The sequence below is a fragment of the Schistocerca cancellata genome, chromosome 1 (assembly GCF_023864275.1).
Source record: "Schistocerca cancellata isolate TAMUIC-IGC-003103 chromosome 1, iqSchCanc2.1, whole genome shotgun sequence".
Lineage (NCBI taxonomy): Eukaryota > Metazoa > Arthropoda > Insecta > Orthoptera > Acrididae > Schistocerca > Schistocerca cancellata.
Genome location: NC_064626.1, coordinates 832,531,110 through 832,603,198, shown reverse-complemented (window position 1 = coordinate 832,603,198; position 72,089 = coordinate 832,531,110).

Here is a 72,089-nt window from a genome sequence, read left to right as displayed (position 1 = left end):
ACTCTTCCTTCTCCGCCGTCGCTGCCATTAAGGTCTTCACCCGTAACCTTGGGCATGGATTCCGTGTTATACCCGACGGTATTGGGTCCCTGCCTGAAGTCAGCTATCCTAGCACTCCGGCCTACTGAAGTGTAGGATGCCCCCGACGTGGGCACGCCGGACAGGAATTACCCCAGTGGGGGAATAGGGAAGGGGACCCTACCTCCCTGGAGTAATAAATAATTTATTTCTTTTCAACTGTCTCGTTTTGTTTCGTCACTCATTAATAACCATAATAATTTCATGTCGGTCACTGACCTGGTGCAAATCTTCTACTGGACGACATTTCGGCGACTTGCATTTTATCCATCCGGAGAAACGGAACCTAGCGTTTAACTAGCGAATCCGTACCACTTGTTGTTTCTGGTGACTCCTCTCATCGTTGAAGCGTAATGGCTAGGTTAAACCTAAGACTAAAACGTCATTTGTCCAATCGATATTCGGTACCCCGGTTTCTCCATCTCCAAGCACGCGCTTAACCGGCAGCCCTGTATTTCTTCTTTATTATCATTTCATCTGTTCATCGTGGTCTGTATTCTGCGGAAAGATAAGTTCTGTTCCGATTTCGTATCACGACTCTCAAAGTCTTAACGACGGAAACTTGACTTTGTTTACTATTACACAGGAAGAGCAGGCGGCGGGCGGAAGACGCTCAGCCTGGCCTGCGCTAACCTTACCGTCAAGCATGCAGCGCGTCTGCGTCGCTGCTGGATTGCCGTTTATTCATCGTGTTTCACTGTCCCTGGTAATACAGGGTGTTACAAAAAGGTACGGCCAAACTTTCAGGAAACATTCCTCACACACAAATAAAGAAAAGATGTTATGAGGACATGTGACCGGAAACGCTTAATTTCCATGTTAGAGCTCATTTTATTTTGTTTTTCCACCGACGCTCAAGGGAGAACGTTATCATGATTTCATACGGGATACTCTACTTGTGCTGCTAGATCATGTGCCTTTACAAGTACGACACAACATGTGGTTCATGCACGATGGAGCTCCTGCACATTTCAGTCGAAGTGTTCGTACACTTCTCAACAACAGATTCGGTGATCGATGGATTGGTAGAGGTGGACCAATTCCATGACCTCCACGCTCTCCTGATCTCAACCCTCTTGACTTTCATTTATGGGGGCATTTGAAAGATCTTGTCTACGCAACCCCGGTACCAAATGTGGAGACTCTTCGTGCTCGTATTGTGGACGGCTGTGATACAATACGCCATTCTCCAGGGCTGCATCAGCGCATCAGAGATTCCACGCGACGGAGGGTGGATGCATGTATCCTCGCTCACGGCGGACATTTTGAACATTTCCTGTAACAAAATGTTTGAAATCACGCTATTACGATCTGTTGCCGTGTTTTTCCATTCCATGGTTAATGTGATTTGAAGAGAAGTAGTAAAATGAGCTCTAACATGGAAAGTATGCGTTTCCGGACACAAGTCCACATAACATATTTTCTTTCTTTGTGTGTGAGTAATGTTTCCTGAAAGTTTAGCCGTAGCTTTTTGTAACACCCTGTAGATACTGGTAAAACTAATATCGGACTGGCCTATTTGGAACAGCTCTGTCGAATGGGCACGTAAAATTCTGATTTAAAAATAAACTTCTTTGTAATGTGAAACAAACCGGTGCATTCTGTTGACAATGGGCGTAGTATGAAAGTCGTGACAAGCAGTAATTGCCTAGGCAGACTCCAGCTTCACATTGCAAAAATGAAATTGCAAATACCTGTCGAAACTCCTGAGAAGACGCGCCTGGCAACTCTTAGGAGAGGCGCCCTGTTGGTTCAAATGGTTCAAATGGCTTTGAGCACTACGGGACTTAACATCTGTGGTCATCAGTCCCCTAGATCTTAGAACTGCTTAAACCTAACCAACCTAACGACATCACACACATCCATGCCCGAAGCAGGATTCGAACCTGCGACCGTAGCGGTCATGCGGTTCCAAACTGAAGCGCCTAGAACCGCACGGCCACACCGGCCGGCCGAGGCGCTCTGTATAAATAATATACAGAAGTAATCTGCAGTGGCCGCTGCTGACGTTTCTTACAGGACCTGAAACATTCCACATGCCTGAAAACTCACAGTCTTGTTGACATTTATGAAATATGATGAATGAATGAAGTTACAAAGACACATCTGCAGGGTCATTCAGCACCATGGGGATTAAGATGAAGCTCCGTTTCATCTGCGCCATGTTCAAAAAGAGGCGAGCGATTGTGCCGGGGCTTACATAAGTTCACAACCACCAGCGCCACGTCATCATAACGCACCTTTGCTCAACATACATAGGATTTAAGAGTGAAATTAGAAACCAAAATAACTCTTCCAAACTTCGTCAGGGTATGCTTCAGTATATTAATGTTAACACTGTACGGTCTCAGAATGATCAAATGAACATACGAGGCCAAATACACGATCATAAGAAAAAATAAGTGGTGCTAAATAATAAGAATACAATGCTAAAAACTGGTCAGAATACACAAATGTATGTCAGAGTTAAAACGTACAGGTATCAACTTGATCACAGCAATATTGTGTTCAAAATCGGCGTCCATTACGAAAAATTGAAGGAGCTGAATATTAGACTATGACGGATGAAAATTCATATGTAACCTCAATAACATGTAGGAACCTTATACATGTGACACCAATAGAGCACCTATATCTGTTTTGAAGTTATACACTAAATGTTCACAAATCCGCATGGCAAGCGACGCTAATATTTTCCAATTTCAAGGTGATCAATTACCCTTAGGTGACTTGAACTCAAAGTGATAGACTATTTTACTTGGAACTTCCCGTACAAGATCTGAACTATTAATACTGCTGTTCTCGAGAGCTGTATTAGATAGATTTATATTTTGTGCAAGTGAACTTATACTGAATAAATCAAGCAATTAAAACTCAATACTTTTATTTATAATCATAGTTCCTGATTCCGCCATTTAAATAGGAAGTAGGATCATTTTCTTACAGTGAACACAAAGAGTAATGCGAATTTGCTGACTAGAAATTATCGTCAGTACGTCCTCCATCGCTTTCTGGCTGACAGCATAAATAGTTTTCAGAATCTTGCGAACGGCGAAGGTAGGTGTAAAGCACGCACAGACAAGCTTTTCACAACGATGTAACACAGTATCAGTCCTTTGATTATCTACCCACTGCCCCACACCTGCCGCAACTGTATGAGACTCGTTTCTGTGAATCATCAGGTGAATAAATTACAATAACCAATTCAGATTGAAGACAGCATGCAATCGCATTTCGCATTAGCCTGGAACATCAATGAAACGCAGTATAATGTGTAATTTTTTCTCGAATCCGTGGGACTTAATAAAAATTTACATCTTACATATCTGTTTAGAGTGTTGTCAAACTGTTGACGTAGTAGTTCACGTCATAATCACGATTTATTAACAATGGTACAATCTTTTACATCGTTTGTAGTTTTGATTGCAAGCCTAGCTTCTCATTCAATTCAATTACTTTCCAAACTCTAGCAGCCAGTTAATTACTTCAGATTCTATCTACCTGTACTTCTCATCAAATTTTACAATTTATCTCCTGCATTCTACGCTTTAATTATGCATAAAAGAAGAGGATGTTCTAATATGCACTCCATACATCATACGTGTTATTCCTCTTTCCATTTCTGTATGTCTAACATTTTTCAATCTCTACTGCAACCACTACTTTTTACCGCTAACGAATAGAATAACGACACTGCCATGGCTTTTGCAAGAGGATAAGGGAGCAGGTCAGACCGATTCAGCCAAGCATAGATACGTCACGGGCTGCTTGGTGGCAAAACAAAAACTGATGCTTCGACAACAGGCAATTACCACACGATGGGTCAGGCGAAGCGCCACAGTTCTAAAAACCGTGGTACAGCAGAAAAAGACTGCTGTATAACAGTCCGATTACTTAACGCCCGCGCCATAGGACTCTGTCTGGACTAAGCGACGAAAATGGATATGCCTCGGCAAAACACGTACACACCAAGCCAGTAAGAATACCATCATTATTATATAGATTTATGCAGTCTAGCAGCTGCAAGCTACAAGACGAGGTTTATGCCAGTCTACGAGTCGACATGATTCTACAAGAAGCTGCCATGAGACTTGGCCACCCCTGCTGCTGGCTCTGGGACTAATGCTGCAGACTTCGCACATATCAGCCAGTGGGCCACCTCCAGGCCTACTTCCAATCGCTGCCAGCCTCCTAACCGGGAAGGCAAATGCTTCAGACCAAGACAGCGCAGTTGCTACCACACCTTCACCTCAGCAGGTACACTGTCCATCTCACCTCCGCATGCAAAGCCGCGCATTGCTGTGAGAGCTGTCTTCCTCTTCGGGTCCACGGTGGGATTCCACTCCTTCCAGTTGTAAGGTGTGAGGCAAATCCAACACCTTCCATGAAAACCCTAACATGATAAGCAAATCCAGTAGTATGTCACATAGCTCCGAATAAATCGTGACATTAAATTAACCAAAGTAATACGAGTAACGAGTGAGCAAATGGAATACCACAGACTAACACAAGAATGCCTAAATGCATGTCATACCTTCCCACCGTGAGACAGACGCAGTTCCGAGGGGAGAAGCGAGAACAGAAGCCGAGAGCAGAACCGTGTTAAGCTAGAAGGCTCTCCGATAAGGAACGGACACCCACGTCGCCAGACAACCAGCAGGACCACCCCCCAGCCCATGTTAAAAGCTAGAGCCCTCCAGAAGAACAGTATAGATCTTACGACAACACTTAAAGGGCCACACCAGCCGAAAGTTTTAGCGTGAGATTTATCACGTCTCTGTTACGTTGGAAACGTTATAAACATTGCCCCACCACGAAAAGTAACCACCTGGACCCCCCCCCAGCCCATGTTAGAAGATAGAGCCCTCCAGAAGAACAGTATAGATCTTACGATAACACTAAAAGGACCACACCAGCTGCAAGTTTTAGCGTGAGACTTTTCGCGTCTCTGTTACGTTGCAAACGTTAAAAACATTGCCCCACCACGAAAAGTATAACGTTTGTCAATGGATAGACTTAATTTTTGTAGGCGGAGCTTAAGGTTAACATTGAGACCCTGATTGGTCAGATGAAAACACAGCCAGATAGTTTTTTTTTTAAACCAACTTCGGTAAATTGTAGTAAGGAGAGACGGCGAGATGCATGGAGCTGCGCTGTCGGCCGCCCCCTGACGAACGCCGACAAGGTAATGAACGCACGCGATGCCGCATTTTTCAGCGCATAAGGCTTCACTCAGAACTGCAGAAGTCTCATCTGTTACATCCCCTTTTTACGTAATACTAGTGTCGATCGACAAATGAAGCTCATGGTATTCACGTTTGCTAAAATCTGAAACTCGATGATTTTGCTGTTACATAATTATTGAGAAGCCACATCAGCCACTGTAATTTACGACAAGTTAGATAAGTAATTGAAGATAATTGACGGTCACTCTAGACCATTTTGATAGTTTTCTCTTTTGTGAAACTTAATTTAAACCTAGATTATAGATGTGATATGGCATAGGTCATCCTTCGATCCATTGTAGAACTTGGAAACCCATTCAGGGAATATTCGTTCACATTTTTGTTGAACGCAGTTGGTTTTTACCATCCTGTATTAAAACATTTCCTTTTATCAATAGTGCAATTTATAAACAATGTTTTGGGAGTAGAATAAAATTTCCAATGGTAAACTTAAGTGTTTTCTCGTCGTTATTTTACCAGCTAACTAAAAATAGGAAAGCCTTGAACCCCTTCCCCTAAATTTAGTTAGTATTAAGATTCTTTTACAGGGAGTGCAGTGGAGCTGACGGTGAAATCATCAAGTATTTGGTTATATCATCGCTAGCCTCACTGAACTCTTCTGAACTCTACATGTCATGTGTGGTCTGGCGTCTCCTTACCAGCAACAGGTCACAGGTTCAAACTAGTCAATTCCCTAAAAAACACGCTCAGAGTGTCGTTGCGCGAAAGTGGTAGGGAGACACGACTTAGAACAAACATAAACCACGCAGAATGTTAAACAGTGCAGCCTGCCCTGTGCTGCAAAGCTGCATCCAGATAGCACTTGCGCAATCACGTGCACCTTGTGTCAGCGTTTCTGCTTAATGGTTGGTGTCATCGCAGGTCGTGGACTGCAGACCACCTTTTTGCATCGGTACTTTCACACTCGTTGTCATCGCCCTGATTGTTGTAGGTGATTCACTAATACAGTGTTTGATTAATAACTACGTTTCCATGAACAACCATTGGTCCACGTGCAGACAACAACCCATCGCCTCATCGGAACGTACCATTGAATAGGGCATCCATGCCATGCCTCTATACTGTGGTGACAGAAGTGGGCGTTGTGGCGTCGACCATCGTTAACACGGACGTCAGAAGCTCTATCTGGGACCACATCTCCAGTCACTCGTAGAGGCAGAACGATGCGCAGTGTGGATAGTGGTTCATTTGTTGCTTTCCCCTTGGTCGTGTGCAAGGGAGTGGGAGTAGGAGTGTCATAGAACATGAAAGTGAAGTTTGTGAAGCCAGAGTAACTTGCTGACTTACGGCAATATGACTGAATTTTCTCATACAGAGAACTTAGAAGCAGCGGTCTATGTTTTACGTGGGAGAAAACTTTCACTAGCCAAGGTCCCAAAAATTAATCTTTATTGTTGCAAACCAATTTCGACAGTTGTAGCTGTCATCTCCTTGTCTACAAAATTTGTTTATAATGAAACCTATGAGCCGTGCGTGGCTCGTGTTCGTGCCATACCTCATTTGATATCATGTTTTTACTGCACTACTACCTCGTTGTGTTGATTTCAATTACTGGTGTCACTGAGTTGCCGCCTTGCCTGCCCGTGAGCGGCAGCAGCGGCGCTTATCGATATAAGCCTTAGCGAATTATCTATGCTGACTGCTATGACTGGAGATAGTTCGTATCTGGCAGCGAGTTGGAACGCGCCTGCAGTGCAGTTCGGATTTGGCAGTCACAGAATTGGGACGCGGCGGAAATCGGTCGGGTTGGAGCAGGAGTGAGGCTTGGATTGCCATGACACGGCCCGACCGTTGCCGGCACTCATGAATTGAACTGTGGGCGGTCTTGGTTGATCGTCCGTCGTCTTACCGGACGACGTGTATTTGCTCGCCAGTCGCTTATGGGTTGGTGGTGTGTGTCTCAACTCGTGGTTCGGCCGTGTCATTGCTCGGTCACTGCCTTTGGCATTGGTTCCATTCTTCGTCCTAGTGTTTTTGAAACTGTGTGTAGCTTGTGATGTCGACTGCTCAGTTATTTTAGTGTTGTCTCCGTGCTGATTTGCCGCAGTCGGTCGGTTGGTGTGGATCAGTCAGAAAATCGCGCGGTGCAGTGGACTGGGCCTGCTGGCGGTCTCTACGCAGTATCGGAGTTGTAGGAGCTGTATCGATTGCTACGAGGTTCGTGGCTCACCGACCCACGACATCAAAGTTGAGTAATGGTTTAATTACCGATGCCAGACTGTTCACATTGTACCGTTGGTTCTCATGGTTGGCTGTTGGGGGTATTCCCGTAAGAAACAGCGAGTGTTCGAGATGATGAAAGTTTGGCCACCATCCGGTGGAGCTTAACTGTATTTTGGTTATTTGAAGTCCAATCTTATGCCTTGTGGCCGTTAGCGTTCCGGTTACCTGCCCTGGCCGCTGACGTAAAATTCAGGCAGTGTCCTTTTCTCACGGTGTTGTCGCTGTCCAGCAGGTGTGCGTAGTTTTGACAGCTTATGCATACTTGGTAGCAGGTGGCTACGCCTTTTACTTTTTTGGCTTTAGAATTCCTTGTGCACTGGTCGGGTGGAAAGCAAGTCGTCTTGTCGGTGGGACTGTTGACTGTCTCTTGGTTGGGTTGCCAGCGGATCGGATATAGTTGGGCGACTACCTGTCTCCCCTAAGCGAACGTTAATATTTCAAGTGCAGACCGACCCCCAGAAACTTCTGAACGGCACTGGCTGTACTGCCTTTTCTTATTGGTGTTTGATTGTGTATTTTAATGGCTTCTAGCCGATGGTTTGAATTTGTATGCTTTCAGTTGGGTTTTAAATAATGGACCTTCAGCCGCTTTAAAATTGAACGTTTCTTCCTGGATAAGTCTTCCATTGTTTGGACCTTCAGCCTCATTTAAAATATTTTTTGGATAAAGCTTTGGGCCTTCTGCCTTTTGATAATTTATTGTAGTTGTGTTTTCCAATATTGGGCCTTCACCCGTTTTAAATTTTAAATTCTTTACTTGCTAAATCTTAAATTGTTCGGGCCTTCAGCCTGTGTAAAATATTGTTTAAAGATCAAGCTTTGGGCCTTTTGCTTCCTAAAAATTTTTTTGTTGTTTTGAGTAATCAGCCTTCAGCCGTTTTTAAATTAAAGTTCTTGTCTTTCAAGTATCAGACTGTGTGGGGCCTTCAGCTTAATGGAATATAAGGCCCTCTGCCTTATGTATTCATTTTAAATTAATTTTACCTGCAGTCTTAAATCGTGGGCCTTCAGCCATCTTTAAATTAAACTTGTTTGCTTTTCAAGTGTTAGGTTTGTAGGGCCTTCAGCCAAGTTATAGAGCTTACTTACGTGAGGCCTTCTGACTTCTAAATATTCTGTTTTGAGTCAGAATCTTAAGTTAATGGCTTTCTGCTGGTTTTAGATTTAAGTGGTTGTGTCGTTAAGGCATAAGATAGTGTGGCCTATTCAGCCGACTAGGTTCAAAAAGTTTTGCTGTATTGTTTGGACAACCAAATGAAGTTATGTGTTTGAATGTAACTGACAGCCCCCTTTTGGCCCCTTTCCACAATTCCAATTACCTGTTCTGTCCTGCGGACTTAAGCAAGGCATTTCAACCTGCTCCATGCGATATTGTCATTATCGTGGATAAAATGCAGCACGTTATTCACAGGTTTGTCATACACAAAACTATTTACAGTCAAAAGCCACCTTCTGTATATGGGCGTTTAAAATTAGCAAGCCTCTGCATATGCTATGTATACGATGATACCCCTGCGCACAAGGAGCCTTATAATTATAAACTGTTTTATGTTTGACAAACCTATGTATAACGTACTGCATCCTATCCACCATAATTACAATGTGGCATGAGGTACTAGCAGTGGAAAACAATTTATTTAAAAAAATTTTAAACACCAGAAGATGACAGCTACAACTGTTGGAACCGGTTGTCAACAATAAAGAATAACTTATGGAACGATGTCTGTTGAAATTTTTTTCTTAACTATCGCAGTATCGTGAGAACACTAGAGAGCACTATTTGTAGTGGGTGATGTGCATACAGTGCAATTTTTATGTCATAGTGCATCATATATCAAATCAGCACCGCTTAAATGCCACATGTGCCATTGTTAAAGTCCTTTTGCTAAGCAGTGTATAGAGTTACGGTAGTGCAACCTACCCCCATTTTTAAATAGATGTGCGCAGTCTGATAGCTGTAAACTGCAATGTGATGTCTACACTTGTCTACGAGTCGATATGTTGCTACAAGATGTCACAACCAGTTTTGGCCTCCACTACCTCAGGCCTGCTGGTGGCTCTGGGTCCACTGCTGAAAACTTAAAGCCACCCAGATGGTGGGCCATCTCCAGATCTACTTCTGCCCACAGCCGGCTTCATACGCTGGAGACCAGGGTGGTGCAGCCGCCCAGCCACCACCACCTGAGAGGCTACACTGTCGCTCTACGCTTTCTCTTGCAAGACCAGGCACTGAGAGATGTCTTCCTCTAGAGGGTCCAAGATGGGATTCCGTGCCTTCCAGTGCGACCCGATCAGAACGGTAAGGCTGTGTCCGGATAGTGCAGGTGTACAGTACGTCAGCGGACCTGCTGAGTCACTGGTGACGCACGTACTGCTTGCGTCAGTGGCTTCGGACTCGCTGTCTTCACCACACCTTCTGGAGGGCGTTGCCACTGCAGTGAGGCGCCGAATTGTTGTAGTTAGTACACAAATAAAATGCCTGATAAATAATGATGTTTTCATTAACAATCATCGATCAACATCCTAAGCACCGCATGTGTAGATCATCCACCCTGTCCCTTTACAAATCGGTATATTTCTTCGCAATTAGCTTTTCTCTTATATGTTGCACGTCCGAATTTGAAGAACGTTACCCTTATTCCTTATACACTTGGTTACTCTTTTACAAGAAATGTCCACTGTGACAGGCAAACAGAGGAAATTCTTGAGCGACAGTAATCTTTTAATAGACACTCTTATGTCGCTAAGTTGTGTTCCTTTTGCATCCTTAAGTCAATTATATTAAGTGTACAATCCGTTCTTAGGAGTAGTTTTCCTATTCAGAGAAAGCAGACAATGCTAACCATCTTTTAGTTAAAGGACAAAGGGTATTGCTGAACAAATAAAGCTAACTTGTTTTGCGCCTCTGTTATCAAAGTATTTGCTTTTAAGATGTTAGGTCTCTATCGAACACATGATCCTAATGTTAATAGTAATACTTCCACTAAAAATAACTAGTTATATGTCAATACACTCTACAAGCAACATTTACGACATATAATTTCTGGTCACCTAGTGATTTTAAATTTCTGAATTTCCTTGGCTGTCATTACTTGCGAACACGCATGTTGCGTCATTCACAATTTTACCGTAATTCGCTAAAGGCCCAGACATGCAAAGAGATTAACGACCGAAAAAACTTTTGTTGTGGGCATACGTCGTCAACTCTAATTCCATTGCCGAATATTAGGTAATCTAACAAGGATCCAGCGACATATGCTCCGCAGTAAATTTTTATTGCAGAATGTCCGAGCTGCTATCAGGCGATAGGATCTCTTACGTGAAAGAGTAATGAGATATATGTACATAAATTTGTATCCATGATGAGAAGGAACTTGCTGGATAACATTTACTCCAAAATTCTCCACTAATGGCTACAAATTATTCTAAGTAACACATTCGTAATGCTAAATTATTACCACTTAATTTCCATGCAACAGTAGCGATAAGATTAATGGATACAGGTTTTGCGCCATATGTTATCGAGGCGCCACACACCAAGCAAAAAAGTAGACAATAGTCGTTCTAAATCTTCACCAAAACCTTGAAGAGCATGGACAACGAACATTGCAATTAATGAGAAAAGAAGTGTAACTATGCTTTTCGTATTTGTAGTATCAGTTTTATGATTTAGCAACAAGTTATGCCAGGTGACCAGTAAGGGGCAACAATTAAAGAGAGCGATATTACAGTGTGCCTGTGTTATTGTGATGACGATGCACTGCGGCGAACAACGCTGTTAAGAACACATCAGATTAATTCATAATTGCGAATAATGTCTACCATCAGCTGTAGATAGGATGACGTCAATGAAAATTTGTGCCAGACCGGGACTCGAACCCGGATTTAACGGTTCTCGCGAGCGGGAAATCCCTGTCCGAGTCTCGTCCGGCACAAATTTTCATTGTCGTCATTTCGTTCTACAGCTAATGGCAGTCATTATTCGCAATTGCGAATTCATCTGATGAAATAAAGAGAGGGTTCGTGAAGAAACTGCACTGTCTTGTTATGTGTTTGTCTATTTCACACTTCCTTTATCTTTCGCATTTAATGCAGCGCATACTCATTTCTCGACCTCCCGGACGACAGCTATTATTTCGTCGTGTAATCTGTGTTCTGTAGACTTTGCATGACATGTTCCTTATACCCTTCCGATAGAATTTTCAAGATCCTTTAATAAACAATTCATTTACTGTAGTAACGAGACCTGTAGAAGTAGAAGATTAGTTCCATGCGAAGAACATGTGTCTCAGATGCGAGGTTTTAATACTCAGTACTGCCTGTGTATCATACGTTTTGCTGCGTGAGATAAGATCTCAATAATGCGATAGTGTTCTTAACTACCGTGCTCTAAAACTGAAGAACTAGTTACATACACTAACAAATTATGCGGATAGGACTGTACATATCATTGTAAGACAACCCTTCGATCTCTATCTAGCTTTAACTTTGGCGTCCTCGCTCTTGCCTCCCTACCATTCCCCTCTGTACGCGCGTGTTTGCAGGACTCAGTCCGTATTTCTGCTTTGTGTCGCTCTCTGTATATACTTCGCTCTGCCCTGTTTGATTAGAAACCTTCAAATTCCCTTTCAAACTCTTATACTTCACTCACTACGCCATATCTTCTATCACGTTATCGCTGTTCATCCCTTCCTGAAGGTCGTCAATGTACTTTACGTACAAGTCCGCTCGCTTTTATGTGCATTATAGAGGATTTATTTTTGAGCTGTTGACACCATCAGTTTCAGATGTTCGGACTGCTACTTTTCCCCCATTGTGTGATGACTCTGTCCTTTCTTCCCTTTGATTTTTTCACATTCTTCTACATCCATTTCCGTGAACCTTGTAAGTAGGCCGTTTAGGTTTTTATGTTGGTAATGCAGTGTAGTGCTCTGTATGAAAATCGCTGACTGCGCTGTGTGCAGTCTGTGGCTAGTTGGACTCATTGTTGGAATATTCGGTAATGTAGTGTTGGGCAGTTGGATGTGGACAGCGTGTAGCGTTGGGCAGTTGGAGGTGAGCCGCCAGCAGTGGTGGATGTGGGGAGAGAGATGCCAGAGTATTGAGCGGACGATCTGAACGCATGTCCGCCAGAAAAAGGGAATTTCTAAATATGGAGGTCATGAGTTGATTATTAAGGTATATACATTGTTTGTTCTCTATCAAAACCTTTCATTTGCTAATTATGATTATCAGTAGTTAGTGCCTTCAGTAGCTAGAATCTTTTATTTAGCTGCCAGTATTGGCGCTCTCTATATTGCAGTAATTCGAGTAACGAAGATTTTCGTGAGGTATAGGTTATTGTTAGTCAGGGCCATTCATTTGTAGGTATTATTGAAAGTCAGATTGCGTTGCGCTAAATATATTGTGTGTCAATTTAGTGACGATCATAATAAGTAAAGAGAGAAATATCTGAGTACCTTCAGTTTTGCTCAGCTGTTTGAAAATCAAATAACGTAGAAGTTTACTAGCACAGTCATTTGTAATTTTTAAAAGGGGACGTTTCAAGCTTCCTTGAACGTCCTGCTGATTTCGTTTAAGTGAGACATTCCTGGTTTTATCCCAGAACTGTCTTATTTCCGTCTTCCATCGATCAGTTAAAGTTTATCTTGTCTTAGTCACATATTCCTCTCTGTCTGTCGAATGTCTATGTTTACCCTTTCTTCAGATATACGTTACACCTAAACGCCCTATCTAACGTCGTATTCATTTCTGTGGTATCTACGAACTCAAAGAAGTTCGAACGCATATGATAATTTAACATTACTTCAATATCTCACTAAAATGTACCTTGATTACTCTTGACGATTCTGATAAACTTTATCCTATCATTTATCATCATTAGACTGTCATCTGAGTCTGTATTGCTCCTGTACACTCCTTACAGTCCAATATCTGATTTCACAGTTTCTTTCTCACCTAGATGTACCCAGCTTGTATGTAACAGATTCTCTTGGCAATTTCTAAGGTTACCTCCTCTCCTTTTGGGTTTTCAAAAATGTATTTATTGTTAGCAGTTGAAATTTATTGGAATACTCTTCTCGTATCTCATTACTGCACCCATGTCCTCCCGTAACTCTACACGAACAATACGAGACTGAAATGGAGGGGAGAACCGATAGAGGTACTCAAGGTACTCTCCGCCACACACCGTCAGGTGCTTGCGGAGTATGGATGTAGATGTAGATGTAGATAGCATCAGTATTCGTAAACTACCGGATTTAGATAGTTGGCAGACCTATGTTAAGTGTGCCGTGGTAGGGTAGTGGTTGCATTCTTTGTCACGTCTTTCGCAGCACGGTGTTGGGTTGCATCTGTACTTTAATCCGGTTTAGCATGCAGGGCAACATGAATTGTAATTATCTAGAAATCTTGGAGAATTATACGAGTACAGCTGAACTTCAGGGATGGAAGATCTTCTATGAATGGATAAAAGGCCTTCCCAGGAATGTGAAACACAAGCGGTACGTAGCTTCACTTACCTGAAATGGTTTATTTACTCTAGATAGCGTCCGTGTGCATACACACCCAAGATTTTGGGTATTATACTGGCTGTTTTCAGGTTTTGTTTCAGAAATGGTGTGCTTCGGTTCAATACAGCAGATTTGTCTATAGGTTGCTGGCGGCGTCTCCGGTTTGTTAGTGGCCATTACTGACGTGTTGAGACTTGTTTTTATGGAGTTTTTTCCACTGTGCGTGTCGGGCATTAATACTATGCTGCCCACTTGTAAGAAGTGGCGTCTTTAAGTAATATTTGCTATATTTCACCAATTTAATACGCTGGATCTCAGTAGTCGTTTAGGTATTGTGTTTTAAAAAATATCATGTAGTAGTTAATAGTTCGAGCCTGTAAGCTATGATCTACCTATCCGGTTGCCTTTGGGATTTTAGAATGAAAGTGAGGCTTCCTCATGATAGTGACCTAATGGTGTGTAATTTTAATTTATTGATATGTTTTTTAAATGTTGAGCCTTGGTCCGAGTGAGTTTTGTTTTAAGTCATATTTTCGAGTACATAATAATATTTTATAGATTTAATTACGACTTGGGACTGGTTTATACACTGAAGCGCCAAAGAAACTGGCATGGGTATTCAAATACAGAGATATGTAAACACGTAGAATACGGCGCTGCGTTCGGAAATGCCATAGAAGACAATAGGTATCTGGCGCAATTGTTAGATCGCTTACTGCCACTACAATAGTAGGTTACGAAGATTTAAGTGAGTTTGAACGTCGTGTCAGGGGACACCGCCTTAACCTAGCACTGTCCGTGTGGTCGAGGAGGTTTGCGTGCTCTGGATCCGGAGGGCTATGCCGGTGGTAGCTTAGCTACCAGAAGGGTCACCCAAGCCAGACAAAGTGTGTCCCACAACGATCTATCGCTCCCCGTTTCCTCTCCCAAACCTGACACCACCATATCCTCTTCCTATCATTTCCTGTTGAATGTATAACAGGTCAACGGCAGCGACAGCGGAGAAAGAGTCTTTCGGAACGGTGAAGCTGGTGGAAGAGACACCTTTTCTCTTTGGGTACAAAAAGAGTACAAGTATCGAATGAACCCCAGAGGGGCGGCTACAGACAGTGTCTGCATCATAGTGAGCGGCTGATTTTAGACTGGGCAACCTACTGCCTATGTGTAAAGCAACGGGAAACTACCACATTACATTCCCAAGCAGTACATGGTATGTCTCTCCACGTGAAAGATTCCGGAGTTAAAACTTCCCCTCATTCGGATCTCCGGGAGGAGAACACATTGAGAGTAGACATATTTGAAAGGAAGAAAGGGACAATGAGGGAACGAAAGATAAGGTTTAGAACATGGAATATGAGGACACTACCGCAAGCAGGAGAGCTTGAGAACGCAAAACAGAAGAAGAAAAGGAACAGATTAGATGGCCTTGGTTTGTGTGAAATGGTATGGGGAGAGAATGGGGAGACAAAGTAGAGATTATAAGCTCTTTTACTCATGGGAAATCAAGAGTGGTGAATAGGGAGTAGGAATATTGATAAGCGAAAAGCTGAAAAATAAGGTAATGAAGGTACAATATATTGACAGAAGACTGATGATGATACGACTGAAGGGTAGTTCAAAAGTTTTGGTGTTAATACAGGTATATATGCCAACCATACAGCATAGAGGTGAGGAATTGGAAGAATAATTTGAGAAGAAGAAAGTAGAAATGCCAGCATTATCATCATGTGGGACTCGAATACAGTGGTGGGTGAAGGAAGAGGTGAAGATACAATAAAAAAATTTGGATTAGGAATAATAAATGAGAGAGGTGAACGACTAATTAGTTTCTGTAAAGAAAATTCATTAGCAGTGGGTAACACATTATTTGAACACCGCATAAGGAGACATTACACATGGATATCAAATATGAATAGGTAAAGATATCAGTTGGAGTACATTCTGATACAATAAAGGTTTAGGAACTGCTTGAAGGATGCCAAAGCTCCTCCAGGAAAGGATGTAAATTCAGGCCACAACCTAGTAGTGAGGTAAATACAAGTAAAATTGAAAAAAGTCTGGAAAGGTAAAGACTAAACATAGAAAGACTGAAAGAGGTAGGGAAGGCGTCAGATTTGGAAAACAGATGTATGGAAAAATGGGAAAGAGGTAGTGTTGATGAAAGTGTTAATGACAAATGGATAAAAATGAGGAAAGGACTCATGGACTCTGCCAAAGAAGTAATACGAATTAGAGTATCCCAAAGTACCAGGAAAGAATGGACAACAGAAAACATGTTGAAAAAGATGGAAGAGCTGATAAAGTGGAAATATGAAGAAACTGAGGAAGGCAAAAAGAAGCACAGGAAACTGAATAATGAATTAAGAAGAGAAACTGAAGAAGGAAGGGAAAAATGGATGAAACAGAAAGGCAACGAAATAGAGAAAATAGAGAAAGAGGGGAAGTATGAAATGATGCATAGACTGGCTAGTGAGATAGTTTTTGAACGTAAAAGAAAGAGAAATAACATGGAAATAGAAAGAGCGGATGGTATTCTAGCAGAAGAACCACAGGAGGTTTTAGACAGATGGCAAGAATATACTGAAAGTCTGTATAAGTGTGATAAAATACAAAACGAAATCAAGGTTGAAGAGAGGCAATAAGTACCGGAAATTGGAAAGGGCTTCACCATATTGGAAGCAGGAGCAGAAAAGCCACTGAAGGAGATCACGAATAGGAAAGCATGTGGAATTGATGATTTGTCAGCAGAACATTTGAAGAGTCTAGGAAACAAGGCAAGAAAAGAAACAGTCTACCTCTGTAATGAGATATATGACAAAGGAGAATGGCCTGAAGACTTCCTTGCAACAATTATGATACCAATCGAGAAAAAGAGAAGAAATAAAGAATGTGAAGAGCGTAGGAAAATCAGTCTAGTTTCTCATGCAGCTAAAGTGTTGCTGAGAGAGCCGAATGGAAGGCGGCTATATAGTAAGCTGGATAGAGGGACTGCAGAGGAGCAGTTCGGATTTAGAAGAGGAAAAGAAACAAGAGATGCTGTTGACTTGTTAAGATCTATAGGGGAGAGGTATATGGAAAAAAGGCAGATATACTGAATGTTCAAATGTGTGTGAAATCCTATGGGACCAAACTGCTGAGGTCATTGGTTCCTAGAATTACACACTACTTAAACTAACTTTCGCTAAAGACAACATACACACCCACGCCCAAGGGAGGACACGAACCTCAGGTGGGAGTGGACGCCCGATTGGTGATATGGCGCCTATACCCGCGCGGCCACTCCGCGCGGTCTATTATAGACTGAGAAAAGACTTTTGACAGAGTTAGTGGAACAAGCTGATGTTTATTTTGAAGAGGAAAGGAGTAGATTGTAAAGAGAGACGACTGATATAGAATCTATATTTACACCAGAAAGTAAGGATAAGAATTGGAAATGAAATGAAAGAAGGAAGCAGCATTGGATGAGGTGTTAGAAAAGGTTGTTGGATTTCTCGACTGTTGTTTAATGTATACGTTTCTAACATTCTGCGTGGTGTCTGTTTGTTCTATATCGTGTCTCCCTACCACTTTCGCGCAACGATGCTCTGAGCGTGTTTTTTAGGGAATTGACTAGTTTGAACCTGGGACCTGTAGCTGGTAAGGAGACGACAGATCACACATGACATGTAGAGTTCTGAAGAGTTCAGTGAGACTAGCGATGATATAACCAAATATTTAATGATTTCAGCGTCAGCTCCACTGCACTCCCTGTAAAAGAATCTTAATACTAACCAAATTTAGTGGAAGGGATTCAAGGCTTTCCTATTTTTAGTTAGATGGTAAAATAACGTCGAAAAAGCAGCTAAGTTTACCATTGGAAATTTTTTCTACTCACGAAACATTGTTTATAAATTGCACTATTGTTAAAAGGAAATGTTTTAATACAGGATGGTAAAAACCAAGTGCGTTCAACAAAAATGTGAACGAATATTCCCTGATGGGTTTCCAAGTTCTACAAGGATGACCTATGCCATATCACATCTGTAATCTAGGTTTAAATTAAGTTTCACAAAAGTGAAAACTATCAAAACGGTCTACAGTGACCCTCAATTATCTTTAATTACTTATCTATCTTGTCGTAAATTACAGTGGCTGATGTGGCTTCTCAATAATTAAATAACAGAAAAATCATTGTGTTTCAGATTTTTACTTCAAGTGGTAAATGTGAACACCATGAGCTTTAATTGACGATCGACACTAGTATTACGCAAAAAGGGGTGTAACAGATGAGACTTCTGCAGTCCTGAGTGAAGCTTTATGCGCTGTTACGTGGCATCGCGTGCATTCATTACCTTGTCGGTGTTCGTGAGGGGGCGGCGGACAGCACAGCTCCCCTCTCCTCGCCGTCTCGGAAGCAACTCTCTCCTAACTTCTCCTTACTACATTTTACCGAAGTTGGTTTAAAAAAATTATCTGGCTGTGTTTTCATCTGACCAATCAGGGTCTCAGTATTTACCTTAAGCTCCGCCTACAAATTTTAAAGTTTACAACGTCACAGAGACGCGAAAAAGTCTCACGCTAAAACTTGCAGCTGGTGTGGTACTTTTAGTGTTATTGTAAGATCTATACTGTTCTTCTGGAGGGCTCTATCTTTTAACATGGGCTGGGGGTGGTCCTGATGTAACAGAGACGCGAAAAAATCTCACGCTAATACTTGCAGCTGGGGTGGTCCTAGCGGTTAGCTGGCCACGTAGGTGTCCATCCCTTATCGTAGGGCCTTCTAACTTAACACGGTTCTGCTCTCGGCTTCTGTTCTCGTTTCTCCCCTCGGAACTGCGTCTGTCTCACGGTGGGAGGGTATGGCATGCATTTAGGCATTCTTTTGTTAGTCTGTGGTATTCCATTTGCTCAGTCGTTACTCGTATTACTTTGGTTAATTTAATGTCACGATTTATTCGGAGCTATGTGACATACTACTGGATTTGCTTATCGTGTCAGGGTTTTCATGGAAGGTGTTGGATTTGCCTGACGCCTTGCACGTTGAAAAGGTTATTGCGAAAGACTTAAATGGGTAAAGACGAGTATGAATTGTTGGAAAGAGAATACAATATATAAGATTTCCTGATGACATGGTATTAGTGGTAGAAAGTGAGTGGACAGTGAATAACATGCTGAAAGATCTTAATGAAGCTTTGTGGAATGTGCGATGCAAATAAACACAGCAAAAACAAAGAGTATAGTCATCAGTACAAGACGCAGTCTGTCCAATCTTAACATAAGACAAGCTACGATTAGCCAAGTAAGTGCATTTAAATATCTCGGAAGGACACTAACTGACGACTTGAGATGTCACCAGGAGGCAAAAACTCGAACTGCCATAATGAAGGAGGCATTCAACAGAAAGAGGAGACTGATATGTGGCAAATTAGATAAAGGTCTAAGGGAAAGACTTGGCATATGTTTTGTCTGGAGTGTGCCACTATATGTTGCAGAAACATGGACGCTGGGACGAGAGGATGAAAAAAGGTTAGAAGCATTTGAGATGTGGATAAGGAGGAGAATAGAGAGGATAAGCTGGATGGAAAGAGTGACTAATGAAAGAGTATTGGGATGGGTTGGTGAGGGAAGATGTCTTCTGAAGGTTATTAGAGAAAGGAAAATGAACTGGTTGGGACATTCATTGAGAATGGAGTGCTTGGTAGCAGATGCTTTAGAAGGACTGGTTTGTGGGAGAAGACTGAAAGGAAGAAGGATATATAAAATGATAGACGACGTAAAGCGAAGAGGAAATTATGTGGACCTGAAGAGGATGGCAGAAGACCAGACAGACTGGAGAACCACCATGCGAAAACCTGACTTTTGGCAGAACAATAATGACGATGACGAACGTGGTGGTATAGTCGGCGCACGAGCGATGGGACACAGCATCTCCGAAGCAGTGTGAAGTGCAGATTTTCCCGTACGACCATTTCGCGACTGTACTGTGAATATCAGAAATCAGGTAAAACATCAAATCTCCTACAGCGCTGCGACCGGAAATATCTCCTCCAACAACGGGACCAATGGCGATTCAAGAGAATCATTCAACGTGACAGAAGGGCAACCCTCCCGCAGATTGCTGCAGATTTCAATGCTGGGCCATAAACAAGTGTCAGCGAGTGGACCGTTCAACGAAACATCTTCGATATGGGCTTTCGGATGCGAAGGCCCAGTCGTGTACCCTTGATGACTACACGACACACAGCTTCACGCCTCGCCTGGCCTCGTCAGCATCGACAATGAACTGTTGATGCCTGGAAACAATTTGCCTCGTTGGTGAATCTCGTTTCAAATTGTATAGAGCAGATGGACGTGTACGAATATGGAGACAACCTCATGAAACCATGGAACTTACATGACAGTAGGTGACTGTTCAAGCTGGTGGAGGCTCTCTAATGGGGTGGGGCATGTGCAGTTGGAATGTTATGGGATCCCTGATACGTCTAGCTACGACTTTGACGGGTGACTCGTACGTAAGCACTCTATCTGATCAGCTGTATCCACTCACGTCCATTGTGCATTTCGACCGACTTGGGCAATTCCAGTAGGACACCACACACGTCCAGAAATGCTACATAATGGTTCCAGGAATACTGTTCCGAGGTCGAACACTTGCTCTGGCAGCCAATCTCCCCAGACACAAACATTACTGAGCATATCTCCAGTGCCTTGCAACGTGCTGTTCAGAAGAGATGTTTCAAATGGTTCAAATGGCTCTGAGCACTATGGGACTCAACTGCTGTGGTCATCAGTCCCCCAGAACTTGGAACTAATTAAACCAAACTAACCTAAGGACATCACACACATCCATGCCCGAGGCAGGATTCGAACCTGCGACCGTAGCAGCAGCGCGGCTCCGGACTGGAGCGCCTAGAACCGCACGACCACCGCGGCCGGCTCAGAAGAGATCTCCGCCCCGTCGTACCCTTACGGATATACGGGCAACCCTGGAGGATTTGTGGTGTCAGTTCCCTACAGCACTACTTCAGACGTCAGTCGCGTCCATGCGGCACTTCTACGTGCTCTCGTGGGCCTACACGATATTAATCGGAAGAACCAGTTCCTTTAGATCTTCAGTGCTGCGCTGGAAGGAAGTACATCGGCAGAAGCGCAAGTTAGTTCCATAAGAATTGAAAACAACGGTCTTGGCCAATGATAATATTTTCAGCTTTTCAGATGACCATTTTCTAGTATATCCTGTTACTGAGTGGCCAGTACGGAACTTGATTGCTAACGGCTTATACGATCATATTGCGGACGCAACCTCCATCTAAGGAACTACTTGAGATACTCATTGTATTATTGGATACATGTGAATTATTTTTCTCTGTTCCATAACATAGAAGCTATGTTTCTTAATTTTTATCGTTAGATTGTATTTGTTTTGGGTTGTCATTCTGCACTTTAATAATCGAGACCACGCTAGTCCCTTTAGAGCAGTAGAAATCCGTATTAATACATTATAGCTATGAAACCTGTAAACCGAAATATGAGTAGGTTTCTCCAAATGTCTGCATTTGCCATGGTGAATGCCATCTAATTTTCCTAACATAGAGGGCGCTGCAATACTTTGTTTACGAGACAGACTATCGATCACACGATCGCAAACGTCATGAATAACTGATTCTCATGATCTGGACTGGGACTTGTTCACTGAGTCTTAGGTATGTTCACTGATGCGGAGGTACGTCACTCGTACCACCGAGAGGCAAACGAATTAATCCTAAGGAAATGCCTTCCTGAACTTCACATGTAATTCGCTATCCGCAACACAAACCTCTACATTGTAATATTGTGTCTTAATTGTGTTTACTGCAGTTTCTACTAATACCAGTGTCCCACTGTATAAAGATACCGAAGATGATGCTGCGAGTCCCGGTGTACAACTGTTCTGCGTACCCTGACACGCTGTAATGGAAATTGAAGAAGGGTGCCAATACAACAGTTCGTAGGAAGGGGTGGGCTTCACTTGGGGTGAGGAGTACTTTTAATATTCTGGAAGAGATCTGGTTGCTTGTAAGTAGCCATAAAAACGTCTCGGTTCGGACCTTGTTTAAAACAAAAGTAATACGGATTTTTCCACCATTTTCTTAAAAGAAAAGCACCTGACTTCACTATATTTTTTCCTCGCCTTGACAGCTGGGAGAAGGAGGGGGAGGGGCTCCTCTCTTTTCCCCGAGCATGGGTGCCCTTGAACTTGAATGCCAAGAATTTCGTATTTTGCGATATATTTAATGTACATTTCGAGTCAACGGTCTTCACCGCAAAAGTATTCAAGGGAATTGTGATGGTTACCTCAAATTATGCCAAATACGGTAAGATGCTGAGGTACGAAAATTAGCAAACTAGCTGATAAGATGGGCAGCTGGAGGCCAGATAAATACAGCACGATATAACACTAAAATAAATATGTGACTGCAGATCATCAAGAAAATCAACTGCTAATTACCACCACGTTTTTGCAAGCCTAAGACAGGGCCCCCACAGTTTGCCACCGGTCTGACGTTGGCTACGAAGTACCAGCGATCTATGAAGTCGATGAATGGCCTCCAATCCACGTTAGCTAACCGTAGTTTTTAGGGCCAACACAACATCGAATAATGATGTCGCTTGCGTTATGACTCTGGAAGGGGCGTGGTATTTAGAAATAACCACTCTGAAAACGCCACAGAACTTCGTGCAAAACGTTGCTCGCCTAAAATGAGACGCGGAAGTAAAATCACAAACAATTCAATGACACTGGTATCATTGAAGGAGTACTGTTTATGTTGTAGGCTGTTTACCCGTTTCGTGCAGTATTATGTATTCGTCGCCGTGCGGGATTAGCCGAGCGGTCGAAGGCGCTGCAGTCATGGACTGTGCGGCTGGTCTCGGCGGAGGTTCGAGTCCTCCCTCGGGCATGAGTGTGTTTGTTTATCCTTAGGATAGTTTAGATTCAGTAATGTGTAAGCTTAGGGACTGATGACCTAAGTAGTTAAGGCCCATAAGATTTCACACACATTTGAACATTTGAACATGTATTCGTCGAGATTATGACCTGGACCCGTGGTTGTGAGGTAGGCTGAATGGTGAAAGATAGGCAGAAGACCATGAAGTCCTTCACGAGAAAGGTTAACGACCACTGTTTTCCCAGTAAGAGAAAAGTTCCGATAAAGGAGAGAACATTCTCATCTACTTCAAATGATCGACTATATACGCCCAGTGAAATGAAATACAAACATTTACCTTCCGCTCGGTCGACGGAGAGAATTTTCAGTGCAGATTCAGCCTTCCGACCAACACTCTTTGGATAAATACGTATTACGCCAGGTCTATGTGTGGTAACATAGAGGTACCCCTGTTACGCCGGAAAAAAATAGATGAAAAAGTGTAGCAGCTGCACCAATCTCCAGCAACATTTGGTAAAAGTAATAAGAATAGGAACTTTAACGTTTTTATTGGGATTTTTATTTTATGACGCTAAAACATAGGTCGCTGAAGGGCCATATTTTATAAGAATGACCAAAACAATTTTGTTTTTAAGTGTTTTTACCTCATTACATTTACATAGTTATGTAAAGGGAGCGAGAACGTAGCATGAATGAACGTTTGTAAATTTTTCCAAGCAATGAAGATGCTTATCTGAATATTATCTAATGACAAAGGCATATGCGCAATGCGTAAAAATTATTATAGGTTGTACCTACATTTTAGGTTTCTACGAATCTCTTCACTGCAATGTGCAAGGAGAATCTGTTACTCATGAGAATACGAGCGTCCTACGTTTGCTGGAAAGAGTGTTGTCACATCACACGACGAATCGACAAATCAAATCGTTGTCCAGAGCACACGCCAGAGGCAACAGCCACACTCATCTACACTCCTGGAAATGGAAAAAACAACACATTGACATCGGTGTGTCAGACCCACCATACTTGCTCCGGACACTGCGAGAGGGCTGTACAAGCAATGATCACACGCACGGCACAGCGGACACACCAGGAACCGCGGTGTTGGCCGTCGAATGGCGCTAGCTGCGCAGCATTTGTGCACCGCCGCCGTCAGTGTCAGCCAGTTTGCCGTGGCATACGGAGCTCCATCGCAGTCTTTAACACTGGTAGCATGCCGCGACAGCGTGGACGTGAACCGTATGTGCAGGTGACGGACTTTGAGCGAGGGCATATAGTGGGCATGCGGGAGGCCGGGTGGACGTACCGCCGAATTGCTCAACACGTGGGGCGTGAGGTCTCCACAGTACATCGATGTTGTCGCCAGTGGTCGGCGGAAGGTGCACGTGCCCGCCGACCTGGGACCGGACCGCAGCGACGCACGGATGCACGCCAAGACCGTAGGATCCTACGCAGTGCCGTAGGGGACCGCACCGCCACTTCCCAGCAAATTAGGGACACTGTTGCTCCTGGGGTATCGGCGAGGACCATTCGCAACCGTCTCCATGAAGCTGGGCTACGGTCCCGCACACCGTCAGGCCGTCTTCCGCTTACGCCCCAACATCGTGCAGCCCGCCTCCAGTGGTGTCGCGACAGGCGTGAATGGAGGGACGAATGGAGACGTGTCCGTCTTCAGCGATGAGAGTCGCTTCTGCCTTGGTGCCAATGATGGTCGTATGCGTGTTTGGCGCCGTGCAGGTGAGCGCCACAATCAGGACTGCGTACGACCGAGGCACACAGGGCCAACACCCGGCATCATGGTGTGGGGAGCGATCTCCTACACTGGCCGTACACCACTGGTGATCGTCGAGGGGGCACTGAATAGTGCACGGTACATCCAAACCGTCATCGAACCCATCGTTCTACCATTCCTAGACCGGCAAGGGAACTTGCTGTTCCAACAGGACAATGCACGTCCGCATGTATCCCGTGCCACCCAACGTGCTCTAGAAGGTGTAAGTCAACTACCCTGGCCAGCAAGATCTCCGGATCTGTCCCCCATTGAGCATGTTTGGGACTGGATGAAGCGTCGTCTCACGCGGTCTGCACGTCCAGCACGAACGCTGGTCCAACTGAGGCGCCAGGTGGAAATGGCATGGCAAGCCGTTCCACAGGACTACATCCAGCATCTCTACGATCGTCTCCATGGGAGAATAGCAGCCTGCATTTTTGCGAAAGGTGGATATACACTGTACTAGTGCCGACATTGTGCATGCTCTGTTGCCTGTGTCTATATGCGTGTGGTTCTGTCAGTGTGATCATGTGATGTATCTGACCCCAGGAATGTGTCAATAAAGTTTCCCCTTCCTGGGACAATGAATTCACGGTGTTCTTATTTCAATTTCCAGGAGTGTATATAACATCAATATAACCGCTGGCGACCGAAGTAAACACGTTGCCTGCACAAACTCAGGCTCTTTATTATGTGAATGAACTGTACTGTATACTTGTTGGAAGTGTGCCAATGATATATGATCTTGGTTTCTGTTACACCACTAGAAGATTAATAAAAAGATTCCGCTTTGTTGAGCGGAATTTAGCCAGCTCACAAGTATTGAATGTTAGACAATAATAATTGTATACTCGCCACCATCTTTGTCAAGAATACGCCAAATAAGGTCTGCAAGGAAGCTTACTGTTGATGATACTAATTAGCAGAGTAACATTCTGATCTGGAAATTCAATTTCTTGTTCTAAAGAACTAACTGTTACAGAGTGCAGCTTTTTGTCCAGGTTGCTTTGCACTTCGTGTTAATGGTTTCTAGAGTTTGTAGAGAGGATTTAGTAGATAAAATTTCTGCTGAGCAACCCATGTCCGGAAAAGTACCTTTCGAATGTACGATACGTCTGAAGATCAGATCGCTTTCAAATCTCCTTCTTCAAGGTACGGGCAGAGCGAAGACATTTAGGTCTGAGCTGTATCGTCGGCAGGAGGACAACATTTTGGGAACTCCTTTTTGGGTTCTCTTCTACAGGGGTTGAGCGAAAATGTAGAAACATCGTGAGACATGCATGCTTGACCATAAATTCAGATGCTAGCCAAGCCTGTAGGTTGCGCAGTTGTAATGAATGTGACCATGAACGGCACCTGTGCAATATCCTCAATACGTTTCACGTGTCAGTCGTGGTTAGAGCAATGTTCTTTGTAGTTGTGAGTGCTTTATGTCGCAGCTAAATGAATTCGAGCATTGGTGATCGTATGATGGGTACTTCCGTAACCAAAGTCGCCGAAGTGTTCTGTATTGCAAGAGTCATCATATTAAACATTTACAAGAACATCATCCACTAGGCACACAGCGCGGACGGAAGTGTGAGTTGTGCAATCGTAACAGGCAATCATTGAAGAGGATTGTGACGAATAATAATTGGGTGACAGCTGCAAGAGCTACTGCACAATTCAATGCTGCTCTCTTCAATCCGCCCGGGTTCCCGGGTTCGATTCCCGGCGGGGTCAGGGATTTTCTCTGCCTCGTGATGACTGGGTGTTGTGTGATGTCCTTAGGTTAGTTAGGATTAAGTAGTTCTAAGTTCTAGGGGACTGATGACCATAGATGTTAAGTCCCATAGTGCCCAGAGCCATTTGAACCATCTCTTCAATCCTGTATGAAGAAAAAAAAGGGGGGGGGGCGAAGGAGCCCCATAATTGCCGGACGAGCTGGAATTCCGAAAACCACTCATCAGTGATCCAAATGCTCGTAACAGGAAAACGTAGTGACGAAGCAATAAAATCAGGACTTTGGAGAAATTCACTTAGTCGAGCAATGGAAGAAATTCATTCGGTCAAATGAGTGTTCTTTCATAGCGTTCCTAGCTTCTGATCAAGATTACCTCACGGTAGTGAAACACGGCGTGTTTCAGTGGTACTATGTGGCCTTTTTGGATGACCCGATCCATCCCATGGTACAATTTCTCTTCCCAAATGGTTATACTGTGATGCATGACGAAAGGGCCCCTGTCCACAAAGCTCGCACCGTTCAGGCCTGGTTTTTTTTTAACTCGAAGGTGAAGCAGCACATCTCCTATGGCCACCATTCACCAGGTCTCAGTATTATTGAATCTGGAAAGAAGTTTGAGTGACTGCTAAACACCTCCATCACCTTTACCTAAACTTGCTGACCGAGCGAGGTGGGGCAGTGGCTAGCACACAGGACTCACATTCGGGAGGACGACGGTTCAATCCCGCATCCGGCCATCCTGATTTAGGTTTCCTTGATTTTCCTAAATCGCTCCAGGCAAATGTTGGGATGGTTCCTTTGAAATGGTACGGCCGAATCCTTCCCCATCCTTCCCTAATCCGATGAGACCGATGACCTCGCTGTTTGGTCTCTTCCCCCAAACAATCCAATCCTAAACTTCCTAGTAGTTATCCATTCCAAGCCTACTGGAAGCTGTTTTCAATGCCAAATGGCTTGCTACACCGTATTAGACATGGTAATGTGTTTCGTATTAGGAGTATCCATATGCTTGGCGGTCCCTGCACGTGGTGAAGGACCTCCTCTCCATGGAGCGCTACAGTCGACTCTCCTACTAGCGAACGAACCAGCTTCTCGCAGCCGCTGTTACAGACGGGCAATAGTGCAGTGTAACGTCATAATTGCAACAGGGACTAACGTCGGCATCCAAGATTCAGTCTCCAAATTCATTTTATATCCAAACAGTGCATTTCTGGACATGCGTACTTTATCAGGACTTTTCCCTTCTACAACTCCTAGATGGTTCTTACTGACTTACTCAAGAAACAATAAGGGAGAGTGTTGTAACTTGGAACAATTTTCAGGCTTTCACCTCTAGCCATCTGCGTAATAGAAGTTCAATATAATCCTTTCGCCAGAAAAGTTCCAGGACCGTTTCTTTTTTCTTTTTTTTTAATATAAAACGTCAGTTATCAAGTAAAGATCCAGGCTCCTATCGAAGTAGTCCCCGTGGCTATCTATACACAGTTGTCAAAATTTCTGGAGGTCTTGGAATCAGACAAGGCAATTTTCAGGTGCAGTGCTTGTGAGCTCATTTGTAGTGTACCCCGTTGGATGACTGCGATATTTTGATTAAGCCCCCTTTCAGTCGCCTCTTCAGTCACGAAAATGAGAAGGCGACTGGTTGGACGAATAAGGCGAATATGTGACAGCAATAAAAGAATGTTTGGCCAGATATCTGGTAACAGATAAGCAGTGTGTGGTCTTGCGTTGCCATGCAGTAAGAACCAGTCCTGAGAACGCCACAAATCAGGGCGGCGACGGTGACTAGCTTGTTGCAAAGGTTTCAAGACCTCGATGTAAAGACTTCGTTTGGTTCACTGTTTGGCCTGGAGGAACATATGGTGAACTAATCCTTTACTATCAAAGTATGCAATCAACATTGTATTTGTTCTAAAGGGGTTGTCGTTTGATCTTTTTCGAGGCTGGTGATCCAGGACTCCCCGTTTTGGCGCTTTGAGGTGAGGGTCCTACTGGTAGCACCAACTTTGACTCCCAGCAATAATCTCTGACAGAAATGTGTCTGGCTCTACCCAGTACTTCATCAGAAACTCTTTGTCTTTCTACTTTCTGTTGTTTTTTAGCGTGCGAGGGACTAGTTTTGGAGTAAGTTTTCGTTTCTCTAAATCTTCGCGTACGATCTTACACATCACGATTCAAATATCACACGCACAGTTACATGACGGTCTTGTTGCAGTAACTGCCGTACACACTGAACGTTTGCATCGAAATGTGCTCTAGACGACTGGCGACCAGCTATGTGATCGTCGTGGACTGAACCTCTCTCTTCAGGAAACCTTCTGTGTCACTCGAACACAGGACGAAAGTGCCTCGGCTGCATATACTTGTTTAGTCATTGTTATCATATCACTATGGCTTTTCCCGAGCTTAACACAGATCTTAATGTTCACACTTTGTTCACAATCAACATCCATTTTTCACCGTAACTAATGCATCAAGAACCCAAACAGTAACTTGCTAAGCACAGCCCTGCCACCTAGTGAGTTTGTGCGGAAGCATGACCAAGATCACACCAAGTAACATTAAAATAAGATTTGTTACGTTTTAATACTTCAAACTCACAAACAAACAAAAAATCAGTTCACTAAATTTTGTGTAATATTTTCTTATTTAATTCTCAAATAATACGATTGCCTTTATATGTTCTGTAGAATTTCTCTGAAATCAGAAAACTTACTCCACAAGAGTAAGGTTTTTCCAAACGTGAATAACGCTTCCAAGATACAACATGGTCGTGTATCTCGAGACAAATTCCATTGTAATTTACAGAGCACAAGACAATCAAAGGGTCACTTGTTCGAAACTTCGTAATTGTCTCCCATTGCAAAGCAGAAGCTAGGAATTGGTCTCAAATGTGCCTACAGCCTTCCGCTGTAATGATGCAGAACTCTAGCGCTCTCCAACGTCACCCTTGGGCTCAGCGACGCTTCAAACAGCAAGTTGTCGGAACATGCGGGGAAAAAGGGAAAGGTCAATGATCAGAAGTTCGAAAGGTCAATGATCAGAAGTTCACATGAGGTGTAAGGTCTATTAATGATGTCGCATTCGCACCAAAGTTCACGACAATTCTACTGAACGCCACCGTCGATGTGTCACACGATGGAAAGGTCGTACACATACACTTTTACCCGCATTTCAATTCTTCCTTTGTTGCCTCTGCAGTGGAGGTCAGAACCAAGACGCCCACCACAGGAATCGCGCAGTTTTCTCATGGGTGGCCGGTAAGATCATTATACACACACCGCCACTCACACTCGAAAGCGCTAACTAAATGGTGTCAATGAAACCATTCCATTCATCCTTGGGGCGTAGATTCTCATACAATTGCCGATCGAAAACCACAGTTGACAGTGCGAAGAGCAACAGGACGACTGTCTTGTCAATCTTTGACAGTGCTGACACCTGCTGCCCCATTGATGATTCAAAACTTCTCTAAGGACGTCCTAGGCCTGCAGCTCCACTGAGCGTAGTCATATGCCTTTTACGTGTTGCGTGATGGCAGTTTTGCTGTGGTGTACACGGTGGAAACACTACGGAACGTTCAAAACTATTCTGTGAAATCCAAATCATCAAAAGGCGCTTACAATTTTTCGGACCTCACGTTTCGTTCCCTCCTGTGGCACATGCGTGAATAAAACGGCTAAGAATTACTTTTAGATCACCCAGTTTGGATGGAGTTCGCAACATACTTGGTATAAAATGCACACTTTTACTGAGCACTTCAAAAATGTATCTGTACAGAAAGAACCCATGACTGAGTACTAGCCGCCTACCGGCAAACAGCCTCCTTACATACCTCCGATTCGGTGTGTATGCTAGCAGGGGCTAGAGCAACAGTATAAGACCACCTGCAGACACCTTGTGCTCCATCACAGGTTGTCTTTTTTTTTAATTTTTCTTTGAGTCATCAGTCTTCAGACTGGTTTGATGTAGTCCATCACGAACTCCTCGCCTGTGCCAACCTCCTCATCTCAGGGCACCACTTCCAATCTACGTCCTCAGTTATAGGATGGCGCAGGATAAGTCACCCGATTTCATTTTGATCCTACAAGTATACTATTGCGGCAATAGCTTTTAAATTGTGCGCTCAGCTTCATGCAGTTCATGGAAATTACGCCAGAGTCGTTGTAAGTTCATCGCTTCCGTTGTGAGGCCGCCATTTCCGTTTGCCGCGATGGCGTACAAAGGACGGTTGACTATCGCACAGAAGTCGAAGACTGTGTTACTGTATGCGGCGACGAATAACGTTACATTGACACCGAGAAGATTTCCTGCTCCTTTCGGCACACGGTGGGCTCCCAGCAATACGCAGATTACATCAGAATTTTGAAGGTACTGGATCTGTTTTGGAGTGTCAGCGGCCACATGCACGTACCGTACGTTTTCCGCAAAACATTGAAGCAGTTCGGGTGGCTTTGACTCGTAGACGAGTAAATCAACAAGAAAGAGCCAGTGCCGAGTCGGGAATTTCACTAATCTGTACATTGAATTATTCAGTACGACCTTCGCTTGTATCCATACAAGATGATTGTGGTGCATAAGCTTAGTGCGAGAGATAAGGAGCGGAGACTATTACATCAGACAAATCTTCCCCCTCGTAGATACCTCCACTGTACTCTTTCCACCTATACTCTTTATCTCTCTGCATTTAACAGTGGAATTTCAGTTGCACTCGTAATGTTACCACTCTCACTTTCAATCTCACTGAAGGTTAGTTTGACTTCCCTGTATGCTGAATCTTCCCTGCGACAATCTTTTCTTTTTCGATTTCTTCACATTTTTCATGCAGCCACTTCGTCTTAGCTTCCTTGCACTTCCTGTTTGTTTCAGTATTCAGTATCTTGCATTTCTGTATTCTTGAATTTGCCTGAATATTTTTGTACTCTGTTCTTTCATTGTATTTCATGGGTTACCGATGGTTTCTTTGCAGTTACATTCTTAGTACCTACGTTTTTCTTTCCAACTTCAGTGGTTGCTCTTTTTAGAGCTGCTCCTTTCTCTTTAACTGTAATGCCTACTGAGCTATTCCTTATTGCTGTATCTATAGCCTTGCAGAATTTCAAGAATATCTCATCATTCTTTAGTACTTTTGTAACTCATTTATTCGTGTATTGATTCCTCCTGCCTAATCTCTTAAACTTCAGATAGTTCTTCGTCACTTTTGCGTTGTGATCTGACTCTATATCTGCTCCTGAGTACATATTACGATCAAGTATCTGATTTAGTAACCTCTGTTTGACCATGATGCAATCTAACAGAAATCGTCCAGTATCACATGGCCTTTTCCAAATATACCTCCTCCTCTTCTGAGTCTTGGACAAAGCAATGACTATTTCTGGCTGAAATTTATTACAGAACTCAATTAGTCTTCCTCCTCTCTCATTCTTTGTCCCAACCCCATATTCTCCACTAAACTTTTCTTCTACTCCTTCCCCTACAACTGCATTCCAGTACCCCATGACTATTAGAGTTCATCTCCCTTTACGTACTGTGTTACCCTTTCAGTATCCTGATATACTTTCTCTATCGCTTCAACTTCAGCTTGCGATGTTGACATGTATTACTGAACTGTTGTTGTCAGTCTTGTTTTGCTGTCGATTCTGATAAGGACAACCCTATCACTGAACTGTTCACAGTAACACACTGTCTGCCCTACCTTCCTGTTCATAATGAATCCTACTCCAGTTATACCCTTTTCTGCTGCTTTTAATATTGCGCTGTACTCATCTGACCAGAAATCCTTGTCTTCTCTCCATTTCAGTTCACTGACCCATACTATATCTAGACTGAGCCTTTGCATTTCCCGTTTCAGATTTTCTAGTTTCTCTACCACGTTCAAACTTCTGACATTCCACACTCTGACTCGTAGCACATCATCGTTTCGTTGGTTAGTCAGTCTTTTTCTCATGGTCACCTCCCTCTTGGCAGTCGCCTACGGAGATCCGAATGAGGGACTGTTCCAGGATATTTTAGCCATGGAGAGATCATCATCACACTTTTATAATTACAGGCCACATGTCCTGTGGAAACACGTTGTTTGTCTTTGATGCAGTGGTTTCCATTGCCCTCTGCTTTCTAATGTCGTCTAACATTGCTGATTCATCCGCCATTAAGGGAAGTTTCGTACCCCAAGTACAAGGGAGTGCCTTGAACCTCTGGTCGCTCCTCCACCGTCTTTGAGAAAGCCGTTGGCAGAATGAAGGTGACTTCTTATGCCAGAGGTCTTCGGTCGCGAATGCTGATAATTAATCAAAACTTAAGCGGTGATGAATTTCGAACCCGTGACCGATGAAGCTTTGATTATTAATCAAAGACGCTTCTCACAGACCACAGGTCTCTGTATCGGTAGAGTTTCAGAATTCTCAACAAACGCTGGCGGGTTGCATAGAGAGTGTTGTCGAACTAGCTCGTCTTAAATGCACTCTTTCCCTTTTCCTCACGCACGTGTCTGTTTCGCACCCTCTCCCCCTACCCTTCAAACCATGTGATCACGCCACAGGAGGGAGTGAAGTAGGAGGGCTGAGATAGCATAAGCAATCTTTGCTACTTTGGGTCACTTTCAAATTCCGTCGAACGGTTTTGCATGGTTTGTAGTTTTGCACCGAATAATCCATGGCCAAAACTCAAGTCGCTCTATGCTGCATATAAGTACGATCACATTTAATGGGGGCCTGGCCAACATCGTCCTTGGAGAAGACATGAGTTATTTGGGGATTACCAGTGTTATATATGGGCCCAGATATAAAGACTGGTAGCACTTTAATATATTTATTAATAAATCTTTGATAACTGTCATTTGTGTTTGATTCATCAAAATCATCATCATCATTGCCATCGCTTGAGGGCCTGATACTCAGGATAACTTGTTTCCATCATTACATATCGTTGCCAGTCCTGAGCAGTAACTGAGAGTAAACTAACAATAACAGGATTCTGCAATCTTTCCATCGACATGTCACCAGTGACATTGTTATTCATGAACTTATGAGCTCTGGCCTAATTTTTTGCATATGTTCACACCTTACTGCTAGAAGCGCTGCCGAGCTGAAAGGAATGTTACAGAAATATTTGAGCCGAATTTTGAACTTCTGCGACACAGTGGGAGGGTTCCGAGGAAGGGACGCTTAAATTGTGCTGTACAGTGTAAAAGTGTTGCCGTCCAGGAAACCTTATCAATAATGTGATAAATAGTCTACGTCTTACGTCATTATTGTACTACACACTTATTATCTGTAAGTGAAATTAAATTACGAGAAAGTATTACCAAAAATTCGTAAAAAGTAAAAAAAAAAACTCTTTGAAGGACAAGCAATAGTGAACTAACACAATTTTCCATTTTCAAGACAGACAAAGTTGTTAAGACATCTAAGAAACTCGCTTGGTTTGTAAATATCCATGATAGGAGGCCTTGTGGTTCAAGTTAATGTACTGCGCACGATTAACGAGACATGGCTTAACCATTCACACGTTATAAATAGTTAAAAAAGTAAAAGAAGAAGAATTTTGCTCAATATGGAATCATGTTAACCGAATCTTCCGTCAGTTCTTAGTAGAGCACCATTATAATAATTGAAAAGCGCCAGTTTGCCTTTGTTCTATAGTATTACTTTTATTTTAAGGGACAGTTTTTGGCTTACAAGCCACGTAAGCCGATAATTTTTTTTCCTTTATTGTAATTTTAATCACCTGATACAGGCGGGCTGGCAGCAGCATATTACGCTGCTCTTCAGTCTTAAGTGGAACAATAACATGACATATAGGTGATACAGACAATACAGTAAAAACGGCGGGCAAAAAAAGGAGATACAAAAAACAATAAACAAGAAGCCCTTCACGCTGGACGCGAAAAAACAGTAACACTTGGGGACACGGCGCACAGAACACGGATGACGGCGACGGCACACGTGAACTGTTGAGGCGTGACGGTGACAGAACACTAAACACAAATCGAGGCACACACACAACACACAGATGGCGATGATCTCCGGCGCGCGAAAGTCCACTGAGCGTGTAGGAGTCCGGGAACCTGCCAAGAGTGGAGGAGGAGGAGGAGGAGGAGGAGGAGATGGGGAATGGAAGAGGGGACAGAAGAGGGAAGAGATGCCATGGGCAGAGGAGAGAGGGGGGAGGGAGGAAGGGGGCGGGGAAGCCTGGGGGAAGAGGGGAGGAGGAAGGGGGAAGAGGAAGGAGAAGGGAAGGGAGGGAGGGAGGGTGCCTAAAGGAAAGGACACAGGATGTGGGGGGGAGGGTCAAAGTTGATAGGAGGGGTAGATGGAGGGGAGGAAGACATCATCAGGGAGGGGGAGCTGGCGGAAGCCACCTTGGGAGAGGGTAAGGAGGGTGGAGAGATGGAGACCGGGCGGGACGTGGGAATACAGGCGCGGCAGCGGGCGGGGGTGGGAGAGGATCGGGGAGACGAGCGGGTGAGGAGGATCAAGTTTACGGGAGGTGTACAGGATCCATATCCTTTCAAGGAAAAGGAGGAGGTGGGGGAAGGGGATGAGAGCATACAGGATCCACGTGGGGGAGGGGAGACAGATGCGATAGGCAAGGCGGAGAGCATGGCGTTCAAGGATTTGGAGGGATTTATAAAAGGTACGGGGGGCGGAGATCCAGGCTGGATGGGCATAACAAAGGATAGGGCGGATGAGGGATTTATAGGTGTGGAGGATTGTGGAGGGGTCCAGACCCCACGTACGGCTGGAAAGGAGCTTGAGGAGATGGAGGCGGGAACGTGCCTTGGCTTGGATTGTCCGGAGATGGGGAGTCCAGGAGAGGCGACGGTCGAGGGTGACGCCAAGGAACTTAAGGGTGGGAGTGAGGGTGATAGGACGGCCATAGACGGTGAGATAGAAATCAAGGAGGCGGAAGAAAGGGGTGGTTTTGCCTACAATGATCGCCTGGGTTTTGGAGGGATTGACCTTGAGCAACCACTGGCTGCACCAAGCAGTGAACTGGTCAATATGGGATTGGAGAAGGTGTTGGGAGCGTTGCAGGGTGGGGGCAAGGGCAAGGAAGGCGGTGTCATCGGCAAACTGGAGAAGGTGGACGGGGGGTGACGGCGGCGGCATGTACGCCGTGTACAAAAGGTACAGAAGGGGGGAGAGGACGGAGCCTTGGGGCACACCGGTGGAGGGGAAAAAGGTGTAGGATTCTATGTTATGGATGGTGACATAGGAAGGACGGCGGGAGAGAAAGGAACCGATCAGACGGACGTAGTTAATGGGAAGGGCGAAGGTTTGGAGCTTGAAGAGGAGACCGGAATGCCAGACGCAATCATCAGCGCGTTCGAGGTCAAGGGAGAGGAAGATTGCGGAGCGACGGGAATTTAGCTGTTCAGAAAGGAGATGAGTGAGGTGAAGGAGAAGATCGTCGGAAGAGAAGGACGGCCGAAAGCCACACTGGGTAACGGGAAGGAGACGGTGCTGGCGGAGATGCTGGTGGATGCGTCGGGTGAGGATAGATTCCAGGACCTTGCTGAAGACCGAGGTAAGGCTGATGAGACGGTAGGAGGAGACGGCGGACGGCAGTTTGCCAGGTTTAAGGAACATGAGGATATGGGAGGTTTTCCACAGGTCGGGGTAGTAACTGGTGGACAGGACTACATTGTAGAGCCTGGCCAGGGTGGAGAGAAAAGAGACAGGAGCTTCACGAAGGTGACACTAGGTGACACGATCGTGACCAGGAGCGGTGTTGCGTTTTGTGCGGAGTGTAGCAATGAGATCCTGTGTAGTGATAGGGGTATTGAGTTCCGTGTGTGCAATGTTGTCCAAGTACTGGAAACCAGGAGTGAGGGGAGGGACAGAGGTGTCAGTTTGATCGCGGATATCCAGGAAGAGGGAGTAATCAAACTGGGGATCATCGGGTATGGAAAACACATCGGACAGGTAGGAGGCAAAGTGATTGGCGTTACTAAGGGCGTCAGGGAAGGGGTGATCATCATGGAGAAGAGGATAGTAGGGGGAGGGCTTAGTTCCGGAAAGGCGACGGAAGGCTGACCAGAACTTAGACGAGTTGATAGGTAGGGTAGCATTTAAATGGGTGCATGTCTGTCGCCAGTCCCGGCATTTCTTAGCCGCGAGCAAATGACGAATGTGTCGCTTGAGTTGCCGGTGGCGTCGTAACACGTGGCGTCGTAACGCGTGTGGAGGATGGCACGGTAGAGACGCAGGATTCATGGAGGAGGAGGACGGCTTGTGGGGGTGGATGGCGACAGTAGGGACGTGGGCCTCCACGGCCTCAGACAAGGTCTGCTGGAGAAAGGAGGCGGCATAGGTGACATCATCGGGATGGTGTTATGTGAAAGGGTGGCTATCGACCTGGGTGGAGAGGGTATCCCGGTAGGCATTCCAGTTGTCACGGGAATAGTCATGGACGTACTTAGGGGGAGGGTCATTACGAGGGTCGGGGCGGGGGCGACGACCGTCAGAAACGGTGAGGACAGGGAGATGATCGTTACCAATAGGCTCCAGGACATCCACCGTAATGCGACCAAGGAGGTTGGGGAAGGAAAGAATAACATCGGGAGTGGAGTTGGATTTAGGATGGGTGTGCTGGGGGATGGGGACGACGTCGCCGTGAAGGGAGGAGAGGAACCGATGCCACCACCATAACTGTGCAGTGGAACGACTATGGATGTTGAGGTCGGCGGCAATCACGTAGGAGGAGAAGGTACGGTCGATGTGGAAGAGGAAGTCGAAAGGAATAGGGGCGTTGGGGCGGACATAGATGGTGGCGCAGGTAATGGTAAGGCCGGGGAAGAAGAGACTAAGGATCAGGTGTTCGGTGGGGTCGGGAAGGAGAGGTTAGAGCTGAACAGGGATCTGGCGGTGGTGACCATTGGCAACTCCGCCACGCGCAATCGGGAGGGGATTATCGGAGCGGTGGAGGAGATAGGGTGAGGTGTTGATGGAGTGGTGGGGTTGGAGGAAGGTTTCATTGAGGAGGAAGGCATCCACGTGGTGGGTAGCAAGGGTGTGCAGGAAAAGGTTCTTGTTGGCGGGAAGGGAGCAGATATTGTTGAAAACGATATGGTGCTGTCGTGCCATGAGAGGGATTTAGACAAGGGTGTCAAGACGGGAGAAAGTGAAATGGGCCTGGTTGTTGGAGTAGGTGGCGTACATCTTAAGGTGGAAAATGGAACGGGTGGCAAGGGAGATCTGTTGGAGGGTGTGGAATTGCCAGGAGTGTTTGAGGCGTCCAGGCGACGGACAGGTACGGTGAGTTCAGGAGCGCCGGGGGGGGGGGGGGCAGGCTTTACACTTTTGGGAGTAGGTGGGATGGGGGAGATTGCAGGTGTTACAGGAGGGAGGGGATTGAAGGTTAGGGCACTGCCGGAGGAAGTGCGCTTGCTGACAATGCGGGCAGGTGGGGGCCTCGCGACACTCAGCTGTTGGGTGTGCATTATAGCGCAGACACCTCTGGCAGTGCAGGGATTGAGGAGGGGAACGGGAGGTGCCGACCTTGTATCGCTGGTTGAAGAGGAGGGCGCCCTCCTTCATGAGATGGTCAACGGGGGGGCGTCCTTGGAGAAAACCCGCATAAGGCGGGTGGGGCCAGCCGAGTTGAAAATGCGGCGGACCGCCCGCACCTCCAGCGTGGGATGCGCCTTGAGTTCCGCCAACACCTCCTCCTCCGTGATCGACAGACTGAGCCGAGTGGTCACGGCGGTGAGGGTCGGCGGGCGACGCGGGGGCTGGGGTTGGCGGGTAGGAGAGGGAGAAGGAGCAGGAGTGAGGGAGGTGTTGGGGCCAAAACGGGTGATGGGGAGGCAGGAGAGGATGTCAGTATGGAGGGTTGGGCTGGGGGAGGAGATGAGAACACAATCCTGTCATGGAGTAAGGAGAGAGATGGGGGCACCAGGGAAGTGTTGGCGGAGGAGGAGGGAAAGGTTCCGGGCCTCGAGAAAGGAAGGATCGGGATGGGACAGGAGGTATTTGTATAAACAGGGGGGGAGGAGGGGGAGGAGGGGGAGGAGGAGGAGGAGGAGGAGGAGGAGGGAGCAGGGCCAGGTGGGGAGACATCCATGGCACCCTGGGGGGGGGACGGAGGTCGGGGCGGGCCCTTTTTGGGAGCGGAGGAGGTGGGGGTGCCACTAGGGCGTTTAATGGCGGCAGAAGGGCGGGTGGTGATAAGAGGGACGGGAGCTATAGGGAGGTGGGGGGAAGGGACAGGTACCGGCGTGGACGCAGCAATCGGCGTCGGAGATGGTGACGGTGACGGTGAGGGCGACGGCGACGATGACGGTCATGGTGGCGGCGGTGATGGCGAAGGCGATGGGGAGAGCTGGGCATGTACAGTGGCGCAACGGGCCACCACCCTAGCCGGAGCTGCAGTGACAGGCTGGGGGAGTGGGGGGAAAGGATCAGACCGAGAGGAGCGGGAGGAAGAAGCTGGAGCGGGGGCGACAAAGAGCGAGGGCGAAGGGAGAGTGAGGAGAGGTGGGATGGAAGGAGGGGGGTGTGATTGGGCACACCATGTTATAGTGGTGGAGGCGGCGGAAGGGGATGTATAAACTATGGCGGTGGTGGTAGTGATGGCGGTGGTGGTGGGGGCGGACATGAGGACAGGGAGAAACAAAAACGCACAGGACGAAAAGGAAAGGACACAAACTGGGGACGGACGAAGACGGAGGAAGACGAAGACGGACGAAGACCAGGGTCGGACGGCGACGGGGACGGCAAAAGCGACGGCGACGGCGGGAACTCTGCTGCTGCCACTGCTGCTGCTGCTGCCGCGGACGGGGCCGGGGCTGCTGCTGCTGCTGCTGCTGCTGGCTGGCTGGCTGGCTGCTGCTGCTGCTGCTGTAGGAGGACCGGCTGGCTGCTGCCGGCGGGACCGCTGCTGCAGGCCGGGACCGGGACCACTGCTGCTGCTGCTGCTGCTGGACCGCTGCGGCTCTACTCGGCTGGGCTGGACTGGCTGGCTGGCTGGCACCTGGAACACCTAGCACTTCGATTAGTGCTGGAATGGCACAATCTAAGGGCGGTAACCTTGCGGTGTACCGCCGGAGATGGTAAGCCGATAATTGATTAACATGATAAATGTAATACTGTAGAACAAAATCAATTTGGCGGCTTTCATTTATTAACATAACACTCTGTAATTGAAGTATTGATAATATCCTCCAAAGAACATTAATATATTATACAGTAGTTTTATATGTAGAACTGGTAATATTTACAAACATGCCCAAAAGATAACTTCACGTCTTATAACAATAAAAACAGTAGATATTGCCGGAATCAGCTTACGGTCGTCTACACTCCGCATTCCTACATGTGTTTCTAAAATTGGTCACTACATGGAAACACCAATTAGGAAACATCACGTGCTGCTAGTACAGTTGCGTTCTATCGGAACTACGATTCGTTAGTTTTCGTACGGTACATAAATGACGTATTAAATGGAAGGATTACTTGTAGCACTGATAACAAGTGAATGTGTAAGAGAGAAACTGATAGCCGACGACAACTCTTTGCTTCTTGTTCGTTTGGTTGTGCTTTTTCTACATAATTAGAATAGCACATCATTGTGTCACTCCATTCTGTATTTTATATCTTTACAGAATATAAGTAGCATTTTATAAGTAATAAAAATTACTTCATCGCCTAACTTCTGCCCCTTCATGTAACTAAAACAATTAATTTTGATGCAAGTACATTTTACATGCACAAACATAATAACATACAAATAATTATTGTTGTTATCTTGTACTCAAAAGACCGCTCCCCAACATGATCAAAGCCAAGAATATTCTATCATCATTAATAAATGAAAAAATTGTTTAAGAAAAACAGAAACATGTTTTATGTAAGTTCGGCAAATAACTGGACCGATGTTTAATACATTTTTTTCCGTTTCTTTATTTTTTCTTTTTGTTTGCGAAATTGCGTGCTCCAGCCCCTTATAACAAATATTTATTGTTTTCTTTATTTTTAGTGTAACATTCCTCTGTTGCATTCTACAATTTCTAACACGCTCTGGGGTACAACTGGTGGGGGACCCTAAAACTGTTCTTGCGGACCGTGCGCCTTGTTCACACCACGTACCTGATACTCCCGCGGCGGTCGTATTGTTCTGCTCCACACTACTGCTGGCTTGTCTGCAGATATATATATATGCAAGCGGTTTTAGGGGAGCCATTCAACACCAATCACCACACTGTCCTCCGCCTGGTATGAATAATTATATTCTGAGACGATACGAAAATCAAGGGTTGCACTGATTACGCGCTAAGTTGTAAGTGTTGCTGACAATAAACATTCTTGATGATTGTCTGTCCACAGTTATCACTACCTTCTACTGGACAGTATTCATGTGGGCGTTAATGCCTGTCACTATTGTACTTTACGCCGTCACACGTATTTCACAGTCTTACTCTGGCCGAACCTTCAGTGATAGATGGACAGGCAATGATCATTATTATCTGTCCACAATATCATTTGGAGGATCGTAAGTGTAACCGACACGACGAGGGTGATTGTTGATAATGCGAAATCCGAATGGTGGAACGAAAGTTCTTAACACTCGCCACGTACACGTAGATATGTGGTACGAGTCCTTCTTGACACTTATAATTTTATAACACTGTTCATAAATTGAATTGCAGTTCACAGTTGTCACTTACACGAGCGTGCGCGTAACCGTCGCGGCACGGTTGACTGTTGAAGATGCGGAAACGCGATGACCGAAAGCACGTTCTCACGCTAGCTACAAGGCACTGGCACTTCAATGCTCTCTTTTGTGGTAAACTATACTACTGATTCACATTAATTCATTCTCAGAGGCTGAACACGGCGCAGATGATTGAAGTTTTACTGTACGACACGCAAGCGCGAGGATACTCAAATACGTTATCGGTGACATTTCTCATAATTAATTGTTCTTTACGCACTTTACTGTGAATCCACTTCTATATTTCTTTACATCACATTAGTAGCACTTGTAGCAACACTTGAACTTCTGTAATAATGCCTTTCCCATGTATAGCTACCCACAACACAACATAACAGCTCGCTGTCCCATGCTCGACTCTGCAAAAAGCAACCGTTCTCGAAGATCAACCGAACCAGCGATATGACAACAGGCTTACATTTCCTGCACGAAAAAAGTTTTCGAATCGTCGAAGAGACTATGAAATCTAGATAATTCTCTGCCGCTGGGAGTTAAAGAGATGGCGAGGGGGGCATACTGCCCCATCCCACGGGTATGGACCCATTGCCACATTGTGGACCAGGCAAAAAGTTACACTAAGTAAACAGTTGTCAGACAGAGAGAGAAAACGTAACATAAGAACCTTACCTACAGTGCAACATGTATAGCAAAACACAGGTTCAAAATAGTGGATAAACCAAGAGTTAATGTAATAAGATGAAAGAATATTAAGTCCCTGAAATAGAAAGTTTTACAAATACAAATACAAGAGGTTAGATATGATATGCAGGTCTCTGAAAGAAAGAGAGAAGAGAAACAAATAGCAAAAAATAGTAGAAAAACTGCTACTCCAGGTAGTCAATATCGCTGATGACTCTAATAGGCATAAAAAACTAGAATACCTCCATCAGCACCAGGCTGTCAAAAAATCCAGCAAAACAAAATTTCACTAATCACAACACTGCATCATAAGTGAGCGTTCTTCGCACTGAAAGGGGGTGGGGAGTGGTTGTAGCCTCGAATCTGCGCCGAAAGGCAGATGTGCAGTTTAGTCGTCTGCTCACCACTCTCACCTCGCGGTAATCTGTCCATTGGCGTACATTCAACAGGTTAATGCAGCTCTCAGTGTCGTCCTTGCAATGCCTATTCGAGCTACTCATAGTTTATTAATAATACAGGGGACATTACAATGATCTAACTGATATAATAAACACATAGGCTACTAAAAAGCATATGACACTCCTCTATGTTAAATTCAGTTACTAAGTAATTAATACAAAAATAACTGTACACAATCATTAAGCAGGACTAATAAGAAATTTTTTAAATGAACAATGCTTTGGATAACACAACCTGTAGACACTCTTAATCAATCAAACCATATCACTGTATGCGCAAGAAGAAACATAATACATGTAGTCTAGCTTGAACCGATAGAAAATGACGAAAGAAAAAAAATAATATTGCATATGATGGTAACACATCCTAGTTAAATCTCTCTCGATTAAAGTGTCCTCATAAAAACGTATAATAGTCAGATATGAAAGTTTGTACTTAAGGGGCCGGCCGGTGCGGCCGTGCGGTTCTAGGCGCTTCAGTCTGGAACCGCGTGACCGCTACGGTGGCAGGTTCGAATCCTGCCACAGGTATGGATGTGTGTGATGTCCTTAGGTTGGTTAGGTTTAAGTAGTTCTAAGTGCTAGGGGACTGATGACCACAGATGTTAAGTCCCATAGTGCTCAGAGGCATTTGAACCATTTTCTCACCTGGTCATCCGATGCATCGTGCCCTGTAACCGCCACGTCGTCTCTGCATATACAATCCTACTTTGATTTTCGGGCGACATCCGCCGTCACATTCTGATATGTCATTGGACAGTTCATAGTAAAGATGATTAATGGGGGCTGGATGTGCTTTGGGAGCAGTGAATCGGCGACTTGTGTCCAGCTGTTCCGTTTTCGAGCAGCAAGACGTGATGGCGCACAGCACTGAGCGTCTTAAGCCTGTTTCACACAATCGACTTTCTGGTTTCAGTTGACTGCACAGGACAGGTGAGTCTACTGCAGAGCATCTGGCGTTTCACTCCTGTGCTCAGTCTCGTCTCTTTCAAGTGGTCATTTTCGTTTACACGTCAATATCAGAAATGTTTGTGCTGTGAGAACTGTCGGTGAGAACTTGTGGTGGTTTGGCAACTGAATGGTGAATATCAAGCTGTAAGATACTATCCTTTTTACGAAAAAAATTGATATGTAGTAACATACAGTAGGAACAAGTAGTGACAACAGAATTCGTTAATGCCGAAAGTAGAGTTCATAAAGGAAATTCCTGTCAATGGTCGTGTGTTTAAATCTTTAAAATCCTGAGAACTATCATTTAGGCACTTTAAAACGCATCGAATAATGTGCAGAAAGCAGCAAATGTCGCCTTTTTGATTTTCCTTTGTATCTTGTTTTCTTGCTAAGTGCCAAATGACATCGAAAACTATTTTTCGCGTCAAATAATTTGTCTTTTCCATTGTTAAAATAATTTTCATTAAAACACGTTTACAAATTTACTTTCTTATTAATACATAGCATAGGATTTTTTCTCTAAAACGTAAATACCTTTTTACTTTGAGATATTTCGTTTCTTGTTGAACAAAGCAGAAGAAAGTACGAATATCTTGTGTAAATTATAAGAATGTCACGGAAACATAGCAAACCGCACAATAAAGTTTAACAAGACATGAAAACAGAAATCAATTTCTGAAATAGCGGCGAGCTCGGTCACAATAGGTTAACTGCCGTTGGTAGCAGACGCCATCATAGCCCTCCGTTACTGCGCATGAGCAGTGTGTGGCATATTCGAAAATTCAGAACACTACATTCAGCACAGTCTATAGATTATTGGCGTCATATACACCCCACATAGGCAATTTGACAAACCAGAATGTGACGTCGATTGTCTCAATGTAACATTACAATCCAGTGCCTAATTTATTTTTCGGTTTCTTGATTTCTCGAACCATTTTTAAGTATGTGTATTAATGAATTTTCTCATTAACTAGCGTATATGAAACTGTAAAGTATACTGATTGAATTAGTAACAATTAATTGTGTCAAATAATTGGTGGTGAACACTTTCGAAATGTCAGAGAAGTTATTGCGGAAAGCACAGAGAATACTGTGGTGCGAGTGCACGCAGTCATAGAGGTGAAGGCAGAGGAGTTAAGAAGCATCTGTGGTGTGGTACGGCTCAAATAGTTCAAGTGGCTCTGAGCACTTAACATCTGAGGTCATCAGTCCCCTAGAACTTAGAACTACTTAAACCTAACTAAGCTGAGGACATCGCACACAGCCATGGCAGAGGCAGGATTCGAACCTGCTACCGTAGCGGTCGCGCGGTTCCAGACTGATGAACCTAGAACCGCTCGGCCACCTCGGCCGGCGGTGTGGTACGGACGTATGTATTGTCATGCAAGTATCGAAGTGTTTGCATCGGAAATGTTGTTGTAATATGTGACCAAGCAAAAGTAGCTGAGTAAGTATGTAGACACAGTGTATGGCCGCAAGAGGAATCTGAAGTTAATGAAGAACAGTGTGTGAAAAAGCTATTCGCTATTCAATAACAACCTGTAACCAATAATGGGTTTCATAATAAGCATTACTGGGCACCACACTCAGCGCTCCGCAAAGCAATATCCATCTACATCTACATCTACATCTACATCTACGTGATTCCTCTGCTACTAACAATAAAGTGCCTGGCAGAGGGTTCGGTGAAGCACCTTCAAGCTGTCTCTCTCTACCCTTCCACTCACGAACGGCCCGCGGGAAAAAAGAGCACTTAAGTTTTTCTGTGCGAGCCTTGATTTCTCTTATTTTACCGTGATGATCCTTTCTCTCTAAGGAAGGTGAGTGCTAACAGAATGTTTTCGCAATCGGAGTAGAAAACTGGTGAAGGAAATTTCATGAGAAGACACCATCGCAACTAAAATCGCCTTTGTTTTAATGATTGCCACTCCAATTCACGTATCATGTCTGTGACACTATCTCCCCTTTTTCGCGATAATACAAAACAATCTTCCCTTCTTTGTACTTTTTCGATGTCATCCGTCAGTCCCACCTGATGCGGATCTCACACCGCACAGCAGTGCTCCAGAATAGGGCGGATACGCGTGGTGTAAGCAGTAGAACTGCGGCACCTTCTAAGTATTCTGCCAATGAATCGCAGTCTTTGGTTTGCTCTACCCACAACATTATCTATCTGATCGTCCCAGTTTAGGTTATTTGTAATTGTAATCCGTTAGTATTTAGTTGAATTTACATCCTTAAGATTTGTGTGACTTATCGTGTAATCGAAATTTAGCGGATTTCTTTCAGTTCTCATATGAATAACCTCACACTTTTCTTTATTCAGGGTCAATTGTCACTTTTCGCACCATACAGATATCTAATCTAAATCATTTTTCAATTCGTTTTGGTCATCTGATGACTTTACAAGACGGTAAATGACAGCATCATCTGCAAAAAATCTAATAGGGCTACTGAGATTGTCTCCTATGTCGTTAATATAGATCAGGAACATTAGAGGGCCTGTAACACTTTCTCGGGGAACGTCGGATATTACTTGTGTTTTACTCCAAGACTTTCCGTCTATTGCTGCGAACTGTGCCTTTCTGACAGGAAAACACGAATCCAGTCACACGACTGAGGCCATATTCCATATGCACGCAGTTTGGTTAGCAATCGCTTGAGAGGAACTGTGTCGAAAGCCTTCTGGAAATCTAATAATCTGGAATCAATTTGACATCCCCTGTCCATAGCACTCATTACTTCATGAGTATAAAGAACTAGTTTTGTTTCACCAGAACGATGTTTTCTGAATCCGTGTTGACTATGTGTCAATAAATCGTTTTCTTCGAGGTAATTCATAGTGTTCGAACACATTATATGTTCCGTAATCCTACGGCCAATCGACGTTAGTGATATGGACCTGTAATTCAGAGGATTACTCCTGTTTCCCTTTTTGGGTATTGGTATGACTTGAGCAATTTTCTAGGTCCGGAACTGTTTGTGAGCGAGCAGTAGCATATAATTGCTAAATATGAAGCTATTGTATCAGCATACTCTGAAAGGAACCTGGCTGGTATACAATCTGAATCAGAGGCCTTGCCTTTACTAAGTGATTTAAGCTTCTTTGCTATACCGAGGAGATCTACTTTATGTTTCTCATCTTGGCAATTGTTCTTGATTGGAATTCAGGAATATCTATTTTGTTTTCTTTGGTGAAGGTGTTTCGGGAACGGTGTTTAATAACTCAGCTTTAGTGGCACTCTCGTCAGTGGCTTCACCGTTGTTATCGCGCAGTGAAGGTTGACTGTGTCTTGCCACTGGTGTGCATTATGTATGACCAGAATCTCCTTGGGTTTTCTGCCAGATTCCGAGACACAGTTTCGTTGCGGAAATTATAAAAAGCATCTAGCGCTGAATTACGCGCTATATTTCGAACTCCTGCGAAACTTTTCCAATCTTGAGGATTTTGCGTTATTTTAAATTTGGCACTGTTTGGTTGCTTCTGTGCTCGTAAATATTCAAAAGGAGCCAAAACTAGTTAAATTTACAATTTATTTTCAATCAAATACTTATTGTGTTCAAAATCAGTAGTAACGATTAGAACCTGGTTGGTAGGTACTCAGAGAGCGCACGGGATAAGGTTACGGTTGTGGATGGGGCCGTGAACAGTTACTGTGAGTACCACAATCAAACACACAACTTTATTTTTGTGAGACCCACTTCTTCACACAATGCTTTAAAGATCATAGTTAACAATACAGCTGGAGGCCTAGTTAAAGGAAACTTGAGATGCTTTCTCGGCTGAAGGCCCAAAACCATACCAAAAACAAGAACGGCTGAAGGCCTGGCTTAGAAATTAAAAGCAATTAAAATAGAAGGTAAAAATTTAAGAAACCATGCATTTGAAACAATTAGTGGCTGAAGGCCTACACTACACGTCTGAAGGATAACTATAATTGAAACACTTTAATAAACAATTTCACTAAACAAGAAATTTCCTTTTAAACTTACAGCAGAACGGCCAAAATCCTAATTAAAGACAAATTCTTATTGCATGGCTAAAGGCCTAAACGAATTTGATAGAACGGCTGAAGGCCTACACAGGAAGTCAGACAAAAAATTTAAAATAAACCCCTTCCTTTGAGGGCCTCTATGTAAAATTAAAAAAAAAACTGAGTTAATAGACGACCGAGGGCCCCTCACAAGTCTTCAAAGTAACATTAAAATCACAATCTAAGAACAAATTGTGTTTAGAAGTGTTCCAAGGGTCGGCCTGAGAAGGTAGCTCAAACGTAAGGTGAGGTGAGACAGGCAGCCAAGAGATGAAGTTAAATGGATGGCAACCCAAACTAGGGATGGCCCAAGGACTGACCAACAATTTAACCAATTCCTTTTCGTCCGACTAACGGCACAACAATGTAAAATATCGGCCGAGGACGAGGATACGAACAGCACTATGTCTTCAGAAATTGGCGTCTAAAAACAGCCAAGGGAACAATAACCACTCTAAGCAAAATATGAACCGAAAACTTAAAGGCTGTCGAACTACATACCATGCCAGACAGCATCAACACGATGAGGAAAGGCACACTGCCAGAAAACCACACTAACGACAAGGGCAGATAACTGGGGCGTTAACGGCCGCAGGGCAGAAAATGCCGCTGGTGCACTTCAATAGTAAGTCAAGATTTCGCCGACTCCAACACATCATATGTTGCTGCTAGCCTAAACAGCCCAGGGAGCAACAATGCGCAAATGAACAAAGAGATGTCACAGTAGTTGAGGTTTCATAACAGGTTAACTGATCACTCAACTTCAGTGTCCTGGTTCGGTGGGCAAGGAACCTTGTTTCTCTCGCAGCTAGTGCCTCACGATCCGACAGTGCGTGCACGCCGCCAGCGGTCCCGGCCTGGCATCACCCCTGGGACACTTGCTCGCTGCGTCATCCCAACCGACTGACTGCCACACACACCACCACAACCCAGGAATGTAGCGGTCACACCAAAGACAGTACGACAGTACTAGTATCGATAATGCGCTGCTGCTGCCACTCAAGGAGGCAAGCGAGCAGATTTTTGACGCCAGTAAGTGAGGAAGAAACAAGACGCCACTCGATGTGACGAAATGCCAAAGAACAAACGGCTAAAGGATAGTGGTTCAAATAGTATTGCACCACTACTTTTGCCATCACTTTCAATTAAAAGTGATTTAAAAGAGATTGTATTATACGATAAAAGTATGCTGGATTTCTTATAGTCAAAGTAATTTTAGAATTACATGTTGTACTTTGTAAAGGATATTACACGCATACATCAAAGTAACATTACTACTGAACACAGTTGTTGCCATGACTGAGTCTTGGGAAGTTACGTAACCTATCAATAACTATTTCAGTGATAGAAAGGCAGTGTGCCATCAGGGGTCTTGCTGTGGCCCAGGTTTTTTGGAATATGCAGTACAATTCTCTGCTTAATTTGCATTACATAGCAAACACAAAATCGGTAGCATCTGCAGATGACTTAATTGCTTTGAACAAAGCAGGTACTGTCATTATTGCTGAGGAGTTCTGCAATATAGAAATGGAAAAAATCACAGCTTTGGACCAAAACGACGAAATCCATTTTAATGAGCAAAAATCGAAAGTAATGCTAATAACAAGGAGAACGCTTAGAGGCGAAGCTATAGTTAGTATCGTTCTAAACAATAATTTTCCGTAACAAGTTGAAAGATTGAAATACTTGGCTGTACTTATCGATTCTAAATTTATGTTCAATGAACATATACAGTACTTGACTGAAAAACGTAAGAAACTTATTCATTCTGTATCTAAATCAGCAAGGCTCCACTAGTAACTTAGTTGAGGAGCAACGAAAATAATTTAATAATTTTTTCATAATGCGGGGCCACAGCCATAATATATTTCTTTAAAGACAGTACCGCCATTAGGCTGTTGTTTATTTGCAGTGTTACATTTACATTTACACAATCATGATTTCGGCTTCAAAGTGCCATTATCAAGTGTTTTAAGTGTTCTTTACCAGAAATATCGACCCTTAGACACTGTGTCTAAAAGTGTATTTTAAATACGACAGTATGCCATCTTAGGCATTGTATAACGCTTAAAACACTTGATAATGGCACTTTGGAGTCGAAATCATGATTGTGTAAGTGTAAATGTAACACTGCAAATAAACAACACTGTAATGGCTGTACTGACTTTAAAGAAAATAATTTACATTGGCGCCATACTACCAATGTTGGCAGGAGCAGCTGTTTTTTTGGAATCAAGAACTAAGTCGAAAATATGACTGTATGAAGATTCGAAGAACCCATCGTTTGATCAGCATGAAGATGCTACGGCTTAGAGAACGACATCTACTGAAACATTGTGCATTCTAACGGGCCTTACACCAAAAATTATTAAGCTGAAGAATATAAAATTACAAAAACTGAACACGCGACCCATTCCATAGACACTCCTTTAGATAACAAACAGTGGTCCCATCCAGCAAGTACAGTAACATTAGAAAAAATTTACAAAGTCGAGGACTGTCTTAAAGAGGTATATACCGATGGCAGTTATTCAGAAACGGAACAGGTTCAGGAGTGGTAATAATCACTAAAGGCACACATGTCTATCAGTTAAAGATTATACTAAAGAATGGGTGCCTTATTAACCAAGCGGAACAATTAGCAGTCTTGCGAGCCTTAGAGAAACTAGAGAAGTTACGAGAAAAAAATGTTAAAACGGCAGTTGTAGCCCGCAGACAGGCGAATTACCCTGGTTTCATTAAAATATTCCCCGAATCATAAATATTTAGTAGAACAGATCAGAAGTAAAATCAGGAAATAGCGTCAGAGGAAATCGCATGTTATCTTGGAACGGACAAAAGCGTACGTAGGAACTTCTGGGAATGAATTGTCAGACAAGCTTCCAAATAAGCAATTAGGAAAAACGCAACAGAAAACTACAACAGAATCCCTTCGTCTGCGAATACAAGAAAGTAAAGATGCACTCCGAACGAAAAATGGGAAAGAGAATGGACTGTAACTGCGAAAGGCGCGATCACAAAAGATTTTTTTTCCGACTGTTCAAAATCGTCTTTCCATGAAATTACCGCAGTCATCTAATCTTACAGCAGTGTTAACCGGGCATGGCAAATTGTCTTATTACCATAGGTTGAGACTATCCTCAAGTGCTGCATGTAAGTGCGGAGAGGCTGATCAAACCGTCACGTGTTATGTGTGTGCCTCGAACTTAACACAGAGGGAGATGCCCTAAGGAAGAGTATTACAGAAAAGGAACGCAGCTGGCCCATCGATAAACGAACGACCTTCAAAAATTTTGCAACTCAATAGAGTTTCCCAGCATATGAAAATGTATGTTACTAAAACTTAAAAAATGATATTCTATCTGCAAATCTTATATCGATGATACGGAAGTTTACTGTCGTTAATGTAATTATTACTACACTTTTGTCATGTTCTATCGGGAAACCTTACATCGATCTGCCAGAAGTTTTCTATTGTGAATACTTCTTTGTCGTACTATTTAACTCGTTATGATTATAGTTTTTCTTTACGTGTCTTGGTATATAAACATGTATTACAAATACGGTTATGAAGCATGTTGGATAAATTAATATAACTTGAAAAGCAATCAGTTACAAGTGATAAATAAAGAATAATAATAAGTTTCTCTCACGGTTGAGCATATTTTCAGACGGACAGTGTTACTGTGCATTATGTAACATAGTACGTTTTGCATAAAGTGTTGCTAATCATTCACTATCACTGACGGCCGAGATGGTAACTATGTCCATTACATGCCAAATTAACTTCTTTTGGGTAATTGTCACGTGTGCCTTTTACATGTAAAGTACTGCCTGTGTATTTTTGCAAGTTGCTGTTTTGTCTTTCCCATGCGATATTTACGTGTCTTCAAAGTCATTATAGCCATTAACTAAAATTAAGCTTTTGCTCGTTTGGAGCTGGGGACCGTCTTATACAGCAATCTAAATTAATTTAATATAAATTCTGGCACTGAAAATTTCGGTTAACTACATTGAATATTTTATTACTATTTTTTTTTACATATCGATCCCTATTGCGCGTAGTAACAAGCACTCGTATCATAGTGATCAGGCTTTACAATGTATACTGTATCAGTAAACACTGAATTGCGGATTCGATGCGATGTTTCCACTAACAGCAGAACATTAGGTACACATGTCACATAAAATCTGACATTCACCGTACAGCAAAGGTGTTATAACCTTATCACCTAACTAAATCGCCATATATAGGGAAGACCACCTCCAAAATCAAGGAGAGTAGCCGTCCTGAAGAGGACCGCTGCCAAGACGGTCGAAACGTCGGTTTTATAGTCATTTGTGTGATGCTGTGGCGTGATACCCAAAGGATTTTCTTCACATTATCACTGGCCACTGAAGCATGCGCACTTACATATTTTACAGTTTATTCTAACAAAATGACGGCAGGAGATCACTATATGTAGCTATTGCCTTGATCTTGAAGTCTGTTGGCAGAGCATTGCAGTAGTGGAAAATAAAAGATTAGCCTTTCCTGAAACAATGTCAGAGATCAGTGACACATTACTGATTTGTTCAAATATATATTGTACACTGTATGCATTTGATAACTTGGTGGTACGCCATAGAACAGATAATCTTGGATGAGTGTTGTATACCTACCTGTAGTTACAAAGCAGTCTACCACAGCAAATCGAATACGAATGAGGCAGACATCGTCTTGAGAGACAATGGTGCCATGATTCTTCCCACTGTTGAACATACTGACAGTGAAGGACTGGAAACAAGATGGAATAGACATTGTTCCGAATCTTATCTTTACAGTTTACTTACATCACGATCGCGAGTGGTAGTCCTGTAAGTCACTGCCTCTACATCCAAGCAGTTGTTGCTTTCCTGGTGGACACGGCAACCACAGTTACCGTCAATTACGCCAGGCCGGAATCTGTTCTCATTACTCCAGGCGTGTGTTTCATTATACCATCGCAGGCGACCGGCTCTATGCTGAGATGTGACATAATCAGGCGGGCGGCAACTTTGTTCATACTCTAGTTTCCTACCCTAGTTTCATGGAAAAGCGTCTTGATGATCCTACATGAATAACTGCTTTAGAGCTGGTAAGAGGATTCGGCTGAAGAGTAAGGGAGAATTTCAGAACAGCGCTCTCCCTACGGTTGTTTTAAGCACTGCCACAGGATGTTAAGAGCAACACGGGGTATTCGGAATTACAGACTACTCCAATCGGGTATGTCCAGTCATATCTTACGAAGCAATATGAAAACGGAGGAAGAGATCATTTGAAAAAAAGAGTAAATGGACGTTAAGCCTGTGTTTTCCAGTACGTCTCTCCACGAACACTATTGCGTTTCTGACGGAAAAATAAGTTATTTTTAGTTATACCAAAACAACTACCATGTATCTAGCAACCGATTTGAAATGTAGAGGACCGAGAACAAGTTTCCTACAAAACATAAATGATTTTGTAAGTTGCTTCAATTTAAAATACAGATAAACTGATTTTAGTGTTAGGAAATGCATTCACACAGGTGTACTTATTCCCATTTTAACAATGGATTGTGCTCGTACTCTGATAGTCGTTGGGCAATGAAAGACGTATTTGACTGTGCGATCCCCAGTGGCAGTCATTAATCAAAATTTTAAAACACTCCAATTTGGTACAACTCGTGAAATAACTATCGTTCTACTTTTATGTTCTGCCTTCAGATTTGAGCCACTGTCATACGGGAATTGAATGGCTAGAGTTTGCTCCTTATTTTGGTCACAGTCGTTCACACTGATAGACGTCTGACAACTCTCGAACAACAGGTTTGATTATTCTTCGGAAGGATTCTTCAGCTAAAGCAGGTGTACAATACATCACAAAAATCGTGCTCACCGATGTCATTCGGGAATGTTGCAATTAAATCGTGGGCTCTCTGGTATTCGGGGGAGTTATTGTTTTTAGCCAATGCAAAATATCTCGACGATAAACTCAGTCAGTTTCCTCAGGTACCACGAGTTGTGCTGTTATGTGTAATCGCTATCTGAACTCACCGCTTGTACATGTACTTTGGACGACGTATACACTTATCCACACTATGCAATGATGAATTTTTAAAGTCAGCTTTATCTACAGTTACGGATATATATCTGGCTTCTCCGTAGAGTTTCATAACGAGGGTCAATGAATTCCCCTGCTCTGTTAATCCCCATTTCCAGACTGCCTTAATCGAACTGTACGATCCCTAACACACGCAGCGTTCATATTTAGAATAGACGTTACTGATACATTCCAACTTTCATTATGAATTTGGACACAACTGTACGAAAAAACAGAAAGTTGGAATGCACATTATTGTATTACAACCTGAAAATAGGTTGAGTGCATCTTAACAAATTAATCCATATTGTCATGATAGTTGCACTTACTTTAGAAGATCATAAGCAGTTATCGGTATTGCAGTTATTTCAAATACGTAACTCTCGAAAGAAAGTGTATTCATTACTAAAAACCAAACACAATTGATGTTTAAATTAATCTACCAATCCCACAGCCGTGAAAATTTATCAGAAAATAAAATATGAGTTCTTATCTTAGGATTATTTTCGCAGTACGAGAAATTCGGTACCGCTAGGCTATTGCAGACTGCGTAGTCTATCGTGAAGCGTAGCCCTCAGCTACTGCACGCGGAGATTCATTGCGTGACGTCATATTATCGTGTGCAACGGCGCCAGTAACGACAACGTAAATGGTCCGGAAAAATCCCCGGGGAGCCCATTTGGCGTCTTCCGATGGCAACACGCCAGTGCGTTGGAGCTGTTAGCCAATAATCGTGTAAGCGTCGCGGATTACTATCCCCACTCTCTATCGGACCGGGCGCTTATTCGAAGCTCTAGAGGCGCTATTTTACTGTCTTATTACTTTTCGCTTTTTGTAAACCAATTATTGTCAGTGTTTTACTTCCGCTTCTAAGAGAATCACTTTTTATTGAAGGTCCGTAATTTTACCATGTATTTAGAGTCACAGAGGAAGTATTTTGAGAAGCTGCCTGTCTTTTGAACTCACAAACATTAATAGTTCGAATGCCAAACACCTATTTTATTTCGTAATAGTCTGAAGAGGAAAAACATGCTTGAAATTAATTGTCTAGGAAAATACCTAGCCTATAGAAATATACTCGTGAACACGTCACACATACATCATAGAAAATACTCCAAGAAACACAATGAGGTCTGTCAAGCATACAGACGATAACGAAATCGAACTACGTATCATGAGGTACTGCAGATAGTTTAACTCTGACAATTTCTTGTTCTTCTATTCTCACTCTTAATATATTCATTGTGTTAAGTCGATCACTCAGGAATTACACTTTAATTGGGTTTTATCACATGGAAATGCTTTCATACTACGATTTCTTCTTAGTTTTAAATCACGCAAGTTGTTCCGCAAAATTGTTATTATTTCATAGAAAATAGAAATGTATATTCTATGTGAGCTTTTTCATCATGATTGAAAAGCACGGATATCGATATGAAATATATTAAATACAGAATGCTATCTTGATGTAGCTGGTTTATGCTATCTGTACACCACTTTTTCTGTTCACTTTTGGCATTTCGCAGTCTGTAAAATGTGTCAGTCACTTTCACTTGAGAATTTGTGTTTGAGATACGTTGCACAGCATTCTCATGGCGTCTGGGTATGGCCCACAGCATAGGGTGTATTTAGAGAGTGCTTTTTTTTTCAGTATGTCTTGCGTGTAGTGTAGGGACATGCTTTTGTACAACGAAGTTTACTTCTTTTGTTGTGATTTTTTCCATTATTGCTATTTCACGCCTTCCCCCGTAAGTATTTATAGGTAACTGAGCACTTACTTTATGGAAGTTACATATACAATATGTGAAGAGGGTTGTAGCAGGACGAATGTTTTCGAACGTTCGTGTAAGAGTTTTGAAACCACTGTTGCCTCGTTTTTTAACAGAAACTAGATTAGTACTGTATGCAAGTTGCTTGCACTCATAAACAGTCATGTGCCAAAAATGTATCTTGTGACGACAGACAACCTTCGCATGTGCAACAGGAAACAGATTGTTGTTAATCAGAGACAAATTTTTGATATTGAGAATAATTATGCAATCAAATCAGAAAGGATGAACTTTAAAATGCACACATTATGAAGACTTAGTGTGATAGAGATCTCCTTATAGGAAATCGTCTGTGCCAAAACCCTCACTTTAACACAAAAAGCAGAACTACATTGAATGCCACTGGTCAACATCAAAATACAAACTGTAATGGCACCACCATTTAAGATGGGAAAAGGTTAGCTGCGGTGCGATATTTTGGAGCGCATAAGTTACAGCCAGGAACTGGCCTGTTGACGGGAAGTTACGCTACCAGCAGTTGCGAAGGAGAATGGAGGCCACAGGGCCGTAGACCAGCTGAAAAGAGTAAACGCAGCATTTTGCATGGCAGTAAGTTACAGCCAGAAGGGGCCCACTGGCCAACCCAGGTGTTTCGAGTGCATGACTGGGAGCGGCTCGTTAGGAAAACAAAGGCGCACAGCCGTGTATAAATAGGCGTCAGTTCACTAACAAGCTCAATTATGACAGCTCTCCTGGACGTTGGGGTGTGTCACACCACCAGCTACACACAGCAGCAGAGGGGCACCAGTGTTCCAGTCCACGGCAGGTTGCTGGTTCAACCCTCTGAGGCCAACACGGCGTCCACAGCCAGCTAGCGGTGGGCGACGCCATAGCTCGTTACTGCGGGCAGTCTTCTTGGTACCAACTCATACCGGAGGCATCCTGAGGCGAGGGCCACAGATTCGGACTCAGGAACATGAGTGATTGTTGTCGCCGCGATCCTAGCCACGCCGACCAGAAAGCACGCCGCGGGTCACCCTGCAGCTCCCAGCGGGCGGCACTGAGGCGGTTGGGACGGAGACCACTGAGTTGACTGCCAGCACATCCTGACGTCGTCAAAACTCTTCATCCACACAAGACAGACACACCACAGGGTGTTGCATGGGTCGCTGAGGCAGCCCTTCCATGACAAGCCATTTGGCAGACAGCAAAGTGGTGTCCCCAGCATATCGGGACATGGTGACGCAGACTGAGAGGAATGGGGACACTGTAGCTGGTAATAATAGATCACTTGGAAACTTGGATGAGTTTTAATATGGCGCATCCTGAAAATTTTCATCCTCATCCAACATCCATTTACAAAACTAAGTTCAAGAAATTATGTCACTTCATGGGTTGCATAATGGTGTTAAGGAGTCGAACTGACTGTTTACCAAATGAGAGCCGGTTAGTATCTAGTATGAGCTTAGGTGCCATAGAAAAACGAAAGATAATCTGTACACAGTGTTATGACAATTAATGGCCTAAACACATGCATTTGAATGTACACAACACTGCAAGCAAAATAGTCACAGTTAAACATAGGTTCGGGAATGAACCATTTGAGAAATAACTGCAAATCTGTGGTTACCAACCACTATTGACGTGTTTTTGGGAAACATGGAATTCTGGTACGTCGTGTGGTCTTTCTTTACATTTTCGAGATGTTTAGTTGTAAACACAATGGATACGACACTACACTACGCAATCAGAGTGTTATACATGTCAGTTGTTTGTGGAGCGTCAGTTGTGTTGTAGAGGTGTTGGTTTTAGCATGGAACATTAAAGTTAAGAGGAGTGTTCAGACATGCAAGTCACGTGTGGCAGGGCTAATAGCGATGTACGGGAGGCTGTGTACTCTGCCCAATGACTCCCTGAGAGTAATAAATATACAAAGCTGCATCAGCGTCTCCGAGAAAGTGGGAGTTTAGAACAAGCTGCGGGAATGGGTAGGCCTCCTCGAATTACCTAATGTGACGCTGTAATCAGTCCAACACTCTCCAGGAATCTCGACAAGGAGACTTGCCACACGAATTTATGGAATGAGTCAGAGCAGTGTTTGGAGAATAATGCATCTCAGTGCAAAGTACTTGTATTTATACCAACTCCAACGAGTTCAGTCTCTTAGTGAGGTGGAGTTTGGTCCTAACCTAACGTTCTGTTCTTGGATGTCACAACACGCTGAAGGCTACCCTACGTTTGACAATAACGTTTTATCTGTAGATGAAGCAGAGTTTACTCGTTATAGTGTGTTTAACTGTCACTGTTCCCACATTCGGAGTTATGTAGGCTCCAGCCCACACGCTGTGCATGAGTCTCCGCATAGGGTATGTTTCTCACTGAATGTGTCATTAGGGGTACTAGGTGATATTGGCCCATACATGCTTACCAAAGAAACAGAAAAATACCCTCAGTAGACTGAATTACCTTCAGTTCCTGCGACGTCATCTTCCAGGAGTACTTCAGGATGTTCCCTAGGAACAACGTCAGAGTACATGGTACATGCATGATGGACCACTGGCACATTTTGCTGCTATGGTGAGACGACACATAATGCTCTGCTATGATCAAAGATGGATTGGGCAAAGAGGACCTGTATGTAGCCTCCATGATCGCCTGGTCGGAATCCCACGTGTTCCATGTTTGGCTCCAACTTAAAGGTGCAATCTACGCCACTCCAGTTAACATGGTTGAAGACCTGGAGCAGACAGTTGTCAATGCTTGTCAAGAATTTCGAAATGACTCATGCATGCTTAAAAGGATTCGAAACATACTGCACGATGGGTACAGACCTGCTACACCCTGGTATAAGGATGACATTTTATCCCCCTCCTTTAACTGTGTGTACAATCGTGTAACTGTTGTCATCATTCAAAGCTCCTGCGCTGCTACCGTAGTACCTCTAATAACTTCTTTTTAATGTTGTTCAACATTGTTACCTTTTCGTTACTGGGATGACGTTTCCACAGATTTAAGTCACTGGTGGATGGTAACCACAAAGTCACAACCATCTCGCAAACGGTGCATTTGCGTAGCTATGTTTACGGAGACTTTTTTGCTTCTGGTATCATGTACTTTCGACTGTATACGTATGCAACATTACGATATAACCTGTGTAAAATGAGAAAATGGGTTCCTCCTAAAGAACACATTTCGAAATGACTCATGCATGCTTAAAAGGATTCGAAACATACTGCACGATGGGTACAGACCTGCTACACCCTGGTATAAGGATGACATTTTATCCCCCTCCTTTAACTGTGTGTACAATCGTGTAACTGTTGTCATCATTCAAAGCTCCTGCGCTGCTACCGTAGTACCTCTAATAACTTCTTTTTAATGTTGTTCAACATTGTTACCTTTTCGTTACTGGGATGACGTTTCCACAGATTTAAGTCACTGGTGGATGGTAACCACAAAGTCACAACCATCTCGCAAACGGTGCATTTGCGTAGCTATGTTTACGGAGACTTTTTTGCTTCTAGTATCATGTACTTTCGACTGTATACGTATGCAACATTACGATATAACCTGTGTAAAATGAGAAAATGGGTTCCTCCTAAAGAACTCCAATGTGCTGCATAAGGCAAAAACGTGTGATCTCACGACAATTGCAGCAACGCATAGTGAAAATTGCACAGCTGCCAGGAAACGACGACTGCATAATCGACCAGAACCTCGACAAAAGTCACAGATAAAGCGTTACAAAACGACGTGTAATTGAAGTAAACAAAATTCTCGCGGCGAAGCGTCTGGTTAACAGCTACAACCAAGGAGTCTCCTGAGACACTTGTCACTCGTTTGGCCACCTGCTAACCGTAAGATCAACGCAAGACGGTGCAGTTTCGATACGTATGCATCATGCGGCCTTCTTTAGATTTGACACGGTAGTGTCACATTAATGTATTAATGAAATGAGGCGAAAAATTGACTCTTTTGATCATTTCTCCTCTCTCTTACAAAAATTTTTGCGGAATGTTTTTGGTTCTACATATTGTTAGAGGCTCCACCATATATTGCTAATTCAGTGCCCTCAGCTCAGGAATGAAGGAAGAAATTAAACATACATATCATGGAAATAAGAACATAACTACAAAAACAGTTATAACACATATTAAGACAGAAACGAATGAAAAAGGATGTAAAAAAGGCCTCTCAAACAAAAGATGAAAAAAAATGTGTGCGTGTGTGTGTGTGTGTGTGTGTGTGTGTGTGTGTGTGTGCAAAAGTAAAGTAGCTTAAGAGCATTCTTACAGTTACAGGGGCAGCTGAATAGGTAATGCAACACATTTTCATTTCTCGGCCAATTTCGGTTCAAAAAATGCGGAGTTTGCTGTGGGACATCATGAAATATTCCCACCTCTGCACCTACAGCTTCGTGAAGTTTCGATTGTTGGTGGGGCTTCACATAGGTTTCAAAATGCCGTCTGTAACGGGAATATGTTCCAAGCAGAGCTGTCATTGTGTTTCTTTTAGTGGAAAATCAGAACTTCGTAGATATGAATAGGCCCTTGCAGAATGTCTATGGAGCCCTATCAGTGAATCAAAGCACGGTGAGTCGTCGGGATACGCGTCTGTGATCATCGCAACAAGGTCGCGCAAACCTGTACTATCTCCTGCATGCCTTGGTTGCACACATCTGTGAAGCCAGTAATGTGTTCGTCACCGCGATGACACTGCAGGACCAATGAAGGATGCACTCTGCCGGAAGTAGTAAATGGATGATGGGGAAGTTATTGATGGAACAAGGTTTTAGTTCCGACGTCGAACAGTAGAGTCGTACCAAGCAGGCCTAGAGGCCTTACCAGGAAGGTGGCGTAAGGACGTCGCCTTGAAAGGAAACCATGTTCAGAAAGAGGATTTTGTAGCCCCCCCACCACCATGAACCATGGACCTTGCCGCTGGTGGTAAGGCTTCTGTGCCTCAGCGATACAGCTAACCGTACTGTATGTGCAACAACGGAGGAGTATCTGTTGAGAGGCCAGACAAACGTGTGGTTCCTGAAGAGGGACAGCAGCCTTTTCAGTAGTTGCAGGGGCAACAGTCTGGACGATTGACTGATCTGGCCTTGTAATACTACCCAAAACGCCCTTGCTGTGCTGGTACGGCGAACGTCTGAAAGCAAGGGGAAACTAAAGCCGTTATTTGTCCCGAGGGCACGGAGCTTTGCCGTGTGGCTAAATGATGATGACGTCGTCTTGGGTAAAATATTCCGGAGGTAAAACAATCCCCTATTCGGATCTCCGGGTGGTGACTACTCAGGAGGACGTCATTATAAGGAGAAACGAAACTGGCGTTCTACGGATCGATGTCACATCCCTTAATTGGGCAGGTAGGTTAGAAAATTTAAAAGATATAGTGGGAATTACTGAAGTTCGATGGCAGGAGGAACAAGAATTCTGGTGAGGTGAAAACAGGGCTATAAATGCAAAATCAAATAGGGGTAATGCAGGAGTTGTCTTAATAATGAATAAAATATAGGAGCGCAAGTAAGCTACTACGAGCAGCAAAGTGAACGCATTATTGCAGCCAAGAGACACGAAGCGCACCCCTACCACAATAGCACAAGTTTATACGCCAACTAGCTCTGCAGATGATGGAGAAGTTGAAGGAATGTATGATGCGATAAAAGAAATCATTCAGATAGTGAGGGGATACGAAAATTTAATAGTAGTGGGGGAGTGGAATTCATTACTAGGAAAAGGAAGAGTAATAGGTGAAAAATGGATTGGGGGTGAGGAATAAAAGAGGAAGCCACCTGGTAGAATTTGGCACAAAGCGTAACTTAATCATAGCTAACACGTGGTTTAGCAATTATGAAAGAAGGTTTTACGCGTGGAAGAGGCCTGGAGACAATGGAAAGATTCAGATAGATTATATAATGGTAAGAGATTTAGGAACCAGGTTTTAAATTGTTAGACATCTCCAGGGGCTGATGTGGACTCTGACCACAATTTATTGGTTATGAACTGTACACTAAAACTGAAGAAACAACAAAAAGGTAGGAATTTAAGGAGATGAGACCTGGATAAACTGAAAGAACCAGAGGTTGTAGAAAGTTTCAGATAGAGCATTAGGGAACGATCGACAAGAACGGGGCAAAAAAATACGGTAGAAGAAGAATGGATAGCTTTGAGAGATGAAATAGGGAAGGCTGCAGAGGATCAAGTAGGTAAAAAGACGAGGGCTGGTAGAAAGAAGAGTTATTGAATTTAATTGATGAAAGGAGAAAATATAAAGATGCAGTAAATGAAGCAGGCAAAAAGGAATACAAACTTCTGAAAAATGAGATCGACAGGAAGTGCAAAATAGCTAAGCAGGTATGGCTAGAGGACAAATGTAAGGATGTATAGCCATATATCACTAGGGGTAAGACAGATACTGCCTACAGGAAAATTAGAGAGACCTCTGGACGAAAGAGAACCTCTTATACGATTATCGAGAGCTCAGATGGAAAACCAGTCATATGCAAAGAAAGGAAATCAGAAAGGTGGAAGGAGCATATAGAGGGCGATGTACTGGAGGGCAATATTATGGAAATGGAAAAGGTCGTAGATGAAAATGAAGTGGGAGATATAGTACTGCGTGAGCAGTTTGACAAAGCACTGGAAGACCTGAGTCGAAAAAATGCCCTGGGAGTAGAGAACATTTCATTAGAACTGCTAATAGCATTGGGAGAGGCTGGCGCTGATTTCCCAATATAAATTAACTCACAGGGAAAAAGTTCAGTAAGCTGGGCTACTGCCTGTGCATTATTACTATCCATGACCCCTTACGCAGAAGAAAAAGTGGGGTTAGTGGTTGAAGCGTTAACGTGGTAATTTCTTCTTACTGCTAATACATTCGCTTTCCACATACATTCAAATCTCTACCACCTGGTGTTCAAGATGCATGTGACGGGCGAAATACCCTCATACTTCAAGAAGAATTACAATTCCGAAGAAAGCAGATGTTTACAGGTGTGAAAATTACCGAGCTATCGATTTAATAAGTCACGGCTGCAAAACACTGACACGAATCCTTTACAGACTAATGGAAAAGTAGAAGCCGACCTCGGGGAAGATCGGTTTGGATTCCGTAGAAATGTAGGAACGCGTGATGCACTGCTTACCCTACGACTTCTCTTAGAAAGTAGATAAAGGAAAGGCAAAGCTACGTTACTAGCATTTGTAGACTTAGAGAAAGCTTTTGACAATGTTGCCTGGAATACTCACTTTCAAATTCTGAAGGTGGCAGAGGTAAAATACAGGGAGCGAAGGGCTATTTAGAATTTGTACAGAAACCAGATGGCAGTTATAAGAGTCGAGGGACATGAAAGGGAAGCAGTGGTTGGGAAGGGCGTGAGACAGGGTTGTAGCCTCTCCCCGATGTCATTCAATCTGTATATTACGCAAGCAGTAAAGGAAACAAAAGAAGAATTCGGAGTAAGTATTAAAATCCAAAGAGAAGAAATAAAAACTTTGAGGTTCGCCGATGACACTGTAATTCTGTCAGAGACACCAAAGGACCTGGAAGACAGTTGAACGGAATGGACAGTGTCTTGAAAGGAGTACATAAGATGAAACTCACCAAATGCAAAACGAAGATAATGGAGTGTAGTCGAATTAAATCTGGTGATGCTCATGAAATTAGGTTAGGAAATGAGACACTTAAAGTAGTAGATGAGTTTTGCTATTTGGAGAGAAAAATAACTAATGACGGTCGAAGTAGAGAGGATATAAAATGCACACTGGCAACGGCAAGGAAATCGTTTCTGAAGAAGAGAAATTTATTAACATGGAGTATAAGCTTAAGTGTAAGGAAGTCTTTCTGAAAGTATATGTATGGAGTGTAGCCATGTATGGAAGTGAAACATAGATGATAAATAGTTCAGACAAGAAGAGAATAGAGGCTTTCGGAATGTGGTGTACAGAAGAATGTAGAAGATTTCGTAGATAGAATACGTAACTAATGAGGAAGTACTGAATAGATCGATCGATGAGAGGATATGGAATAAAAAAGTCTAATGAACATATGTCCGGAAATGTATGGTTTCCATGCTAAAGAGCACTCATTGAATCATACACTTTCACAGAGAATGCGGCTTAATACGCACTCTAGCACAGTTACAATATACATTGTTGCCTCCTAGAGGGTGGTACTGTTTCTCGTACGTCATTCCCTAGCGTCCTTTCCTGCTGTAGTAATTGATAATACTGGATTCTATTCATTTCTCTTGCTGACTCACCTCTTAATGGATGTGATACAGCGTTGAATACAATGGTTCTGTATTCGGATCGAGAGCTTGCTGACATGGTATTTACTTACGGAAAGGCAGCAATGTTGTATCAGGAGACCTATCCCCGCCGAAAATAACCACAGCATTCAGTGTTTCGCCGTTTGTCTGAGACAGAGTCGTTTCAGGTGAAACGTCCCCTTAGAACATTTATACATGACTGTGCTTAAACTGACACACAATATTTTTAGCGCAACGCCATCTGACTTTCAAAAATCCCTACAAAAGAATGGTCCTGACTAACATTAACCTATACCTTTCACAAATCACTTACCTCACCAAAAATCTTCGTTCCTCGAACTACTGCAGTACAGCGAGCGCCACTACTGCCAGCTAAATAAAAGATTCAAACTACTGAAGGCACTAACTACTGATAGGCATAGTTAGCAAATGAAAGATTTTAATAGAGAACAAACATTGTATTTACCTTAATAGTCATAATATATATAGGAGTTCATAACATCCATTCTTACAAATATCTAAACTCCGCCATTTCTCTCCCCACATCCACCACTGCTGGCGGCTCACCTCCAACTGCGCAACGCTACGCGCTGTTCACATCCAGCTGCCGCTGCCCAACACTACAATGGCAGACAACAATGCAAACGAGCCACAGACTGCACACAGCACAGCCAGTGATTTTCATATAGAGCGCTGCGTAACGTTGCCAATAAGAAAACATAAACAGCCTAGTTACATAAAGAAAAGAAGCAGGAAATCATGAAGGACATATCCGAAATGTTCGGACATCAGACTAGGAGAAAAATGAGTCTAACACTGGAAGGCGACCGCCTTGTCATTATCATGCAGTAGGCAAACCAGAACAGGGTAAGTCAGTCGACCGAGTGGAACATTCTCCATGACAATTGTTATTACCCTTATGACTTACAGCGTGTGTAGGTGTTTCCAACAACAGATGTTCCTCATCGGGAGCATTTTTCTCACTAGTTTCTTCACCAGGCAACCATTACGGGATTTGGATCATCATCCTTATTCACAGACGAGGTCAACATTACGTGAAGTGCGGTCTTCAACTTTCATATCAGTCATCTGTGGGATAGTATGCAGTATCCCCATGGTGTGGTAACAGCAAACCATCAGCATCGGTGCAGCCGGAATGTGTGGGCCGGAATAATTGGCGGCCGTATTTTGCGACCATTCTTCTTTCCACGTCTCCTAACAGGCCTCAACTACAGGCGTTTCCTGCGCGTGACTTTGCATCCCCTTCTAGAAGAAGTGCCTGCCGGCCGGGGTGGCCGAGCGGTTCTAGGCGCTTGAGTGTGGAACCGCGCGACCGCTATGGTCGCAGGTTCGAATCCTGCATCGGACATGGATGTGTGTGATGTCCTTAGGTTAGTTAGGTTTTAGTATTTCTTAGTTCTAGGGGACTGATGAACTCAGCATTTCAGTCCCATAGTGCTCAGAGCCATTTGAACCTTTTTTTTTTTTTTTTTTTTTTTTTTTGAAGAAGTGCCATTGATGATTCGAAGGGTTATATGGCTGCTACATGATGGTGCTCCTGCCCACTTCGCCGTTGACGCCTGGACGCATCTCAATCATGTCTTCCCTGGTCAACTGATCGAACGATGGGGTCCAATCGCATGGCCTACTCTTTCACCGGATGTCAACCCGTGAGATTTATGGTTATGGGGCTTATCTCAAAAGTATCGTGTGTGCAGAGCCTATTGCAGATGTGGAGACACTGTAGCAGCCGTTGACACTATTTGGATGTTGCCTGGCCGATGTGAACGTATTTCTGAAGATAAGTCCGTTAACCTTTGTTCCGTATCTCCTCATCGATCAATCCCTGGAGTTTGTACATGGTGAAAAAAAACCGACAAACATTTAAACAAGATTGTATATATAATGCGCTTTCGGGTCGTCGGTCACTTAAGTTCGTGTGCTTATTGCAACTCTCAGCCTCCGGGGATTTTCTTAATTTTCCGTTTCTCGTTAAATTTGCACTTGCCTGCCTTCACCTCCCGGAATCAAGCCTCAAATTTGAGCAAATTGGAGGATTTCAAGCCATCAGACAGTTACTAAATTTCACCACGTTAAACTCTACTGCAAGTTTATTTCACCACACACACACACACACACACACACACACACACACATATATATATATATATATATATATATATATATATATATATATATATATATATAAGGAATTGATACCAATTTACCAAACATTTAAACCCCCACAGGCCTGCTTGATGTCACTGTCCTGGTGGTCACCTCTGTGGCCTAGTTGTTTGGAAGCGGGCATTTGCTCTCTTAAATTGTTTTAAGTTTCCTTTAATTTTTCAAAAAGGAATATTCCTGAGCCTTATGTAGCTTTGTATTGATCTTGATCTTGTTGTTATATGTAAAAATTTCACGCATTTTTCTAATTCTTCTGGCGCTTGGTGATTATTCATTTTGATCTTATTGTAATTTTTTTTAAGAGAAAATTGTAAAGAAAATTATTCTAAGTGTTGTGGCGATCTGTGATTACTGATGTTCATCTTGTTGTATTTTTGTAAAGGAATGAATTTCAAAGCTAATTTTTAAGCTTTTCAGGCGCTTTGTGTTTGCTACTTGTTAACAGGATTTTCGCTTCATTCCATTGTAAAGGAAAATTTTAAATATTTTCACGAAATAAATTTAGATGTTCTCAACCACAAGCGTTGAACATGCGGCTTGGCCCTTTCATGAATTCCTGTCGCCACCAATGAAAGGTCATTTCACTTACTATTTTCAATTAACAAAATACACAGAAGTGAAACGGTAAATCCGAAAACAAAAACATGAACGAAAAATAGCAATTTAAAACATAAAACAAATTTACGTGAAAGAAAGAAATAAAACATTAATGGATTTTTAGATATTCTGATTAGGTATTTTGGATATACTCCAATAGCATATTATGTACAGCTTATTATACAAAAACGGTATTTGAGGAACCAACTTTATTATACAAGGATGTATTTACTTGAAAGCTTATTTATGTTGCAACAAAACATTTAATTTTTCAAAATTAATTAAGAGTGTTGGGGTACTTCGCAGATTTCAAATTATTACAAAAGTTGATTACACAGTTTCCAAGAACATTAATTACGCATCAACTTTTATATGAAATACATTTTTTATATAGTCGTCTCGAATATATTCCCTGTAAACCTAAAATGCCAGAGTATATTAAACATGAAACTGGACAGAAATCAAAAAATACGTATTACAAATTTTGCCCTAGGCTTCCCCCAAATTTTATCAAGATCGTTTATTGATACTTGGGAATGTTCCTTTGTAAGTTTCAGCTTCGTTGAAGCTTTTTAATTCTCTGCACTCCTTCGTACTCTGCTTCTATCCTGCTTAAACGTAAACATAGCTCTACTACTATCACTATATCTTGGTACTGAAGTATTAGAAAACCAGAGTGATCAGAAGATGTTGGGTGTGTCAATCATTGATTAAAACGATACAAGTATTGTATATGAATCATGACGGGTTATCCGTATTGCTGAGTGCCAAGGAAAGAATATTTTGCTACCGAATTTCTGTGAAGTGGTTGACCAGTGAAGCTCCTATGTATTGCCATTACGATTGCATACTCAAAGCAGATATGTGCATTTTTCTTCCAACTGTGGAGATGTGTAGATTACTGGGTCCCCCTGGTAGACGTGGTTATGAAGTTAGGATTTTCCTGTACCTCCCATCGGGCGCCTCCCTGGGTGGTGGATAGGGGAACGCTCACCAGGTATGGTGGGTACTGGGGAAATAAATACCCAGGGTGCACCAAAACTAGCAAGCCTCTGTCCCTCTAACAAGGGAAGGAGGTTGGCGGCAGGAAGGGCATCCGGCTGTAAAAACATTGCCAAAACACGAGGAATGATGGATGCTTCTCAAGATAAATGTTCCGGAGTAATAGCCTCCCATTCGGATATCTGGGGTAGGCGTTTTGCGAAGGATCCAAAGGTGTTCAAGATCAGAGTGGGAACTCTAAAGGTGGGAACGATGACGGGAAAGGGAAGAGAGATGGTAGACATGATGCAGAGGAGGAAGATAAAGGCTTTATGTGTGCAAGAGACAAGGTGGAAGGGCAATAAGGCAAAGATGTTAGCTGAAGGCTATAAGCTACTTTATGGTAGTGCAAGCCCGGAATCAAGAAATGGAGTTGTAGTTATTCTGCACAGAGAGCTTCAAGAAGAGGTATGTGAAGTCAGCAGAGTAAATGATAGGATCATGTATGTTAAGATGATGTTTGGCGGAGAAATGGTAACAGTGCTGACAGCCTATGCACCCCAAGTGGGATGTTCGGAGGATGAGAAGGAAAAAGTTTGGAGAGATTTGGATGGAGTAATGGTCTGAATACCAGAGAATGAAAGAGTGATATTCGGAGGGGATCTAAATGGTTATGTTGGCGGAAGGAAAGGTGGGGAAGAGAGGTGGCATGGAGGATGGGTGTATGGCGAGAGAAATGAAGAAGGAAAAAAGATAGGGGTGTTTGCAGTGGCTTTTGATCTAGTGATTACGAATACCTACTTCGAAAGGAAAAGAGAAAAGCTAGTAACATACAGGAGTGGCGAAAATAAAAGCTAAATTGATTACATATTATGTTGAAGGAAAAATAGTGAGGAGGTGGGAAATACTTAGGTCATATACGGTGAAGGAATAGCAACACAATATAAGTTGATTGTAGCGGATTATGAGATGGAAGTATGTAAAAGACAGAGGCACATAAATCAATTTGAAAGGAAAATGAAGTGGTGGAGATTAAAGGATAAAAATTTGAGAGAGGAGTTTAGTGAAAAAGTACTGGGAAAGGTAAAATTGGCAGAGACTGTGCAGGAGTGGTGGAAAACAAATAGTGCTGTTATAAGGAAGACCGAGGAGGAAGTATTTGGGTTAACATCTGGGAAAGGGGTCCCAAAAGATAAGGAAGGATGGTGGTGGGATGAAGAGGTGCAGAAGGTTGTGAAGGAGAAGAAAGACACTAAGAGGAAGTGGGATATGTCCGGAAGTACTGAGGATGGGCAAGCATACAAAAGTGCAAAGAAGGAGGCAAAACGAGCCACGGCTAAAGTTAAAGCTGAATCAGTAAGGGAGGCATACGAACAACTACAGAAAAATCAGGATATGAGACAACTGATACGGATAGGCAAATCAAGAGGTAAATCTTCTAAGGATCTAACAGCAATAAAACAAATGAAAGATGAAATAGGAGTAATTCTGCATGACCATGGAAAAATAATCCAAAGGTGTTTGAATTATTTTGAGAAATTGCTGAATGAAGAAAATATAAGAGTGAAAACTGAGGAAGGAGCGGCAAACGAAGGATTAACGATGGTTATAAGCAGAGATGAAGTCGAACGGGCAGTTGAAAAGATGAAAAATGGGAAGGCAGTTGGCCGAGACCAGACCCCCGTTGAGGTATGGAAGTGTCTCGGTAAAAAGGGAATTGAACTCCTTTGGGATTTAATGAAGAAGATTTGGCGACAGGAGGAGATGCCAGACAAGTGGAGAACTAGCGTACTGATCCTAATATTTAAGGGGAAAGGTGATGTGCAGGACTGCAGTAAGTATAGAGGTATTAAACTAATGGCACACACAATGAAAATTTGGGAAAGAGTTATAGAAGCAAGATTACGCAAGGAGACTGTGGTGTGTGAAGAACAGTTTGGGTTCATGCCTGGAAGAGGAACGACTGATGCAATACATGCTTTAAGGCGGATAGTGGAGAGACCCCCCCCCCCCATGAACCATGGACCTTGCCGTTGGTGGGGAGGCTTGTGTGCCTCAGCGATACAGATAGCCGTACTGTAGGTACAACCACAACGGAGGGGTATCTGTTGAGAGGCCAGACAATCGTGTGGTTCCTGAAGAGGGGCAGCAGCCTTTTCAGTAGTTGCAAGGCCAACAGTCTGGATGATTGACTGATCTGGCCTTGTAACAATGACCAAAACGGCCTTGCTGTGCTGGTACTGCGAACGGCTGAGAGCAGGGGGAAACTACGGCCGTAATTTTTCCCGAGGGCATGCAGCTTTACTGTATGATTAAATGATGATGGCGTCCTCTTGGGTAAAATATTCCGGAGGTAAAATAGTCCCCCATTCGGATCTCCGGGCGGGGACTACTCAAGAGGATGTCGTTATCAGGAGAAAGAAAACTGGCGTTCTACGGATCGAAGCGTGCAATGTCAGATCCCTTAATCGGGCAGGTAGGTTAGAAAATTTTAAAAGGGAACTGAATAGCTTAAAGTTAGATATAGTGGGAATTAGTGAAGTTCGGTGGCAGGAGGAACAAGACTTCTGGTCAGGTGACTACAGGGTTATAAACACAAAGTCAAATAGGGGTAATGCAGGAGTAGGTTTAATAATGAATAGGAAAATAGGAATGCGGGTAAGCTACTACCAACAGCATAGTGAACGCATTATTGTGGCCAAGATAGATACGAAGCCCACACCTATTACAGTAGTACAAGTTTATTTGCCAACTAGCTCTGCAAAAGACGAAGAAATTGAAGAAATGTATGATGAAATAAAATAAATTATTCAGATAGTGAAGGGAGACGAAAATTTAATAGTCATGGGTGACTGGAATTCGAGTGTAGGAAAAGGGAGAGAAGGAAACGTAGTAGGTGAATATGGATTGGGGCTAAGAAATGAAAGAGGAAGCCGCCTGGTAGAATTTTGCACAGAGCACAACTTAATTATAGCTAACACTTGGTTTAAGAATCCTGATAGAAGGTTGTATACATGGAAGAACCCTGGAGATACTAAAAGGTATCAGATAGATTATATAATGGTAAGACAGAGATTTAGGAACCAGGTTTTAAATTGTAAGACATTTCCAGGGGCAGATGTGGACTCTGACCACAATTTATTGGTTATGACCTGTAGATTAAAACTGAAGAAACTGCAAAAAAGTGGGAATTTGAGGACATGGGACCTGGATCAACTGAAAGAACCAGTTGTAGAGAAAGAAAGTTGTAGAGAGTTTCAGAGAGAGCATAAGGGAACAGTTGACAGGAATGGGGGAAAGAAATACAGTAGAAGAAGAATGGGTAGCTTTGAGGGATGAAGTAGTGAAGGCAGCAGAGGATCAAGTAGGTAAAAAGAAGAGGGCTAGTAGAAATCCTTGGGTAACAGAAGAAATATTGAATTTAATTGATGAAAGGAGAAAATATAAAAATGCAGTAAGTGAAGCAGGCAAAAAGGAATACAAACGTCTCAAAAATGAGATCGACAGGAAGTGCAAAATGGCTAAGCAGGCATGGCTAGAGGGCAAATGTAACGATGTGGAGGCTTATCTCATTAGGGGTAAGATAGATACTGCCTATAGGAAAATTAAAGAGACCTTTCGAGATAAGAGAACCACTTGTATGAACATCAAGAGCTCAGATGGAAACCCAGTTCTAAGCAAAGAAGGGAAAGCAGAAAGGTGGAAGGAGTATATAGAGGGTCTATACAAGGGCGATGCACTTGAGGACAATATTATGGAAATGGAAGAGGATGTAGATGAAGATGAAATGGGAGATATGATACTGCGTGAAGAGTTTGACAGAGCACTGAAAGACCTGAGTCGAAACAAGGCCCTCGGGGTAGACAACATTCCATTGGAACTACTGACGGCCTTGGGAGAGCCAGTCCTGACAAAACTCTACCATCTGGTGAGCAAGATGTATGAAACAGGCGAAATACCCTCAGACTTCAAGAAGAATATAATAATTCCAATCCCAAAGAAAGCAGGTGTGGACAGATGTGAAAATTACCGAACAATCAGTTTAATAAGCCACAGCTGTAAAATACTAACACGAATTCTTTACACACGAATGGAAAAACTAGTAGAAGCCGACCTCGGGGAAGATCAGTTTGGATTCCGTAGAAATACTGGAACACTTGAGGCAATACTGACCTTACGACTTATCTTAGAAGAAACCTACGTTCCTAGCATTTGTAGACTTAGAGAAAACTTTTGAGAATGTTGACTGGAATACTCTCTTTCAAATTCTAAAGGTGGCAGGGGTAAAATACAGGGAGCGAAAGGCTATTTACAATTTGTATAGAAACCAGATGGCAGTTATAAGAGTCGAGGGGCATGAAAGAGAAGCAGTGGTTGGGAAGGGAGTAAGACAGGGTTGTAGCCTCTCCCCGATGCTATTCAATCTGTATATTGAGCAAGCAGTAAAGGAAACAAAAGAAAAATTCGGAGTAGGTATTAAAATCCATGGAGAAGAAATAAAAACGTTGAGGTTCGCCGATGACATTGTAATTCTGTCAGAGACAGCAAAGGACTTGGAAGAGCAGTTGAACGGAATGGATAGTGTCTTGAAGGGAGGATATAAGATGAACATCAACAAAAGCAAAACGAGGATAATGGAATGTAGTCGAATTAAGTCGGGTGATGTTGAGGGTATTAGATTAGGAAATGAGACACTTAAAGCAGCAAAGGAGTTTTGCTATTTGGGGAGCAAAATAACTGATGATGGTCGAAGTAGAGAGGTTATAAAATGTAGACTGGCAATGGCAAGAAAAGCGTTTCTGAAGAAGAGAAATTTGTTAACATCGAGTATAGATTTAAGTGTGAGGAAATCATTTCTGAAAGTATTTGTATGGAGTGTAGCCACGTATGGAAGTGAAACATGGACGGTAAATAGTTTGGA